This window comes from Felis catus, chromosome C2, assembly GCF_018350175.1.
Source record: "Felis catus isolate Fca126 chromosome C2, F.catus_Fca126_mat1.0, whole genome shotgun sequence".
Lineage (NCBI taxonomy): Eukaryota > Metazoa > Chordata > Mammalia > Carnivora > Felidae > Felis > Felis catus.
Genome location: NC_058376.1, coordinates 33,308,416 through 33,380,504, shown reverse-complemented (window position 1 = coordinate 33,380,504; position 72,089 = coordinate 33,308,416). Strand labels below are relative to the sequence as shown.

General features: G+C 34.4%; 1 pseudogene; it reads left to right on the top strand.

The window, feature by feature from the left end:
* The first annotated feature begins 25,047 nt into the window (after nt 1-25,047).
* On the top strand, nt 25,048-69,525 carry LOC123380050 (annotated as a pseudogene).
* Nucleotides 69,526-72,089: the final 2,564 nt, after the last annotated feature.

Below are 72,089 nucleotides of genomic sequence, written 5' to 3'. Positions count from 1 at the left end.
GACAAAGTCCCAGAGACATCACTACAAGCATAAAACATACAGACATCACAATGACTCTCAACCTGTATCTTTCTATAATAACACTGAATGTAAATGGATTAAATGCACCAACCAAAAGACATAGGGTATCAGAATGGATAAAAAAACAAGACCCATCTATTTGCTGTCTACAAGAGACTCATTTTAGACCTGAGGACACCTTTAGATTGAGAGTGAGGGGATGGAGAACTATTTATCATGCGACTGGAAGCCAAAAGAAAGCTGGAGTAGCCATACTTATATCAGACAAACTAGACTTTAAATTAAAGGCTGTAACAAGAGATGAAGAAGGACATTATATAATAGTTACAGGGTCTATCCATCAGGAAGAGCTAACAATTATAAATGTCTATGCGCCGAATACCGGAGCCCCCAAATATATAAAACAATTACTCATAAACATAAGCAACCTTATCGATAAGAATGTGGTAATTGCAGGGGACTTTAACACCCCACTCACAGAAATGGACAGATCATCTAGACACACGGTCAATAAAGAAACAAGGGCCCTGAATGAGACATTGGATCAGATGGACTTGACAGATATATTTAGAACGCTGCATCCCAAAGCAACAGAATATACTTTCTTCTCGAGTGCACATGGAACATTCTCCAAGATAGATCATATACTGGGTCACAAAACAGCCCTTCATAAGTTTACAAGAATTGAAATTATACCATGCATACTTTCAGACCACAATGCTATGAAGCTTGAAATCAACCACAGGAAAAAGTCTGGAAAACCTCCAAAGGCATGGAGGTTAAAGAACACCCTACTAACGAATGAGTGGGTCAACCAGGCAATTAGAGAAGAAATTAAAAAATATATGGAAACAAACGAAAATGAAAATACAACAATCCAAACACTTTGGGACGCAGCGAAGGCAGTCCTGAGAGGAAAATACATTGCAATCCAGGCCTATCTCAAGAAACAAGAAAAATCCCAAATACAAAATCTAACAGCACACCTAAAGGAACTAGAAGCAGAACAGCAAAGGCAGCCTAAACCCAGCAGAAGAAGAGAAATAATAAAGATCAGAGCAGAAATAAACAATATAGAATCTAAAAAAACTGTAGAGCAGATCAACGAAACCAAGAGTTGGTTTTTTGAAAAAATAAACAAAATTGACAAACCTCTAGCCAGGCTTCTCAAAAAGAAAAGGGAAATGACCCAAATAGATAAAATCATGAATGAAAATGGAATTATTACAACCAATCCCTCAGAGATACAAACAATTATCAGGGAATACTATGAAAAATTATATGCCAACAAATTGGACAACCTGGAAGAAATGGACAAATTCCTGAACACCCACACTCTTCCAAAACTCAATCAGGAGGAAATAGAAAGCTTGAACAGACCCATAACCAGCGAAGAAATTGAATCGGTTATCAAAAATCTCCCAACAAATAAGAGTCCAGGACCAGATGGCTTCCCAGGGGAGTTCTACCAGACGTTTAAAGCAGAGATAATACCTATCCTTCTCAAGCTATTCCAAGAAATAGAAAGGGAAGGAAAACTTCCAGACTCATTCTATGAAGCCAGTATTACTTTGATTCCTAAACCAGACAGAGACCCAGTCAAAAAAGAGAACTACAGGCCAATATCCCTGATGAATATGGATGCAAAAATTCTCAATAAGATACTAGCAAATCGAATTCAACGGCATATAAAAAGAATTATTCACCATGATCAAGTGGGATTCATTCCTGGGATGCAGGGCTGGTTCAACATCCGCAAATCAATCAATGTGATACATCACATTAACAAAAAAAAAGAGAAGAACCATATGATCCTGTCAATCGATGCAGAAAAGGCCTTTGACAAAATCCAGCACCCTTTCTTAATAAAAACCCTTGAGAAAGTCGGGATAGAAGGAACATACTTAAACATCATAAAAGCCATTTATGAAAAGCCCACAGCTAACATCATCCTCAACGGGGAAAAACTGAGAGCTTTTTCCCTGAGATCAGGAACACGACAAGGATGCCCACTCTCACCGCTGCTGTTTAACATAGTGCTGGAAGTTCTAGCATCAGCAATCAGACAACAAAAGGAAATCAAAGGCATCAAAATTGGCAAAGACGAAGTCAAGCTTTCGCTTTTTGCAGATGACATGATATTATACATGGAAAATCCGATAGACTCCACCAAAAGTCTACTAGAACTGATACATGAATTCAGCAAAGTTGCAGGATACAAAATCAATGTACAGAAATCAGTTGCATTCTTATACACTAACAATGAAGCAACAGAAAGACAAATAAAGAAACTGATCCCATTCACAATTGCACCAAGAAGCATAAAATACCTAGGAATAAATCTAACCAAAGATGTAAAGGATCTGTATGCTGAAAACTATAGAAAGCTTATGAAGGAAATTGAAGAAGATTTAAAGAAATGGAAAGACATTCCCTGCTCATGGATTGGAAAAATAAATATTGTCAAAATGTCAATACTACCCAAAGCTATCTACACATTCAATGCAATCCCAATAAAAATTGCACCAGCATTCTTCTCGAAACTAGAACAAGCAATCCTAAAATTCATATGGAACCACAAAAGGCCCCGAATAGCCAAAGGAATTTTGAAGAAGAAGACCAAAGCAGGAGGCATCACAATCCCAGACTTTAGCCTCTACTACAAAGCTGTCATCATCAAGACAGCATGGTATTGGCACAGAAACAGACACATAGACCAATGGAATAGAATAGAAACCCCAGAACTAGACCCACAAACGTATGGCCAACTCATCTTCGACAAAGCAGGAAAGAACATCCAATGGAAAAAAGACAGCCTCTTTAACAAATGGTGCTGGGAGAACTGGACAGCAACATGCAGAAGGTTGAAACTAGACCACTTTCTCACACCATTCACAAAAATAAACTCCAAATGGATAAAGGACCTAAATGTGAGACAGGAAACCATCAAAACCTTAGAGGAGAAAGCAGGAAAAGACCTCTCTGACCTCAGCCGTAGCAATCTCTTACTCGACACATCCCCAAAGGCAAGGGAATTAAAAGCAAAAGTGAATTACTGGGACCTTATGAAGATAAAAAGCTTCTGCACAGCAAAGGAAACAACCAACAAAACCAAAAGGCAACCAACGGAATGGGAAAAGATATTCGCAAATGACATATCGGACAAAGGGCTAGTATCCAAAATCTATAAAGAGCTCACCAAACTCCACACCCGAAAAACAAATAACCCAGTGAAGAAATGGGCAGAAAACATGAATAGACACTTCTCTAAAGAAGACATCCGGATGGCCAACAGGCACATGAAAAGATGTTCAGCGTCGCTCCTTATCAGGGAAATACAAATCAAAACCACACTCAGGTATCACCTCACGCCAGTCAGAGTGGCCAAAATGAACAAATCAGGAGACTCTAGATGCTGGAGAGGATGTGGAGAAACGGGAACCCTCTTGCACTGTTGGTGGGAATGCAAATTGGTGCAGCCGCTCTGGAAAGCAGTGTGGAGGTTCCTCAGAAAATTAAAAATAGACCTACCCTATGACCCAGCAATAGCACTGCTAGGAATTTACCCAAGGGATACAGGAGTACTGATGCATAGGGCCACTTGTACCCCAATGTTCATAGCAGCACTCTCAACAATAGCCAAATTATGGAAAGAGCCTAAATGTCCATCAGTTGATGAATGGATAAAGAAATTGTGGTTTATATACACAATGGAATATTACGTGGCAATGAGAAAAAATGAAATATGGCCTTTTGTAGCAACGTGGATGGAACTGGAGAGTGTGATGCTAAGTGAAATAAGCCATACAGAGAAAGACAGATACCATATGGTTTCACTCTTATGTGGACCCTGAGAAATTAACAGGAACCCATGGGGGAGGGGAAGGAAAAAAAAAAAAAAAAACAGGTTAGAGTGGGAGAGAGCCAAAGCATAAGAGACTCTTAAAAACTGAGAACAAACTGAGGGTTGATGGGGGGTGGGAGGGAGGAGAGGGTGGGTGATGGGTAATGAGGAGGGCACCTTTTGGGATGAGCACTGGGTGTTGTATGGAAACTAATTTGTCAATAAATTTCATATAAAAAAAAAAAAAAAAAAAATCACACATAAGATTTTGGTACAAAGCTTGTAAGATGCTTTGTGGAATTTAAGATGTTATGATTTCTATATCCACTGGTCTAACTGACACACTGATAGTGGAAAGGAAATTATTTTGGTATGATTTGCACAATGTGAATTCATGTTGGTGCCTAGTGATCAACACTATAATTGTGAAATGCTCAAAAACCATCTGCTGCATAATCTGTTTTAGAATTGTGCCAAAGACACATGTCAAGTTTATTGGCTAATTGGTATGTAGCTTTTAAATCCCCTTATTTCCCATTTCGGAAAATTGCAATAATATTTGCCTTCATTCTTTTGGACTTGAACCATTCTCTGTGCTTTCTCTTGTTGACTATTGTTCTGAAAGTACATGTGCAAGACCTTCTGTACTTGATTTGTAGGCAAGAACTCTCTTATAAATATTTTATTTTTTTCATGCATGGTTTTATTCCCCTCCCTGTGCATCAATATTTGAGTGTCATAACTTTTTTTAAATGTTTTTTGGCCATTATTTATAATATGATTGCAATTCTTTCTGGAGATGACAAAAACAAATTAAAGAGAAGCAGGAGTATGCTCTTGGTCAGCAATGGATACTTCATGGTTTCTTTATTCAAATAGGATCTATTTGCTTGCTCTAGGAAATTTACTCCATTTTAAAATTTTTATTGCTTTATCAATTCCAGTCATTTGCTTCTATGGTCTCGTTAGAAATGCCCAATTCATATTTTACTCTTTCCAATTTTTCTCAAGCTACTTAAATATGATACCATAGAATTTAAATTCCAATGGGTTTTTCAGATAACAACCCTCATGGGAGCATAATCATCAACAAAAACAGCAATTTTTTTATTGATGGTTATTAGATGCCTGGTATATATTTAGCATTTTAAGTGCATTATCTCATTTAATATTCATGAGATTGAAACTACATTAGTATGTTATATAAATTTCCCAGAGCTGTGCAGGTAAAAGATGTAGAATTAACATTTATTTTTTCTTCTTTTTTTGTTTGTTTTGCTTTGTTTTGTTTTTGGTAGATTTATTTTTAGTGCATTTTTGGGTTCAGAGAAAAATTGAGCAGGAAGTACAGAGAGTTCCCACTTACTCCTTCCTGTTACCCCAGTTTCCCTGATCGTTAAAATCTTGTGGTAACAAGATTGGTACATTTGTTACAATGATGAACCAATACTGAATCATTATTAAGTAAAGTTTATAGTTTGCATTAGGGCTTACTTTTTGTGCTGTACATTTTATGGGGTTTGAAAAATGTGTGATGATGTATATCCCCCATTAAAGTGCCATAAAGAGTAGTTTTACTGCCCTAGAATATCCCCTGTGCTCGACATAGTCATCCATCCTCTCTCCCCTTGAATGCCTGGCAACTAGTCACATTTTTACTGTCTCCATAGTTTTGCCTTTTCCCGAATGTCGTAAAGCTGGAGTAACATAACATGTAGCATTTTTTGACTGGTTTCTTTCACTTAGCAATATGTATTTAAGATTTCTCCATGTCCCTTCAGGCTCAGTGGCTTCTTTTCAGTGCTGAATAATATACCAATGTATGGATGTACACTGTTTATCCATTCTTCCATTGAAGGACATCTTGATTGCTTCCAAATTTTTGGCAATTATGAATACAGCTTCTGTGAACACTCATGACATACATGTTTGGTGCAGATGTAACTTTTTTACTTATTTGGGTAAATATCAAAGAGCATGATTGCTGAATCGTATGGTAAGAATATGAATTATATGGTAAGAGTATTTTTAGCTTTGTAAGAAACTGCCAGACTGTCTTCCAAAGTGGCTGTATCATTTTTTATTTCCACCAGCAATGAATGAAAGTTCTTGTTGATCCATATCCTTGCCAGTTTTCGGTGTTTCCTGTGTTTGGGGTTTTGGCCATTCAAATATGTTCGTAATGGTGTCTCTCCGCAGTTTTGATTTTGAATCCTCTAACAACATATGATGTTGAATATTCTTCCATGTGCTTATTTGCCATTTGTATATCTTCTTTGGTGAAGTGTCTGTTCAGATCTTTGCCCACATTTTATTTGGTTCATTTGTTTTCTTATTATTAACTTTTAAGAGCCCCTTGGGTATTCTGGGTGCTAGATAGTCTTCTACACACTTTCTATATACTATCTCAGTTCCTTGAAGTTTTAATATCTTTTAATTAATACTTATCAATCTGAATTTAGAATCATATTAATACATGGGAGTGCCCTTACTCTTAGCCAGTCCTCTATTAAATTTTTAGAGATATTTTTTGCCATCTTTTCATGTACATTTTCTTTCACAGGTAAGACTGTAATAAAATCTTCCCTCTATGAAAATCACTGCAAAAGCATGTCCAATATAATTTTGAATTAAGGAATACATTCCCAGAAATATATTTGTATAGTCAGTCATTCAAATTAGTGTAATGTTATTACCAAGTAGCAATCGTTATCAACAAATATTTTTGAACACCTTATCAATGTAAGACACTATTATTTTTTTGATACAATTTTTTTTTCTGTTTTCAAAGTTCTGAGGCTTATAGGACATGAAGAAATACAACTACTTGACAAGTGTCATAGGTGTTTTCCCTTTAGAAGTGGTTTCATCCTGGAAATCCTGGGAAATATTTTGTCCCCCCTCAGATTAAATTACCTACTTTTGTTTTATTATTTTTTACATATTAACTTCAAAAGTACCTTTCAACCTTTCAATACCAAGCCAACTAGGTATTGAATGAACTCTTTGCTGATCATAAAATAAATTGACTCAAATATACCATTTTCTGTGGAAGAAAATAGCCTATGAGAAAAGTAGCCGTTAAGTAACCCTAAAGAAAAACAAATTTAAATGTATGTGTGCATTGGGGCGCCTGGGTGGCTCAGTTGGTTGAGCGTCCGACTTTGACTCAGGTCATGATCTCACAGTCTGTGAGCTTGAGCCCCACATTGGGCTCTGTGCTGACAGCTCAGAGCCTGGAGCTTGCTTCAGATTTTCTGTCTCACTCTCTCTCTGCCCCTCCCCTGCTCATGCTCTGTCTCTCTAGGTCTCAAAAATAAATTTAAAAACATTAAAAAAATAAAATATATATACGTGTGTGTGCATTTTATTTATATATTTATTTATTTATCTGATTTTTTGAAATTTTGAATCTTGGTTTAATTTCTTAACTAATTGCTGAAAACACTATACTAGGGGCGCCTGGGTGGCGCAGTCGGTTAAGCGTCCGACTTCAGCCAGGTCACGATCTCGCGGTCCGTGAGTTCGAGCCCCGCGTTGGGCTCTGGGCTGATGGCTCAGAGCCTGGAGCCTGTTTCCGATTCTGTGTCTCCCTCTCTCTCTGCCCCTCCCCCGTTCATGCTCTGTCTCTCTCTGTCCCAAAAATAAATAAACGTTGAAAAAAAATTAAAAAAAAAATAAAAACACTATACTAGACTCATAATAAAGTCATTGATACTAAATAATTACTTAACTCTACTTGTAAATCATACTTCTCATAACATTATTTATTTTTCTCTAGAACAGCTTTCTTATCAGTAGTAAATAATATTTGCTAAAATCAATAAGGAACAACTTTGTTTTATTAAATTGATTCATATAAGCATTTTAGCTATACTTGTGTCAATTAAACAGTAAATTAAAAGATGCACAAAAGTATTTGCATAAATAAAACTTTTCTTCTCACCTCCTCCAGTTCTCACATGACATTTAGCAGAAAGGAACTGGAGCGCATTTGTCAAAATAGTTAATATTGGTTTTCCAAATACAATCTGAGTATTCACTAGTAGACATATCTCTGATTTCATCTTCCTTTTTGCTTTAAGTGCCATTTTCATGCAAATAACTCTTAAAGGCATTTCCTGACCTGGAACATAGGCTTTAAACTCCAAATTGGGATGTCCACTGCTGTGAAGTCTCATTGGACATCTTCCTGGTAAATTAAACTGAACTTGGCTTCTCTGCTTCTACCTGCCTACAATCTGTTTCTATTCCAGCCAATTTCATATCCATCCCACTTGCTCATCACATTGCATCAGATTTTTTTTTTCATTGTTCAAAATATAGCTTGAATCTGCCCAATCATCAACTTTCAACTTTGCTTTTTAACAAGTTATCATCAGAGAGTTCCCAGTGACATTTTTTATATTGAATGTTCTGCCATTATACTGCTTTAAGCCTTCTAATAGGCATCAATGGCAACTGGAATTTACCATGGTTTATAGATGGATTCTTCTAGGTTCTTATACATGGATTCTTCTAGGTTCTTATACATGGATTCTTCTAGGTTCTAGTCCTGTAAGCTTAAGCTTCTAGCAGTCATCCTCTTGCTCGTGAATTGTATAGTAGTTCTTTTCAAAGTGTCATTCCTGCAACCTCATTCCAGGATCTAGGCTTTTTCACATGTCTCAATCATCAACACAGTTGTATCCAGCTATATGTTTGAAGAATAAAAGCTGGGTACCATATGGATCCAGAAGACAGGATGAGAACAAACTTGATGAAAGCAAGTGTTCTAAAATTATACAAATGTTATAATGTTAATCTAATTTTATTTATCACTGGACTGTATTTGTTCCTTTGTGTACCATTCCTGGGTACCCAAAAGTTGCTTTACATTTTTTTAAACTTAATGAAATTCTACCTTGCACTAAATCATTTGTAATATTCAAATAAATTAAGTATAAATTTTAGATGATCTGAGACATGTAATTTTGTTTTAATCTCTTTTAATTTATATTCTGGAAACAGCATACACTTTCATTAAAAAACATGATTATTAACAGCAATAATAACAGCATTCTTCTGTTATTAGTTTAAGAGACACAATTTACTTATTCCATTATTTCTGATAGCCATACTTTTGATGGGCATTTCTAACTAGGTATTATGTAAAATCAATACCACTTAGTGAGTTAGCCTTCTTTTCCTTCTTTTAAATGTATATTTCTCTAATAACAAATAAGTGGAGAAAATGGTGATTAAATGCTTATCTGAGACATTCAAAATCATCATCATCTCTACCATCATGTCTGAATAGGTAAATTTAACACACTGAGGTCATGAGCATTATGTTATCATCATCCTTAATGTATTCTGAATATCGACTTCAGGACAGGACTCTTCAGAGCTGCCTGCTTTAAGGTTCTCTGCCATCACACTTAAATGTAATCCCCTGGAGTGATTATGTGTGAATAATTCAGAAAATTGCACCATGCCTGGGGTTTTAAAGCCACATGTTGAAATACAATACAAGCTTTGTACTATTGGAGCCAGAGTACTACATATATCTTAGTGATGCCCCTAAGAATTATAGATCCAGTGAGGAATTCACATTTCTTGCTTATATTTTGAGTGTTAGGCAAATAAAACACCATCCTAGTAATTTAAATATCATGCATGGATTATGTACCCAGACATTCAGTAGAAACAGAATTAAATTTAGAAAAACACAGAAGCATGTATAAGTATAAATATATCACTGGCACCAAATTAACTACCAAACAGATATATGCACTTACATATGTAGGTATTTATGTATAAATGTGTGTGTACACACACATATTTATACATAGATGCATGTACATTAAAGTATTTTTAAAGTACTTCTGTTGATTGATTTTTTATGGATACGTCATACAAGAATAAAATATCAATGTCTAAGGAAATGGTTGTTTGAATATATTAATCATAATCTGATTGTGACATATTTTTATACTGCCCCCTCCCCAGAAGTATTCCTTTAAAAAGAAAAAAAGTTTCCTCAAGATTTAAAAACTCCATTTGTCAAAAAAAGCTCACAATTGTGTTCCTTTAATATTGTAACTGTGAGGAATGGCCCATTTCATCACATTTGAGGTGAACGTGGATAAACGTTGATCAAGTGTCCAGTTCACAAAGCTTCCAACTAGAAAAGTGTTTCATTCAGAAATTGTGAGCTTGAAAGTGCTACATAACATTGGCAAAGGCAATCAACCAATTACAATTTGGTGAGTTGTACAATTTACGCTTCCTTGTAAATAAAGTTTTATTGGAACATAGCCACACTTCACACTCCTTTGTTTATGTATTTTCTATGGCTGTTTTTACACTAAAATATCAGCATTAAATAGGTGCACAGAAACCTTACAGCCTTGCTACCTGACCCCATACAGAAAATAGCTTGCCAACCCCCGGTTTAAATGAATATACTATATTTTGCCAAGGCCTGGTTTAGATAAATATATTGTACTTTAATAATGATACACATAATATAGCTTACCTGAATTCTGTCTTTGTACCTCATATATACCATTAGCTTTTTAATTTTCCCATGTAATACATTCTACATGTGTACTTTCAAGGATATTTATATTAAATATTAGTTTGTATTTTAAAATAAATTTCAACTGCCTTGAAAATTCTAGTTATTGACACCTTTAAAATGCCACATACAGTTCTATACATAAAATATGGAGGGTAAGACTTTCCTTTGGCACTAAATTCAACTTATGGGCATAGATTCTAATATTCTCATATTATGGGCATAATATTGCCATAATATTGCCCATATTGCCCATATTGCCATAATATTGCCATATTGCCATTATTGCCCATAATATTAATATGGGCATAGATTCTAATATTCTAATATTCGCTTCAGGAAAGTATTTAGTAAAACTGCCATTTCAAGTGCAGAAACATGAGTGCTTGAAACAATTTAGGGGTATCTGTTGAAGGTTTTTTACTTTAATGATTAATGACACGCTTCAGTAGTTCCTAGATTTATATCGACTTAAAAATATATACAGTAAGAATTAGCAACTGGCATCATGTTAATCAGATTTTTTGAAATGAGCATTTTTTATTCTAGATAGATATTAAAGTAATAAAACAGGATATCCATAAAAGCCAATTCTAGTTAGAATGTCTCCTTACATAAATAGTAGGAATTATTGTTGGAGTTTGTGAAATGTTTTTAAAAAGGTCAACTTGAACATAAGAGTTAATACAGATCTATGGTATTTCCAAAACAATAATCTGAAAGCAACAACAACAAAACCTATATGACCATTAGCTTTAAGTTTGGAGAGTCTGAATAATTATCTGAAGGAGACAAGGGTTGAAAGGCAGTAAAAGGGCACTTGGGTGGCTCAGTTGGTTGAGCGTCTGACTCCCAATTTCAGCTCAAGTTATGATCTCACAGTCTGCTGGTATCACTCCCCAGGTTGGACTCTGTCCTAACAGCACAGAACCTGCGTGAGATTCTTGATTTCCCTCTCTCTCTGCCCCTCACGCACATATGGTTTCTCTCTCTCTCTCTCTCTCTCTCTCTCTCCCAAAATAAATAACTGAACACTTTTTTTTAATGGCTAACTAAACATGTTTTTAATGGAAGTGGAAAGTTAGTGATAAGCCTCAATGAAATAATCATTGAGAAAAAAATATTAGTGATTATACCAATCGAAAATATTTGATGGCATGATTTTAAACCCTTCAAATAGCATTAACAGCCTTCTAAATTATAGTGAATAATCAGGAAAATCCATAAGCATTGAGAAGTTGGAAATATGTTAACTCATGTGGAGTTAGTGTTTCAGAGAAAAGGAGGAATATTGCTGCAGGTGCCGCTCCTTAAATACCTATTGTATTTCTCCAATTCTTTGGTAAAGTATGATTCTGTCAGAGAAAATAACACATATTCTACTTACTTTGATATCATGACTAGTTAAGTAAAGAGAGTGTGATAAACATTAGTCATAAACTGATGCTGAAATAAACAAATTTGACACTGATTAGACAACCATTGAGAAAATGAGTTTTTCTTCCAGAGCTTTAAATAAAAGAAAATTTTCCAGGAAAAAAATGTGTAAGAAAAGATACATTCTGATTTCTTATCTATCCCCAACTGTCAGAGATTAGATACACATTAATTCCTTTTTTTTAATGTTATTTATTTTGACATAGAGAGAGAGTGAGAGTCGGGGAGGAGCAGGGAGAGAATCGCCGAGCCAGATGCAGGGCTCAAACTAATGAACCTTAGATCATGACCAGAGCTGAACGCTTAATGGACTGAGCCACCCAACTGCTCCATTAATTCTTAATTAATATACAAATTAGCTGCTATGGAATTTAAGTTTATTTTCAGCTTTATAAAAGTAATCATTATGTTCATCAATAAATGAAATTGTGTTATTCTACCAATAATAGATACTTGTGAAAAAAGATAACAAAAACCCTTAAAAATTTTGTTAGCATTATTTATTATTATATAAGGAACATGTCTTGTTGTTTCACAGATTTAGAACTAGGAATCAAGACTGCTGGGCACTTCTTGAAGGATCGAAACTAATATTTACAGTATGATCATCTTACATTCTTGCATCTCATAACTTTTTTTTTAGTATTTATTTTGAAAAAGAGCACCGTCAAGCGGGGGAGGGGAAGAGAGAAAGGAGGAGAGAGAATCCCAAGCAGACTCAGCACTATCACAGTGGAGCCCAATGCAGGACTCCATCCCATGAACCGAACTATGAGATCATGACTTGAGCCAAACCAAGAGATGGAATCTTAACCCACTGAACCGCACAGGCACCCCTACATCTCAATATAATTCTAATACTCTGGGACTATCAATTCATGATCATTCACATTTCATCAGAGAAAATTGAGGTCCACATAGAAGGTCAGGAACTTACTACCTGAATACCAGTGTTTGTGTTCAATTAAAGTCATACATGCCTAATTGTCAGGTTTTCTCCCTTTTCTCTGGGTTAGGTGATCTGGCTGTCCCATGCAGAGTAGGACCTTTAGTGGATTTTCCCCAGATCACCTGCTTAAGAAACATTTAGACAACTTATTGCCAATGTTGAATTTGGGTAGAAATAGTATTAGTATTATATAAACTATTCTAATGTTTCATTTATTCTTACAGAAAGTCAGAAATGTGTGAAAAAAAGAATGAAAAAGAGTGTCAAAAGTAAGCTACACTCACAGAACTCTCAAAAGAGGATTGCAACATTGTAAATCTAGGAAAAGTGAAATGTTCTTGGTATTCCCTCAAGAATGACAGGATGAATGGCCTGATTTGGATCTCAGGGCCAGATAGAATCTCAGACTATAAAGTGGTTGTTGATGTCAAGTGACTCCAGAGATCTTCAAACAACAAAACAACTTTTTCTTATATCTTCTTTCCCTTTCAAATACTAGAGAACACACACACACACGTACACCCACACCCGTACCCACACCCACCTGCACACACACACACACACACACACACACACACAACAAATACTGGTAGAGCATATATCACATTTTCCTAGATGTCTGAGTAAAATCAATTAGCACTAAATCATGCTTAAAAAATTGGAAGACTTCCAAGATAAAAACATTCGCAAAAATCAGAATGATAAAGATGCTTATGTTAGTAAAGGCAGCTGTTAATTAGTTAATTTTCAGGTAGATTAATTGTTAGCAGTGGGACTTTTACTCATGAGATAAAATGGAGGACATTTTTTTCATGTTTTTCCTAAATTTGAGAGAAAAATTCTATGGATAATCACTCAGATAAGATCTTCCAAATATTTCATAACCCATGGTAATGAAATTTGTTTGAAATTTGTTTCTCACGCCTCATATTTTCTGCAAAATGGGATCTGCTGCCCAACTGAAGAATAATTTGTGTTAACAATTCTATTCAAGATTCTCTCAATTGAATTACTAAGTCAGATGGACCCCCTAAACTTAACTATGTCAAGAAATTTGTAAAAATGGACATAAACAAGAAATTAGAAGAACAAAGTCAGCAACCAGCAGTCTTGATTTTGTTTATCCAATGGCCTGAATGTGATATTTTTTAATTTTTTTTAACGTTTATTTATTATTGAGAGACAGAGCACAAGCAGGCGTGGGGCAGAGAGAGAGGGAGACACAGAATCCGAAGCAGGCTCCAGGCTCCGAGCTATCAGCACAGAGCCTGATGTGGGGCTCAAACCCACAAACTGTGAGCTCACGACCTGAGCCCAAGTAGGAAGTTTCCCAATAAAGCACCCAGGCACCCAGAGGGCACATTATTTAAAAGAAATAGCTTGTCTCCAATTTCTGTATGTTTTCAAATATTTACTTTTGAGAGAGATAGTGGGGGAGGGGCAAAGAGGGGGATACAGAGCATCTGAAGTGGGCTCTGCAACAGCAGAGAGCCTGATGCGGGGCTCACACCCACAGAACCATGAGACGATGACCTGAGCTGAAGTCAGATGCTTAACTGATTGAGCCACCCAGACACCCCTAATCTGTACACTTTAAGAGATACTTTATACCACCTGCCTGACCAAGCACAGCATAGGCAGAAAAAGAGTAACAAAGTAAAAAAAGTGCTTTATGCATAGTCATAATTCAGCAATGAAAAATAAAAAAAAAGAGAGAACATATAAACTGAATACATAAATTTGAAACTTAAGAACTTGGCTATTATGAAATCAAATAAAAGTAAAGCCATATTTTAATCAGAACGTGATATAATATACACACCCAGCAAATTTTCAACTGGATCACCTTTTCTGGTACCTCTTATCCCTTGTCTGGCTCCTGATAAATCATACTTTTTTAAAGAATACTAAACAACAAGACCTGTCTGCATCACTGCTTTGGGGAAACGAAACCCATCGATTTCCCTTTGAAATTTGTGAAAGTTGGTATTTTTTAGTGATTAAATCCTAATGCCAGTGAAAATATCTAATGCCTGTTCATTGTTGATACACTATAAAACACATTCTGCAATTTCCCTAAAGACAAAGAGCCCTACCATGTACATTTCATAAGCTATTTTTCTACCTAAAAACTTGCATGTAGCTTTCCTGATTCCAGCAGAGGTTGGGGAGAGGTGTTGTTATTGTTGTTTGTGTTTAACCTTTCATTATTTGGGTTACATCTTGTCACATCTTACTGGATCCAAGTCCTCCATCCGTGTATTACCAGATCATCCTCACTCTACTGCTTTACTCCTAAAAATGCCTTGAGTCTAGATCGCCCAGGCAGAATTAATATCCTCATGCAAACCTTCCTTGAAAGATTATGGTAAATGTTGCTTGTGGCGATTTTTGTTTCCTCTAGCATTTACCACCCTCCCACACCTTTCTCTACTTCATGTTTCTCTTTTCATTTACTTTGTTTTGTTTTGTTTTGTTTTGTTTTGTTCCCCCACTGATTTTCAATCCCCTGTTCTATTCTATACCCTCCAGCCTGCTATCTCAATACCTTTATTTCCTTGCTGTCTATTCCACTATGAATTGAGAGTGGTACAGTATGACTTTGAAACCTGGCAGCACAAGTGATGTGGGGCTAAAGTGCCAAAGTAAAAAATCCCAGATACATCTAATATTTGGTATTTACAAATAGAAAATGATTATTTATCTCTATAGTCATGTATAAACACATATACGTATGATATGCATATACACAAGTTGTGTGTGTATATATATTCACATGGAGATTCAGATACGGAATTGTAAGTGGAGATGCACAAAGGATCTTCATATCTTCCAAGTGGCAGAAGCAATCTAAAGAACAATATGACAGTCCAAGAGCTGCTCTGAAGGAGTACCATTTTCCTAGAGTAGTCCTAATATTGATTTAGAGATTGTTCCTAAATTATCTTACAGTGTTCTGAGAAAAGCTATTCACAGTGGTTGATGTAGCAAATACTGAGCTACTATTTACATTCTCATAATAGCCAAATTTTGGCCTTGAATCAAAACAAAAGTGAATTCTAATGGCACAAAGATAGAACTAATTAGAGGTAAGAATCCAAAAATATAGAGTATTAACAGATATTTGTTGAATTAAATGTAATCTTTAGCTTAATTGAATAAAGTGAAAACAAAAAAATTATTCAGTATAAAGAACTGTAGCTTCTATTTAGTGGATATATGAATTATTTTAGTTGTTTATTATCTGTTATTATTTCTTATTAAAATATTATGTTTTGAAGACTTAGCTAGAGAGAACAAAATGATAGCTACCAGAGAAGAGGTGGGTGAGGGATGGATTAAATAGGTGATGGGGATTAAGGAGTGCACTTGTGATAAGCACCGGGTATTGTATGGAAGTGTTGAATCATTCAATGTTGTGCACATGAAACTCATATAATGCTGTAGTTTAATTAACTGAAATGTAGACAAAACCTTTGAAAAACAAAAATATATTGTGTGTTGACATAAATTTTAATTAGCCATCTCTGCTTTAGAATATAAATCTATCAGGTCATAATAATTTTTATTTTGGCAATCAAACACCAGATTTGTTCACATTATTAGGGGAATTTGAAGAATCTCATAAAATGTTTCAAAATCTCAAAAGTTCAATAAAAACATGACTTTCACAAGTTGTAATTTTTTTATCCAAAATATAATCTAAATATGAATAGCTGAGTGTTCACAAAGTTATTTATTGAGATAAATCAACCATCAGAACAAGGAGACAGAGTTTAGAAGCCTCATTAATCCACTTTTATTAAAAGTGGCCAGTTATTTGGTTATACAGTAATAACACTTTGGTGACACAGTTCATTTCAATTAAAAAATTGAGATTATACTGACTTTTTAAAAACATAAAGCAAAATGTTCTTGGTTTTTACATGTCCCAGTCTTAACATGGATATAAGTAGAGGGAGAACACTGGAAAATTAAACAGGGAACCAAAACTTAGCTAGGTTTTTTAATGAATATGCAATGCCACATAGTAATTAAGAGTTTAGTGTGGGAAGACAATCATTTGTATGCAATTCCACCTTGCCTTCTTACAGGCCATATGATTTTGGCCAAGCCATACAAACTCTCTAATATCATTTTCCTCATTTGTAAAATAAAAATGATAATGGCAATCATTACATAAATATTTATATGAATGAGTTAATTCACACAAAGTGCTTTAAACAAATAGTAATGTGGCTAAAGTCCAAAAAGTGTAAAATTTGCTTATATCAAAATATTAATTTAGATATAAAATCCATGGCTTATGATTTCAACTCTAGCATACTTTTCACTCTAATGTAAAAGATATGATATGCATCTTTTGGATAAGTTCTCCATATATAAACACATATATACATAGATTTCAAGTATAGGTAACACTGGATTCTGTATACATAGTATATACATATACATAGTTTATATACATATACAACTGGATACTAGACGCACCTGGGTGGCTCAGTTGGTTAAGTTTCCAATTCTTGGTTTCGGCTCAACCCATGATCTCAGGATTCTTTGGTTCAAGCCCTGCATCATGTTCCTCACTGCCGGTGTGGAGCCTGCTTGGGATTCTGTCTCTGTCCTTGTCTCTCTGCACCGCACCCCCCCCCCACTCACTCTTTCTTTCTCTCACACAAAATAAATAAATAAACTTTTTTAAAAAGACTGAATAGGGGTGCCTAGGTGACTCAGTAGGTTAAGTGTCCCACTCTTGGTTTTGGTTCAGGTCATGAACTTGCAGTTCGTGGGCTGGAGCCCCACATTGGGCTCTGCATCTGGGAGTGCAGAGCCTGCTTGGATTCTCTCTCTCCCCCTTTCTCCCTGCTCCTCACCCGCTTGTGCTGTCTCTCACAAAATAAATAAAAACTTAAAAAGTAACTGGATAAATATGTACATAAAAATGAGGATAAATATATAAGCATGCTCATGAGTATATTGAAGTATGTATATATAAATTTTAAAGGAATAAAACTATTAGATTATGTATAAATATGTGTATATATATATATATATATAGTACATAAAATATGAATGGCTTATCTAAAGAATTTCATGAAGAAACTGCTTTCAGGAAACTTGGTTTTATTCTTAAATTATCTTTTTAATTTGGGACAAAATATTTAAACTCTTCAGACTGAAACCTAATCTGAAATATGAGAGAATTGAAGTAGGTGAAATCTGAGGTCAATTTCAATTCTGTCAAAAGTGATGAAAAGTGATGTCTGAAAAGCAGTATATATGTATGTATATATGTGTACATATATATGCACACACGTACATGTATTAGTATATATGCACTCACATATATTTGCATATATACAAAGTTATGTATATATTAGTTTCTTAAATTTATAAAAATGCAATATTTTTAAAGAGTATACTATTATTTTAAGAAATGTAATGTCTCTTCCACAATAGTTGCTGCAACAATCAGACAAATAGAATCAATGAGGTTATGGAATATCTGAACAATTCTATCAACCAACCTGACCTAATTGATATTAATAGAACACTGCACCCAAACATTGGAACATTAATCAAGATAGAAAAGATAGACTATACGCAACCCCATAAAATAATTCTCAGTGCACTTCAAAAGATTATAAAGTAATATGGAATAAATTATAAGATAAAAGGAGTATTATACATCTCTTTGAAAATTTTACCACATATTGCTAGAGATGCATCACTTTTTGTAGTTGTGAATATAAAGTGGAGTGGAAAATTAAAGCAATAAATCAAAATATCATAAAATATTCATCAAAACATTGAAGTGCTCAAACCATTTACGTGAACAAATGGTTTTATTTTTGCTAAGGTAACTTTTTATTTTATTTAATTTCCACAAACCTAAACACATTGAAAAGTTTTGAGTAATAATAAGCATATATTTCATTCATCATAATCAGGGGAAAGTATTTAAATATTTTTATAATAAAGAACTATACAGTTTTTTTTTTAATTTCACAGTACGAGTAGTAGTCTTGGAGATTATTTCCTACTTTCAACTTAATGTTTACAAATGTACTTTATGGTATCTCTTGGAACCATTTTTATCTTGGCTTTAAATTATATAAAACTTAAACTTTGTATAACTATACTGCAAGAGGTTATGCTTCCAGTCAATAGCAACTAATTTTTGGAACTAACTTCCTTCCTGACAGTATTAAAGAAGTCATAGATTAAACAGCCATAAATTCTTAAAATTTGGGGAGGATGATTTTGGTATGCTGTAAAAAATTTTTTTGAATATGGACAGCAAATATGTTTTTAAATCTGTTAGTTTAGTAATACTTCAAAAATGATGTTTCTAGAAAAACGTTCATTTTCCCCTGGAGTACTTTTTAAAATTAATTTGTTTATATTCAATAATTATCGTCCCTGTCTTCAACAATTTTATAGCTGAGGACATTTAGAAAAATAAACTTATCTAAACTTACAGAAATTAGATTTAATTGTTAATTTTCTTCGTTTATTCATTGCTCTATTCTGCTATTTTATACTTTAAAATTCAGCCATGATTTTAATGTAATTTTTCTGAAGACATATTGTGTGGTTTTCTTTTGCTGTGCTATTTATATCAATCAGGAATTGATTAGAAAAGATCACCTTGAACCTGAACCAAGTGAGTGCATTGCTTCATTATTTTACTATACAGAGACCTGCTCCTTTAGGGAAAAATAACAATTGTGTTCAATTACATCATGAAATTGCATCAGAAGTTGTTTTTCATCACACAGCTTTTTTTTCCTGGAGAATTTATCTTGAGTACTTATGTTTATGTATAACTTATTTATTTATATTTATATATCTCTATATGATTCTAAATATTTTAGTTAAAGAAGGTGTCTTTAGGGGTAGCATCAAGCCAGGATAGTCTTTGATAAGGAAAATGTCCACCACTTAGCAAGTGTATGAAAATACACATGAAGGAACACATGAAAATTCGGGTATTAGACAAATGACTTGAACAGTGTCCTCAGCGTTGAAACAGGCCCATGGCTCTTAAGGTGTCTAATTTGAAGCACACATTATTCATGTGCATTTGCGTATGAAGCTGTAGGCAGAACAGGAAAACAGAAATGTGATGGTTTCTTAAAATGTTTTATTCAGTTTTTAATTGAGATATGTAATTTCATCGTTCAGTTTAAATGATTATTTAATGTTCTGTATATTAATGTAATTAAAATTAATGCATGTGTTTCTTTCATTGGGAAAAATAAGGTGTACTACTTAGAATATGAATGCAAATTTGGGGGATATTTTTATTTGCTAAAATTCCACTATATAGTGCATATTTGTATATTTGCATATATTCTTTCTAGTTATGTGTATTATATATTTACCTTTACATCTTAAAATCTGTGTACAAATCATATAATATAGAAGTGAAGTTAGGGAATATACATCATATTTTTTTATTATTGAAATATAGTTGACATATGATGCTTTATTAATTTTAGGTGTATAACATAGTGATTCAACAATTCGGTATGTTACTCAATGCTCACTCTATAAGCATAGTATATGTTGTATTAATTATGAAGCTAGGGAGAAAGCCCTAACTTAAATATCATATCCTCCTTGGTAACTTAGATGAGTAAAAAGGAGTATTTTCCTTCATTTTCATAAAAAAGCAATAGTGCCTATTACTTAATCCAAACTTACACATCTTAGGTGACACCCCAAGAGACTTCTGCTCAAAAATGGTGACTTCACTGTAATACCTGTGCCTTCTCCTCTCTAAATAATGTTTTAAGCTAATAGAAATAGAAATAAGTATCTTGTGATTTGCAGTAAACCATCTCTACTATCTTGATAGTATTTTAATGTTTATTTATTTTTGAGAGAGAAAAAGACAGAGCGTGAGCTGGGAAGGGGCAGAGAGAGAGGGAGTCACAGAATCTGAAGTAGGTTCCAGGCTCTGAGCTGTCAGCACACAGCCCTACACAGGGCTTGAACTCACTAACCATGAGATCATGACCTGAGCTGAAGTCGAACGCTTAACTGACTGAGCCACCCAGGCACCCCTATCTTGATAGTTTTGAGCTAAAATAACAGGGAAGCACATAATTGTCATTGGTTACTGAAATGGCAGCAATTATGTTTGTACATCAGAAATGTATACATGTGCATAAATATTATTTAAGGAGAGTTAAAATCCAAAAATAGTGTTTGGATGAGATTACAAAAAGATAAAAGAGATCAACTAATACTGTGATTTATTTATACATATTGAATGAGATATGCCATTTTCTATGGGTTATCTTTGGGCTGTAGCTGTGCATTTAAATTTCAGCTTCATAAACAGATACTAAGAACATTATGGCTCCATTTTATCCATTTTTATGTTCACCATCACCCCCATTTTTAGATTTCTAATCAGTACACAATTATTTGGCTAAATCTCTTGCATGGAAACACTCCAGAGAATAGTGATCAAAGAGACTTATTGACCTGGTTGCTACAGTAAGTTTACAGTTTTCTAGTGTGCAATCGTTAAGAATGGGAAAGGAAATGACCAGTGGAAAAAAAATGCTTAAAAAATAGAGACTAGAGTAGAAATGCTGAAAATATTCAGCTCACATTTTACCTTGTCCCAAAGCACTGGAGGTTATCAAATTCACTGTGTTTTATTAGCAAGCTGTAGTTTTACAAGGAGCATGTTCCAGAAGGCATTAGCAGAGCTCATTACTTGAAACTATTTTGTATAGATCACCAACATATAAAGGAAGTTAGGAGTGAAAATAGAAACACATACCACTGATAAATGCTGAGTAATTAAAAGTCAAAACAAAGGTACACAATGAGGTCCTCGAAGAATTGAGAAGTAACATTTTGATATAAAATACTCACTAGAACAATGGATGCCAGCATGAGGTAGAAAAAATAAAATAAAATTTAGCAGAACCAAAGGACTCAAAAGATGGCTGGTCTTGAATAGAACCTTTGTCTTAGCAATCCTGGCCATTGATTTCACCAACATGTCAGCTATTTCTAAGATTTTTTGTAGTTGATTTCCAAGAAAAGAACTCATCTCATCTTTGTTTTAATATTCCAGGGCCTTTAAAAAATTAGAATATATTTGCATACAGTAAATTGTACTCTTTGAGTAAACCAGATCTGTGAGGTGTATTAAATTCATAGTGTCAGATAAATACAATCAATTGACATTTACATCACCCCCCCCCCAAATTTGCCCTGTCTCCCTTTGTAGTCAGTGGATGATAAAGATTCACAACAATGCATAAAAACCACCATAATCACTGTGCTCTAATTTGTCTCGGCGAAACACTTGCTATGTTAAAACTAATGGATGGATAATTAAATTGTCTCCTGATTTCTAAATTTCTAAATTTTTCCTGATTTCTTGTGTTTTCTCATACCCTTTATACTAATTTTATTCAACTTCTTTTTAAGTTTAGGAGACTAAAGTGTGCCATGGATAATATATTTTTCAAAGATTACTGAGAGAAATAATTTTAAAACATTTGAAAATAAAATGTATATTGATATAATGGATTTTTCATTTGAATCTTATTGAAGATACATAATCTACACACACATACATGAAACACAAATGCTTTGCATTAACTTAACTGTAAAAAGTCAATTGAACATTTATTGAAATCCTGTGAATTAATACATTCTGTAAGTAATATTGGGTTTAATATTTTCCTATTTGCTTCATAGTTAGGAGTTACATGTATCTCCCACTTCCATGTATGTCTGTGAGTCAGAACAAATAAACACAACCTAAATAATGATGCTTTTGTATTGATAGAACAAATATGAGTGTTCTCTGGTCATAACTGTGATAATTGTTTTTACTTGCCTGAATCTATTGTAAATATACAAAGTTGTGCCTGGTGTATTGAAATGTACATTATGAGTATACTACTACTAAAACAAATAACATTTTTTCAATCCTAATCATTTTAAATGCTTTGCATGTATTATTTCATGCAATCATCACTGCAATTCTATGTAATAAGGACTGTTATGCCAATTTTATAAATTAGAATCTGAGGCAGAGAGTGTTTAAATAATTTGTCCACGGCATGTAGTTAATAAATAGTACAGCTTAATTTGAATGCAGATTCATTCTGGAGCCCACACTCCTCACTGCTATGCTTGAGACACTCCTGTGAAAATTTGAAAGTGCTTCAAAATTTATTTCAGTAAATAAGTTAAACATGTCTATATTGTTAAGGCTGTATCCATGCTTACCTCTAATGCATTCACCACTTTTTAACCATCACAGGATATGTTAATTTTCTACCATTTTACATACATTGTCTCTAGCATTTACATGACTTGTTTAAAACAAACACAATTAAGCTTGCATAAGATGGAACTTACAGTATAAACCATTATTTGGGTTGACTTATATATTATTCATTGATAATTATTAATTATATTTGAGTAAACAGATTTTGATATCATTGCCAAATAAAGGCACTTTACTATGCTTATTCTGCAATAGTCAATACTCTTTAAATTGACTGTCAATACTTCTATACAACAAAGATGATCTGTCTCATATTAGTATTTGTTTTATCTATTTTAACAAGTTACTTTTTATTTTCATTCAAATACAATCATTTTTCAGACAATCCTCAAGGAGACTAAACAATGGTAATGACAAATATGTCTCAAAAATTTTCTTCCAGGATGCAAATGGCATTTCAAGATTAAGTAAAATGTGAGGAAAATTTTTAAAATCAAACTTATGAAAATTTTGAAAAAATCTTGAGCAAAAAATATGAGAGGTTACACTCACTTTAACACTAAATTGAGAGTGTAGCAAAATGTGTTCTTTTCCAAATTCATGAAGTAAAATTACAACATTCATTTCATTCATTGAACAAATTGTTATTATCAATTCTGTATAATTACATGTTATTGTGAATATATTATTCACTTCATAAAAATGAATAAGAAAAACATTTTATGATGTAATTATGGAAATTATTGTTACTGATAGTGATTACTCTTTAATTATTTAAGGAATGAGACCAATGAAGTTAATAGGACAGTTAGATTATCTCATTTGACAAAATCATCAGATGGTGCAATGAAATTAAGCCATATACGATAATGTCTTTGATATACTGTAGTAGTTGAGGAGTAGCAGAATATGCCTCCCCAAAATATACCACTTTGGCATATTGATTATTTTGGCATATTGATTATTTTGAATTAAGGTTACTTGAGAAACAGCCAGTGCCGAACGATACTCTGATCTCCCTCTGTCCTGAAAGGAGGAAGTCAATCTCTCATGAAAACATGGTCCCTATACCGGGAGGGTAGAAGGCATCATTACTGACAAGGATAGGAAATTTAGGGCCAAGAACAAATCTTCCTCACTAATTTACTACCTGATCCCCTGTTCTGAATAATAGCAATTCAAGATAGCTGCACTTTCAGTTTGGAGGAGGAAAGTTTTATTGATTGTAAGGGAAAGGGAATGTAAGAAGTAGAGAGAAGAACGAAGAAGGGTTAATCTATCAAATCAGGGACTCACAATAGCCAACCTTCCGGCTGGGGAAGTCCCCTGGTAAAGAGCCTGGTAGGAGTCCTGTAGCGTCCTGGGCAGAGCGTCCTGCCCTCAGGTGAGACTTCCAACTGGCTAGCTATTCCTGCCAGAGCAATGTCTATACTACTCGTGAGTGATTGATGGTTCTTAACTAAGTTTGCCCAAGTGCAGTCCCCAGCAAGCTGGGTTTTCTGTTTCTCTTATCGTATCTCACAACCTTGGGAGTCCGGGAGTTTATTTGTTTTTCCTCCTGATCGGTTCCAGGGGGGCAGCCTGGTCTGGCTCAAGGGGGTGAGGCAAGTTAATGGGTCTTGGTGTCAGGAACAGAAGGGCCAGTTATGATCACAGGCCGGACACGGAGCACAAGCCAACAACTAAGGCCCAGTGACAGTGTATGTGTGGCTGTGGGCAGAATTGCATGACAAGTCACACCAACAGCTTCTAGACGGAACAAGCCCAAACTTCTTTGTCCTGGGAATTCTCCACTGTTTCTTAGTCTAAATGCTAGAAAATCTTCCTGCTTTAGTCACTTTAGTATTTTACAAGATTATATAAAGTTTTATTTTCACAATCTCCATGCAGTGTGTATTTTTTTAAGCAAGTAAAGAAAATGGATTAAGTATAAATAAAATAATTGGGATTAGAGAGTTAAAATGGTGGAGAAGTACGGGGAAGGGGATTTTCCTCCTTCCTCAAACACAGCAGAAGTGGGTTTGCTAGACTTCCCCTGTGCTGAGCTTAGTGGCGAAATGAAGTGTGCTCAGACACCAGTGCTTGGGACCACGAACCCCTGTGAATCTGGGGGTAAGTAATGGGAATATTCAATCCTGCAATATCCCACAGTAGGGCATTTGGTGTATCAGCCAGGTATGCTGTGACCTAGCAGACCTATCGTCCTTGAGAAATTATAAATTAGATCTATGTGAAATATCTGGGTGGAAAAAGAGTCCAAACAGTTCTGCCTTGCAGCATACCAAAAATAGTATGAGCTCTTTTACTATAATAGCTTTGTCATTTGTTTTATGGCTTGATTCTATAATTATTTATCAATTCAATTCTTTGACGACACTTTTTGGTTTTTCAGTCAAGTCTTTAGGAGCAATGAACATAATCTATCAATGAAGTTTCTGCTTAACAAAAAAATCAAGAACTACATTTTCTTTTCCCAAAATGGTGAAAGTAGACATGTCATTTGCACAGAATGTTTGTTGACATTGACCATTGGCTATTAGGTATCCGTTGATGTCTAAAATCATATGCAAACCACATGACCTAAATCTGCGAAATAAACTGCAGTACTTATTCAAACATTAGTAACTATTTAGGAAAATGTTTGCCTGAAACCCAAAATGTGGCACACGCATCTACAGAACTTTATTTACATATTATTTGTGAAACACGACTTTTTCTTTTGAACAAAATAGCTATTTTTCTAAACTAATGTGACCCATCTCTAGACTTTCTCCAAATTTGGCACTTACGAAAAGTGAAAATTGTGAATTTTTCAGCTTCATAAGATGGAGTGACAATTTTATATTATGTGTTTCAAATAGAAAATCAGTTACATGAATCCCATTAACATACCTTTTTTAAATTCAATTCATGAAGTCAGTGTTTAGATTTTGGAAGCTTATTCTGTTGAAGGTGAAACATCAGATATTCCTATGAATGCTTTATAAACTAAGTTGAAAGTTCAATGTTGAGGACAAAAAATTATTTGTTTTTGTGCTGTTAACATGACTACAAATTTGGATGGAGACCGGCATTGTTGCACAGCACAATGTACTTACTAAATTTAGAACACTATGGAGCAGAAATGCATTTAGACATGGTTGTGGTACATACATTATTCATAATTGCATCTGAACAGGCTGAGATATTCTGCTAACCCAAGATAAGCAGCTGACAGAATTCATAAAAATTAAGATATATGTCTTCATATACGTGCATGTTAGATACTTATTCAAAGGAATTAAATTACAAGTCATTTGTAGAAATTCTTATTTTGACTAAAATGCCCACCACTAATCAGATTTTTTAAATGTTTAAAACTTTAAAAATTAATGCAATTCAAACTAAGTGTTCAGAAATGATTTTGATATTTTTGTAACTGTCATCTAAATTTTGCTGTATTTTATTCAAAATTATTTAATAGCTTTCAAAATGTTCAATAAATGAAGCACCAATAATCTTCATTTTTAAAGTTCACTTTTAGTTATTGAAAATATACATTGAAGACAGGAAAATGCATTTTTCCCAACAAAATGACAGGGAAAATATGAAAAAAATATTTAAATAAAGCCTGAGATTTAATTTTCATTTCTTTAATAATATCTCAAAAGTCTAGACTTTTGAGAATAATCAGTTGAAGATGCTCCTAGAATGCAAATAGAATTAAGTTGAAAAGAGCTGCAATTTTGCAAAATCTAAATTTGGCCAAATATTTAAGAATAATAACCTTTTTTTATGAAGTATTTTCAAAGTAAGATATTTTGAATGGAGAAAAATGTGTGAAAATTTGGGGGCTGAAATATATATACATTTTAATAGCGAAAAAAGTTATATCCCAAATGACCACCATGTGGTAAAAATTTCCTGAATTTACTTCAGCCCTTATGAGAGATAATATTCTCAATTAAAATATGAAAGTCCACAGAGAATCATTTGAAGGTGTCAAAATTTTAAACTTATTAAAGGTAGAATATAACCACTGTTTACTCTTACTATGTCATTTGTTTTCTCTTATAAAAATACTACCATCATTACCAATACCAGGAAAGGAAGAGGGACCTAGACCTAAAAATGATAAGAGATTACTACAAATGATGCTATGAACAAAATTTGGTAAATTATGAAATAAACATTCTTTGTCAAAAACAACCCATAACCTGGCAAATATCATTCAAGAGGAAATATAATCTGAGGAGCACTACGTGAATTAAATTAAATCAATAGTTAAACCTTATCAGAAAAATAACTTAAGCACATTTGCTTCACTGGGTAATGTTACCCAACAATTAAGGAAGCAATAATACAAATACTTCACAAACTTCACGAACTTAAAGAGGAGGGAATAGTTAACAATACATATAATACATATAAGCAGTCCTGCATCACTCTGATACATTAGCAAAGACACCAGAAAGTTCTGCTATAATACATCAGTATATGAAATCCAGCAATATATGCATATATATATCTAATAAATTATATATGATAAACGTATAATTTATAAATATATAAAAATCATCATACGTAACAACCAAGTAGCATTTATCCTGAAAATGCAAGAAGTTTTCAGAATGAATCAATGTAATCTTCATATTAACACTGTAAAGAAGGAAAGCCACATGATCATATTAACTGGTACAGTAAAAACATTTAACAAAGCTCAACGTGCATTCATATAAAAATTATCATATTGGGAATTTAAAAAAACTGTCCTTAAATTGACAAGGGGGCAGCTACAAAATACCACTGATAACATTATACTTATTAGTGAAAGACTAAATGCTTTCCAGTAGGTCTGGGAACACAGTGAGAACAGCTAATCTCACCACTTTTATTCAATATTGTTTTGGAAATCACAGCCAGTGCAATAATAATAATAATAATAGTAATGGTGATGCAAGAAAAATGCAGATTCGAAAGGGAGTGAAAATTGAAATGTCCCTAATCACAGATGAACTGGTTATTTTCATAGATATTCCAAAGAATCTACAAATAAATCTCTAGAACTAATAAGTGAGGCTACCAAGGTCATCGGATATGAATTCAAAACCAACAACCAATCACATTTTAATGTAACAATCAACAATTGGAAACTAAAATTAAAAAAAAAACTATTTGTAATAACTCCTTTAAATAAAATACATAGGAATAAATCCAGAAAACATATGTAGGACAAGTGTGTAAAATCAAAAATCATGGATACAAGAAATCAAAGAACACCTAAATAATTATACAGATATTCTATGCTCATGCACCAGAAAAGTTAACATAGTTAAAGTGAAAACTCTTTCTAAGTTGATGTGAAATAGAGAATAATTCTAATTAAAATTCAAGCAGTAATTTTGTTCAGACATAGAAAAGCTGACTCTAAAGTTTACACATAAATGGAATGAAATAAAATGGCCAAAATCATTTTGAAAACTAAGAGCATAAAGGACTCACACTATTCTATTTTAACACTTTCTATAATATTCGATTTTAACACTTTCCATAAAGCTACAACTATCTAAACTGTAGTATTGACAAAAGAATAGATGCATAGAACATGTACTAAATGACACATAAAGTATTGTCTGAGAATACGCCTATGTATAGTCATTTGATTTTTGACAAAAGTTCAAAATCAATTCAATGGAGAAGGGAGAGTCTCTTTTTTCTTTTTCTAAGCTTTTTAATCTTTTTTTATTTCAGCTGTATTGAGGTTTAACTTACATATAAAATCATAAGATATTTAAAGTGCACATCGTGGTGCTTTGATATATGTGAACATTGTGCAAACATGCCTCCCATGTAGCTAATTTACACATCCATCACCTCATGTATTTACCTCCCTTCATTCCTTCCTTGTTCCTTCCTTCCTTCCTTCCTTCCTTCCTTCCTTCCTTCCTTCCTTCCTTTCCCTTTCTTTCTTTCTTTCTTTCTTTCTTTCTTTCTTTCTGGTGAGAACATTAAAATTCTACCCACTTAGTACATTTCAATATGGATTACAGTGTTATCAACTATACTCACCATGTTTAATTAACCGATCCTCAAACCTCACTCATCTTGTAGCTGAAAGTGTATGCCCTTTTACCAACCTCTTTCTAATTCCCCTACACCCAGCCCCTAACAACCACATTTTACTCTGTGTTTCTTTGACTTTTTTGTTTTTTAAACCCATGTATAGGTGATACCTGGCAGTATTTTTCTTTTCCTGGCAGTCTTTCAACAAATGAAAATTTAGACTTCATACACAAGAAAAGAAACTTGTGCTTTATACCACATTTTATATAATATTAAAACAAAATGGATAATATATTGAATTTTTAAAAGTAAACTTATTAATTAGAAAAGATCATATCAGAAAACCTTTGTGACCTTGGGTTGGACAAAAGCTTTAGACATGGTTTAAAAAGTACAATCCGGGAAAGGAATTTATCCTTGGCATGCCTTCCTCAGGTCCTGTACTTTCTGATTTAATTTTAGGACATGAAAATCTATGTAATTGAGAAACTACAAGCTTTTTTTTTTTTTAAAGCAGTTTGGGAACGCCAGGAATACTAGAAAGATGGAAAGATTTTATATAAGTGCAAGAAGGAAACGTTAAAATTGTACAGAAGAACTGTATTAGATACTTTAGGAAGAACAGAATATTTAATTATCCTGCTCTATATCTTACAACCATTGTTTTTATGACATGTATAAATGTCTCTATTTCATCTTGAGACATTCGAACTTCATAAACTTAATGTTTTCTTCTGGAAAGCAATCTTTCAAATCTGAAAACCTTATATTTTTATTATCATCTGTCCTTTTATATAAATGGTGTAATATAGTCTGAAATACAAAACACTGTGTGTCTCTGTTACAGATTGAACTAAATAACACAATGTCCTCCAATTTTTCTTCTCTTGAACAAGAGATGCATTAATATATCGATGACTCTAATAAACTTCTTATCCTCAAAAGTATATGTCTGAAGGATTGGGTTTGCATCATACCTTAGAAAGTATGCTATATCAGTTCTTTTTGTTCTTTTGATTTTCTTGTTTGTTGTTTGAAAATTGCAGGCATACAATGTAATATATTGATGAGGGAGGCATATATTTGGGAAACAGCAGTTTGCCTGTCTTCCTTGACTGAATCTCATTTTATTGGCAGGCTGGGTAGTAGAACTGAAGGGCTTTCATGCCCTCTTAGCATTTCAAGTTTGTTTATTTTCTGTTTCCATTAGGAGAGCAGTGGTGAGTTATCATTTATTTTCATTACAGTTTTATGATGCTGATCTTTTCATGAATTTCTATTTTTTATAATATACTGGTTATTGCATACTCATAGAAATATGCATACTAGATAGTAGAAGAAATGTTTTATTAATCTGAATGCCTACCTTTAATGAAATGAAACTACAACCTCTTACATTTCATTTATATATTTGAAAACTACTTTGTCCTAAAGGGTTTGAAGCTGATAGCCACAAATCCTACTATCTTTAAAAAGAGTATAATTTCATTAAAATTGAGAAGAAATTAAGCTGACATATTTTACGGTATTAACCAAAATTGAATTTCCATAACCCTGAATAAGAATATATTGAAATGATCTTTTTTTTCTAAACTGAAACCGTTTTTCTGCTAATGCTAATTGGATTATATCTTTGGCTTACTATCTTGTTATTACAACATATTTAATTATAAAATCATATGAATAACATTACAGTTGTATAAAATATAGAGAATATGCTAACTTAAATTTGCTATATTTGCTCTCAATAATGATCTAGAGAGGCATCAAATTAAAGATGCCAAAGGCATAGTGTAGTTTTTAATACTCTTATCCTTCACCATGCAGTTTTACAGATATCCTGAAATTTTAAGTATAAAGAAAGAGACTGGTATTTGTTTGGTATCTTCCTGATTGTTCCTTCTCCTCAACGCATGCGCGCGCACACACACACACACACACACACACACACACACACACACACAAACAAATGCTATTTCATTGATACATATATTGGTAGATTATCACATATGGTGTGTTAATTAGTTAATTAATTTGGAAAACTGCCACAAATATTATGTATCCATGTTTACAAGTTTTGAAATGTAGTTTATAAATCAAATTCAAAAAATAACAATTGGAATAAGCACAGGAAATTGGAATGCTAGACTAATGTGCATGAAATAAATATAAATAAAATACTATCTACAAGATGGCTGATAATCTTTTACCAGAAATTCTCTCATTAAAAAGTGTAAATGGTAGAATTTAACTAAAAGAATGCAAATCGTCAAAAGTAAAATGAATGAGATGAATTTTTCCAGTGAAATTAATCTGACAACAGTTGATCTCTTTCTGATCAATTTTCTGCTTCACTTATTCACTCCCTATTTCTAATCTGAGTGAAATAATGTGCCATTAGTGATGGTAGTTATATGAAATTACAGATAGATAAGATGTTTAGTGATTGACAAAACATAATAATTCTATTGAAACGGATCAAAATATTTATCACATTTTCCTTCCAAATATATAGAATTTATTTATAAATAGTGCCAATATAATTACATGTATAATAGAAATAATGTATAAAATAATCTGTTACTCTACAACTGTGCTGCTAAGCTCACTAATGCTCACCACACAAATACTATAAGTAAAGGCATCGTTTCACTCAGGATCCTTACATGCCAAAAACACACTCCACCCTATCTGGTTTAGGAAGAAAGATTTTAAGAAAATATTAGACAATTCAAAACTGTCCCTGAGGACAGAGGTCATGAGGCTTGACAGATATGAACCTAATGACATTGCTCAACCATGTTTTCAGGCTGCCTAAAACCCACCGACACCAGAGCTCAGTGCAAAACTTCAGCCACTATTGTCCTTGTCACCTACAAAACATGGATTCCATGTGTCCCCTGTTTTTGTACATTGCTCTGCTCTGAATCAAAACTTCTCTTGGGTGTATCTCAGTGCCTAAATTGTCTGCTTGTGTCCTATCTTCAGTGGATGTTGACAAAGAATAACAACACTAGTTTGTAATCAGGGTAGAGTCATCCTTCATAATGAAGAATATTCAAGAGATATGAGGGGACCCCAATCAAAACAAATGTCCACCAGAGTCCAGCAACCTTGCACACCCTTCTTCCATGTTAAATGGCTAGGGGCACCTGGGTGGCCCAGTCGGTTAAGGGTCTGACTTTGGCTCAGGTCAAGATGTCACAGTTCGTTGGTTCGAGCCCCGCCTTGGGCTCTGTGCTGACAGCTTGGAGCCTGGAGCCTGCTTCGGATTCTGTGTCTCTCTATATATCTGCCCCTCCCCCACTTGCTCTGTGTGTGTGTCTCTCTCTCTCTAAAATAAAATAAAACATTTAAAAAAATTCATAAACAGTAATAAGAACCAGATCAACAACAACAACAAAAGATGCTTCTCCCTTTCATGTTATAAAATCACTTATAAATATGAAAATAAAATATCTGGATCTTTTTCTAGACCATCACACTTAGCATGACTTGAACAGTGTGCTCTAGTCACTTTTTCTTCTGTGTGGTAAAACTTATATGTAATAAAATATGAAGTATCCCATGAAAATTTATGCAATGGAGTGGTCTTGATCACTCACTTCTCAAAAGTGGGGCAACACAAACCCTCAGCCTATTCTGATTCAAAACCAAGTTTTGCTTTTTATTTCTCTAAATTTCTGAGGTATACCCGTGTTTCCTCTCCTTCCACCCTAGTTTTATCTTTACATTATTCTATATGCAAGTTTTAAAATGTATACCATTAAAGGATCTAAAATAGTTGCAGAAAGAGACTGAGGGACAGGAAAATTATTTAAGATGTATATATAAATATATGATACTGTAAGGAAAATATATGAGTAGACAATTCAGTCCTTAGCTTTATAACTGATCACAAGAGTATAATTGATATCTATGCCTTCTTCCTCCACTGTCCTGTCTATATTCCCTCTCTTCACAGCCTGCACCTTAGCTGATTGAAGTTTGTTATTTAATAGGTCCATCCAAACCTTCATTCCTGAAGGATGTAAGTTCATGCCAGTCCTTCACATAGGGGTTTATAAACACTTTCATTATTTAGTTCCAAGCATACTCTCTCTTCCTTCATTATGTAGCATCATATTTGACTTTACAAGAGGTATAAATACCTAATTCAACACTGGAACTGCTCATTTTACCAGTTTAAGCAGTGGTATCTGAACCCCAAAATGGAAGATATTCAGGTTTTATTTCAATTGGGCCATTGTTGCATAACCTGGCAAGCACTTTTGATACATTCCCTTCTTAGATACTAATGAAATCTAAATGAGAGGTAGGCAAACTCTTTCTGTAAAGGAGCAGATAGTAAATATTGGTAGGCCATATGGTATTTTTTTACAACTACTCAACTCTACTGTTATTGCACAAATGCAGCCATAGACAACATATAGACAAATAGATTTGGAGATTTTCCAATAAATTTACAAAGCGGGTGGTGCACCAAGTTTGGCTCACAGGCAATAGATCAAAGACTCCTCCTTCTCTAAGCTGTCAAAATTTAAGTCATGAAAACAAGAAACAAATAAATTTGGAAATGAACTATCAAACTTTGTAGTAAAAAAATGCCACTTCATTTTCCACATTCTTACTTCCCAAACCTGTGTGTTTGGCTCTTTGTGACACGACAGTGCATCTGTTTCCAGTTCAAAACACGGAACACATTCAGTTAGACAGAAATCCAGCTCTGCAAGCTAGCATCTGGGACTTCACCAAGTAAAGGTTTTAAAAGGTCTTATTATTCTCGTGAATGAGTTAGATAATAATACCAAAAATGCTTTTAGGTTAAGTTGCCTTAATTAATTAATAAATTAATTGCCTTAATCCTTTTGCTGTACATGCTCAGAAGCAATGTTGTATAGGAGTAATGATGATGAGGCTATTTGGAACCTCACAGATAGTTTTAGTGACAGAGACATCTACTCAAGAAAGTCAAATAAAACCCAGAATACAATTTATTTTTTTATGTTTATTTATTTTGAGAGAGACATACACAGTGTGTGAGCAGGGTAGGGGGTGCCAAAAAAGAGGGAGAGAGGGAATCCCAAGCAGGCTCAACGCTGTCAGCATGGAGCCTGATGTGGGGCTTGAACCCATGAGCCTTGAGATCATGTCCTGAGCTGAAATCAGACGCTTAACTGACTGAGCCACCCAGGAACCCCAAGAACATAATTTAAAAGACATAAAATTTCTGCCTCTCAGTGATTTAAGGATACTACAATATTCTCAACCTGCTACCCAGTGTTTGGCTGGTCCCCCATGAATATGGTAACCTATAAGGACTGAGTGTTGAACTCCTGGCAGATTGGGACTTTAGCATTGGCAGAAGCAAGATCAATCTCAGTGAACGGAAGTCTCTATTATTGATATTAGGTATAATCCTAAAATCTGATACCATGACACATGGTCACACTTTATTTTTGCACATTTTTGAGCATGCATTGGGATCACTGAGGGTTAGAGGCTAAACTGATCAATATGATTATTATAATGTATGGTTACTACCATTTCCCCAATATAGTCACTATGGTAATAAGTACATGTCCCTTGGGAAAAAAAAATGTAAGAAAACATTTATGACACAATCTTAGGTTTTATCAGAGAGTCTTTTCTCAAAGTTTTCCTTTAATCAAAGGGCCTTGGTTCTGTCATATGATGGCATAGACTCAAGAATTATATGAGGATCCTTAGTGTATACTTTGAGGCTCAGTCAAGTCTATTTTCTGCAGATGTAATTTTTTTTAAATTTTACACATCAAGTAAAACTTTAGTAGCATCTAGTATATTTTGGTCCTGAGGATTCTGATATGTTTTTTATGATTAAAATCTGGGCCCATGAAGAATCTAAGATGGTGGAGTAGTAGGAGGATCCTAGGCTTGCCTCATCCTTAGAACACAGCTAGATAAATATAAAATCATTTTGAACACCCAAGAAATCTATCTGAAGACTGACAGAACAAACTGCACAATTAGAGGAAGAGAAGAGGCCACATCATGGAAGGTAGAAGGTGCAGAGAGGTGATTTGGGGGAGAAACAGATTATGAGTGCTGCAAAGCGGAGGGAGCCCTGGTCACAGAGAGAGGTGAGGGACAGAGGAGTGAGGATGGGGGAGGCATACAGGGAATCACACAAGGAAAACACTTCCCAAAGATATTGACTGGAAAATGAGAGAGGCTGCTTTTGTGAGTTTTTACAACCAGTGGAGCTTAAAGACTATAGTTTTAGAGGTCTGTGATGTGGCTGGTGTGGAACCCTGAGGTGCTGAAGTGCTCCTGTGGAAAAAAGAGATCAGAAGTCCGGGAGCAGATGGAGTGATCTGAAGATCTCCTATAAGGAGAGACAGTTCCCCCTTCTTGAACCACATCTGGAAGAGGTGGCATTGCTTCCATGGACACAAAAGAGCCAACTGGTGACATTTTCCTCCCCCACACCTCAGTTCAAAATAACTCAGCAGCCTAGAAGGGAGTGGCATGATATATTCAATGTGCTGAATGGGAAAAATATGCAGCCAAGAATACTTGAGATTCAGCAAAGCTATCAGTCAGAATAGGAGAGACAAAGAGTTTCCCAGACAAAGAAAAACTAAAGGAGTTTATGACCACTAAAGCAGCCTTTCAAAAAATATTAAAGGGGACTCTTTGAGTGGGAAAGAAAGACCAAATTGACAAAGACTAGAAAGGATCAGAGAAAATCTCCAGAAAAAAATGACAAAACAAGTAATAAAATGGCACTGAATTCATATCTATCAATAATTACTCTGAATGTAACTGAACTAAATTATCCAATCAAAAGACATAAGGTGTTAAGTTGGATATAACCAAAACAAAATTAAACAAACCAAAACACAAACACCCATCTACATGCTGCCTACAAGAGACTAATTTTAAACCTAAACACACCTAGGGGACCCTGGGTGACTCAGTTGGTTAAGCATCCAAGTTCAGCTCAAGTCATGATCTCATGGATCATGAGTTTGAGCCCCGTGTCAGGCTCTGTGTTGACAGCTTGGAGCCTGAAGCCTGCTTCACATTCTGTGTCTCCCTCTCTCTCTACCCCTTCCCTGCTCGCTCTCACACACACTCTCTCTCTCTCAACAATAAATAAGCATTAAAAAAACCCCAAAAATCAAAGACACCTATAGATTGAAAATGAGATGGAGAAATACTTACCATGCACAGGGATGTCAAAAGAAGCCACAATAGCAATACTTACATCAGAAAAAAAATACTAGATTTTAAGCCAAAGACTGTACAAGAGATGAAGAGGGGTATTACATCTTAATAAATGGGTCTATTCAACAAGATAGAACAATTATAAATATTTATGCCCCCAACTTGAGAGCACCCGGAATTTAAAACAATTAATAAAAAAAAAATAAAGAAACTAATTGATAAGAATACAATAATGGTAAGGGATTTTAACACCCCACTTACAGCAATAAACAGATCATCTAAGCAGAAAATCAACAAGCAATCAATGGCTTTGAATGACACACTGGACCTGATGGACTTAATAGATATATTTAGAGCATTTCATCCAAAGCAGCAGAATACATACTCTTCCAGAGTGCACACGGAATATTCTCCAGAATAGATCACATACCAGGTCACAAATCAGCCTTCAACAACTACAAAAAGATCAAGATGATACCATGCGTATTTTCGGATCAAAAAGCTATGAAACTTGAAGTCAATTACAAGAAAAAATGTGGAAAGATCACAAATACATGGAGGTTGAAGAACATCTTACTAAAGGATGAATAGATCAACCAGGAAATTATAGAGGAAGTTTAAAAATATATGGAAATGAAAACACAATGGTTCAAAATCTTTGGGATGTAGCAAAAGCATTCAAAAGAGGGAAACATATAACAATACAAGTCTGCTTCAAGAAGCAAGAAAAATCTCAAATATACAATCTAAAGTTATACCTAAAGGAGCTATAAAAAGAACAGTAAATTAAGCCTAAAACAAGCAGAAGCAGAAAAATAATAAAGATTAGAGCAGAAATAAATGACATAGAAACAAACAAACCATAGAACAGATCAATGAAACCAGGAGCTGGTTCTTTGAAATAATTTTAAAAATGGATAAATCCCTATCGAAAAGAATAGAGAAAGGACCAAATAAATGAAATCATGAATGAGAGAGGATAGAACATACTCAACACCACAGAAATATAAACAGTTGTAGGAAAATATTATGAAAAATTATATGCCAACAAATTGGGCAATCTAGAAGAAATGGATAAATTCCGAGAAACATATAAACTACAAAAACTGAAACAGGAAGAAATAGAAATCTGAACAGACCAATAACCTGTAAATATATTAAATCATTAATCAAAAATCTCTCAACAAAGAAAAGTCCAGGGCTAGATGGCTTCCCAGGGGTTTTCTACCAAACATTTAAAAAACAGTTAATACCTATTCTTTTTTTAATACCTATTCTTTGGAACTGTTCCAAAATATAGAAATGGAAGGAAAACTTCCAAACTCATCCTGAAAGGCTGTCAAAGATCCTGTATAGCAAAACAATCTTGAAAGCAAAACAGGAAGCATCGCAATTCCAGAGTTCAAGTTATATTGCAAAGCTATAGTGATTAAGACAGTATGATACTGGCAAAAAACAGACACATAGATTAAATGGAACATAATAGAAAATCCAGAAATGAACCACTACCAAATGGTCAACTAATCTTCGACAAAGCAGGAGAGAATATGCAATAGAAAAAAGACGAATGATGTTGGGAAAACTAGACAGCAACATGCAAAAAAAAAAAAAAAAAAGAAACTGGACCATTTTCTTATACCAAATACAAAAATAAATTCAAATGGATGAAAGACCTAAATGTGAGACAGGAAACTATCAAAATCCTAGAGCAGAACACAGGCAGTAACGTCTTGAAATCAATCATACCAACTTCTTACTAGATATGTCTCCTGAGGCAAGGGAAACAAAAGCAAAAAAAAAAAAAGTATCATAACTTCATCGAGATAAAAAGTTTCTGCACAGCAACAGAAACAATCCACAAAACTAAAAGACAACTTACAGAATGGGAGAAGATATTTGCAAATGACATATCTGATAAAGGTTAGTATCCAAAATCTATGCAAAACTTATCAAACTCAATGCCCTAAAGAGACATACTTCAGTTAAAAAATGGGCACATAACAAGAATAGACAATTTTTCCAAAGAAGACATACGGATGGCTAACAGGCACATGAAAAAAATGATCAACATCACTCATCATTATGGAAATATAAATTAAAAACATGATGAGACACCACCACCTCACACCTGTCAGAATGAACTACAATTAACAATAGAAACCAACAGTTGTTGGTGAGGATGTGGAGAAAGGGGAACCATCTTACGCTTTGGGAGGGAATGCGAACAGATACAGCCAGTCTGGAAAACAGTATGGAGTTTTGCCAAAAAGTTAAAAATAGAACTACCCTATGATCCAACAATTGCACTACTAGGTATTTACCCAAATGTTAAAAAATACTAATTTGAAGGGATACATGCACCCTGATTTTTGTAGCAGCATTATCAACAATAGCCAGATTATCGAAAGAGCATAAATTTCCATTGACTGATGAATGGATAATGAGGAGGTGGTAAATATATTTATTACCACCTCTCATACACACACACACACACACACACACACACACACACACACACAAAATGGAATATTATTCGGCCATAAATAAGAACGAAATCTTGCCATTTGCAATGATGAGGATGGAGCTAGAGACTGTTACGGTAATCAAAATAAATCAGAGAAAGAAAAATACCATATGATTTCACTCATATGTGGAATTTAAGAACACAATAAATGATCAGGGAAAAAAAGAAAGGCAAACCATAAAACACAGCCTTAACTCAGATTTTTTTTAATGCAGATATTGCATACAGAATTTCTCATAATTTCATCTGGCATCATTCTATCTCATCTCAAATATATTCCTTTCTTTTTGCTCTAATATCATCAGTATCCATACATATTTCAGAAATTTAATTTGCTTTAAAAAAGCACTTCTTTGGCATGTAGAGTCTCTCCTCTGAGACACTGAATACAATACTGAAACTTTGTATTTCACATGGTGGAAATGCTGGAATCTAACTCTTGTTATAGTTTGGAACAGCGACCGGCTTCAGGTGAGGAACATGAGGAGAAATTATTATTCCTTGGCAAAATGGTCTCAAGGGTTTCTAGTATAGCAGGAAAAAAACCTGGGAAAGGAAGGAAGGCTGCTTGTGATGAAAATGAAGCTCAGTGAGACTTAGAGGTCAAAATGGGTATCAGTTCAATCTTTAAATTCTGATAAGTGTTCCTTTTCCAATTCTCAGTGTCCCACTCTTTCAATAACAATGCCCTATTACATCAGAGATACAGTGTCTAAGGAATAAACTTCTTTTCAGTTTGCTATTTACTTGTGGTTTGCAGCTATACTAGCCTTATGACTGGAAGAAATGGTTGTTTCCTCATAGCACAATCATAGAAAATAGCTACGTCTCATCACATTTTCTTTTGTGAAATTAAGACTGACAAAAGGCTCATTCTGTAGGTTTTTCAATATATTTACAAGAGCCAATTAGCCAGTTCTTGTATTCATCTTGAACTTTACAATATTTTTTGGCAAGAGACAAGTACATCTCCCAAGAACTTACTCTCAATTTGTAATTCATTATAGATGATTAAAGACAATGATCTATTAAGCATTTCTACATTGTGTACCATGGTTCCTAGTGTCTCATACTCAAATACTAGAGGGTTACTTGATGCTTTTTAAATTCATTAAAGCCAGTTAACCTATTCTCAGGTCTCATTCTCTTGAGTGTCAAAGCTGACATCATGGTAAATGTCAATTTCTATAATACGTTAATACACAGGGCTCTTAGAAGCAAACATCAAAAACTACTCTTGTAAGTTTCTTTATAAAGTTTATTTATTAAATGATATTTTCTGTTTCACAGACTCTCTGGTGGACTAGAATCTGGCTTAGAGGACTAGATTCTGAGAACAAAGGCCAATGTCCCTACAGTCATAGGGATATCAGTCATAGCTACATCAGCTGTGGATTCTGGGCACCAGGTACCAAAATCAATTGCTACTTCCCAGAGTCAGATGAAGCCGCCACTGTCCCCTCAGCAAAACATAAAATCCACACAAATCTTTCTTTCACATATTTTTTTTCTTGAAGTTTAAGTTCTGCATGAGTACATCTGACTACCAGCACCTGTGTTATATTTGTTTATTTGTAGTTAATGGCAATGCATTTTCTGATTTCTACACCGAGGAATTATTTACAAAATGTGGGAGATTCCCCACATGTGAGAATGGTATGCAAGATATGCTGAGCTGACTCAGTCAAGTACAACGGCCCATCCAATGACACATTTTGTTCAACTCACTGTAGGGGTTGGTCTCACAGTGTTCAACCTCCCCTCACCCATGCTTATCCTAGCTTTTGTTAATGATTTTTTTTTCTTTTGAGTTTATTTAATGTTTTGAGATTTATTAAGGTGTCAGTTCATTTATTATGATCTTGAGGTTCATTGGATTTTCTGAAGGTGAAATTTGTGGGGTTTTTTTCTTAACAAGTCTGAAAGGTTTTTAGCATATTTTCTGTAAATGTTTTTAAAAACTTCTCATTTTTTAAGTCCTTTGGTAACTCTGATTAGATATATGTTAAATCAACTTGCTTTATCCTACAGGTTGCCTTACCTCTCTTTCATATTTTTTTAAAATTTATTTTACTTTGATTACATTTTGAACAGTTCACTTTAATTTAAATTCCAGTTAATTGATCTTTCTATTCAAATGAATCTAATAAGTTGTTTACTCAAGCCACTAAATCTTTAATTTGGTTTATGTATTTTTTCATATCTGTATAAAGTCTCTCTGACTCTTTTTCAAAGTTACAAATTCTTAAAATCACTTTACATATTTCCTGATTATTCATGATATTTTCAACATTCTCTTGTACTTCTTAAAACCATTTAAATATATCCAACTAATTTATGTCTCTGGTATTAACAATACCTGAAGTTTTCATATGTTTGTTTCTAATGTCTGTTGTTTCTTCAAATTCACTTTTCTTATTGCCTGTTTGAGTGCTGTATGAATTTGGCTATGAAGTCTCTTGGAAATTTAGCCAGAATAATTATTCAAGTTCAATATGAAGTTATTTTCCTCCTGAAATGGATCCCATAGTCTTCTACTGGTTGCATGAAATCAACCATTAAATAAAATTATCCACATGTTTTGGGATTATATAAATATTGTAAATTTACGCCATGAATCCACATAATAGCTGACTTGTTGTTCTTTATTTTCAATTAATATTCCTTAGTTTTTCTTTTCTTCATTTACCCAAGGTCTATGTCAAAACAGGAGACTTTATTTACTATTTATTTCTGCTTTTCAGGCTTATTTCTTATTCAGCCTTGCATTAAGTTAGATTATTTGAGGATCTTAGCTTATGTAGATTATGATATTATACTTTCTATATGGTGTGGGCTCTAGGCTTTAGTTCTTTAATCTCTGTTCCCATGCAACCATTAAAATTAAGGTGAAATTCATTAAGTTTTGAAATACTCTTTAAAGTGAAAGCTGACTTTATATTACCTTATCATACAAGGCTTTTTCATTTCAGTTTTGTTACTGTCCTCCAGATTCTTTGATTTGTTCCAACTCAAGGATACATTTTTAAGCAAAAATAATTACCCAGTGTTTAAGGATACATTAACCAGAAGGATCATTCATGGAATCTACTATATTACTCTATTGTTTTATATTTTATAGGAGGAAAATATCTAGCAAAGGTGTTTTCAGCTATCCTTGTGGGTCTCCCCCTGTAAGTCAGGGACTTCTTTTCACTTGCTACTTTTAGAATTTTTTTCTTTATCATCATATTTTGCAAATTTAACTACAATATGTCTTGATGTTGACCTGCTTTTGTTGATTTTGATGGGAGTTCTCTGTACCTCCTGGATTTGTATGTCTGTTTCCTTCCCCAGAGTAGGTAAATTTTTAGCTATTATTTATTCAAATAAACTTTTTGCCCTCTTTTCTCTATCTTCTTCTTCTGGGACTCCTATGATATGAATGTTATTACATTTAATTGACTTGCTGAGTTCCCTGAGTCTATTTTCATGATCCATAATTCTTTCTCTCTTTGTTTAGCTTCCTCATTTTCTATTATTCTATCTTCTATATTACTTATTTGTTCCTCTGCCTCACCCATCCTTGTGGTCTTTACATCCAATCTGTTTCAAATTTCACTTCTTGTATTTTTCATTTATGTTTTTTTTAACTCTTTTATCTCCGTGGTAAGGGACTCCTTGGTGTCTTCTAGCCTTTCTCAAGCCCACGTAGTATCCTTATGATTGTTGCTTTAAATTCGGGATCAGGCATATTATTTATATCTGTCTCGATTGGATCTCTGGCTGTGACCTTTTCTTGTTCATTCATTTGGGATATATTCCTCTGTCTTGGCATTTTGTCTAAGTTTCTGTCTTCTTCTGTGTGTTAGAAAAGCCTCTTATGTTTCCTGTTCCTGAAAGTAATGGCTTTATGAAGAAGAGGTCATATAGTACCCAGAGCCTGGCATAGGAAAAGCATTTTCTCACTAGTAAAAGGTAATGAGAAGTATGCTTGTATCTAATTAATGGATTTTTCACTGAAGGTTTTGTAACAAGTTTTTATTTTGAAGCTGACACATTACACTTTACCTATTAAAGAGTTAATGCTATTTGCAAGTGTCATGAACCTTAGGCCTTAGGGAATATGAACCAAGATGACTTAGCCCTTACAAGACTTGAGAGGTGTATAAACTTCCCATTTCCCATTAATTCATTACAGGTAATAGGCCAATATAAATTATTAATTATGTCTCCATTCTTTCAAAGTCCCTTCTAATAGTAATAGCATGCATTCTATCACTGGATACTGGATATCCAGTGACACACTATTCTTTATAGACTTATGGGTTTGTTGTTGTTGTTTTTTTTTTGTTGTTGTTGAAAAATTCTGCTTTTAAGCAAAGAAAGCATTGACAGAAATAGTATACTCACCAAATATATTACTACAAAGTATAAGCAATATTAGTCATGATCTTTAAAATATTAAGTTAAATAGTGCTGTCTGAGTAGAGAATTTATTTGGAAGGATTAAAATAACAACCCTTAAGTTTCATTACATCCAGTTCATTGACTAACTTCTCACTCACCAAAACAAGAAAAAACAATGATAATTAAATTAAAATGACAAAAACCTGTTTCTTACAATATTAGATATTGTTAGAATTTATTTTCAGTAGTCATCAGTGTAGAAACATGTTACATTAAAGAGAAGCAAAGAGAATAATTTTTATTTGTCCAGTAATTTAGGGGTGAGGTTTTATGTAAGGGATTTTATGTGTGAAAAATGACTCAATAAACTGATCTGAACTATAAATCATTAGCTGTAAGAGAAAAAGCAAATTTACCTTTACTTAAATTAGTAATAAATATGTATGTTGAAATGGTTCAGTGTATTTTAGAAGTATATTAACCAGGGAAAATATTAATATCCATTTCAGTAGTTTTTAAAGGTTAGAATTCCCAATTCTATAACACAGCAAAAAATTCTTATTAATTGAGATATGAAGTATTCTAAATTTTCAAACATTGCCATTCTGGTAATGATTTAAGGTTGCTAAGCAGCACATTTTTAATATATAAAGCTTTATTAGGGAATCTGTATGAACATTCAGGTAAAGTAACACAATTTTTATATAGGCATTTATAAATTTATCATGTTATCAGTTATGCATTGATTAGGATTATTAATAACAGAGATTATAATGATTAAACACTCAGCAGTTTTGTTTTTTTTTTTTTTTTTTTCATATATGACATCTTTCTTCAGTGAGCTGCCCGGGGCCTATTTGATGGTTTACAGAATTTTAAGGACACAGACTGACTCTACTTTTCTGCTCTACTGTACATAAATTCCATTTTTTAGAAGACTCCATTCTTAAGAAATCATCTGCACTCTTGTTCATGGCGATGACTTGGAAAGACAATCCCAACCCCAAGCACCAGAAAATGTATTAGTGTCTTACTTGGTTCAAATTGTTATAACAAAATTATTATAGACTGAGTGGCTTAAACAACAAACACTTATTTCTTACTGCTGTTGAGTCCAGAAAGTCAATGATCAAGCTGCTGGCAGATCAGGTGTCTGGTGAGAGCTCTCTTCCTAGCTTGTAGATAGCTACTTTCTTCCTGTTTCTTCACATGGCAGAGATTAGAGCAAAAATCAAGTTCTCCTGTCTCTTCCTATAAGGGCACTAATTCCATCACGAGAGCTACCTCTTTATGACCTTCCAAAGGCCCCATCTTCACATATCATCACATTGAGGACTAGGGTTTCAATATATAAATTTGGTAAGGATACAAAGAAACAATAATAACAATCAGGATGTGCTATCAATTGCTAATTTCCCTCTCTGGTTATTGGCTTAGGCATGAGCATGTGAGGCAGTTCTGGCCAATATGAAGCAGAAATGGATTCTGCAACTTTAGTGGGGGGGGGGGAGTAGAAAAGTTTCATTCTTTCTCTAAACCTTCTTAAGTGGATTTGCACCCGGGGGCTGCTATAGTTATCTTGCAACTGTAAAAGAACCTAGTCCGAGGGGGAAAAAATCATATCCTGAAGATGGCAGAAGAGAGTGATAGAAAAAAATACCAATCTTGGGGCGGTGGTGGCTCAGTCAGTTAAGCATCCAGCTCTTGATTTTCAGCTGGGGTCATGATCTCACAGTTTGTGAGGTTGAGCCTCACCTCACATTGGTCTTCTCACTGACAGCACAAAGCCTGCCTGGAATTCTCTCCCTGTCTCTCTCTCTGCCCCTCCCCTGCTCATGTGCTCAAATAAATAAATAAATAAACTTTAAAAAAATAAAAAAAAGAAAAAGAAAAAAATACCAATCTTGATAAAACCTTGCGCCACAAATAAAACCCTAAAGTCTCCTCTAAATTTCTGTTCCACAAACAGAAATATTCTTATTGTTACAATGAGCCTGTAAATTCAGAGTAGTTTTCTTTGTATTTGTAACAAAGTATCATGATCTTATAAGAGCAACAGTAGAAAGTACTACACCGTGATATTTTTTTTCTTACCTGATATATGATTGATCTTCAGGTTTACATTTTGCTCTAAGTCAAGTTTTAAATATTTATAAGACAAAATTAAAGGAAAAGAAATATAAAATTATCCCAAACAAAAGTGATAAGAATGACATGTCTGATAGTATCATTAGAGATTAAAATAAATACTATACTATCTTTTAATTTATTTCAAAAATAACATACAAAATTCTTTACAATATGCCAAAATGTACTTCTGTATACACTGTATTTAGTTTTGCACATTGAAATACTGAACACAGGTATGTCCTGCTGTCATGATTATATCGTAACTTCAGAGGGATCTGATAAAGACACGATGAATTTAGGGAAATGGAGATTTATAAGGACAACAGAAACCCATCATTTCTTTTAAACCATGAGAGAAGTTTCACTGGACAAATGTCCAGTGCCTAACATATCCTATTTATCCTAACAACCTAATTATAAATGTCATAAAAACTCTGTAAAAGTTTTGGGGGAAATATCCCAGTGTAAGAGTGGCAATTTTTATTTTTTCACAAACACGAGAAATGTTTTGTGCAATTTGTGTTCTCAATCACTTGTGGTACAAGAAACCCATTTTTGGTCTTCTATTGATGATTATTCTATGCTTTGGTAATTTTTGTATACTTTTTAATTTTCTATAATGATGTGTTTTTTATATTAATCCACACCTCTCATCATGACACTTAAAGAAAAGTTAATGATAGAACTAAAAAACGAATGTAAATATCAAAAGGGGTAAGGATCTCTTGCCTGTATTTAAGATTTTCTTATATTTGAGAATGTATATATTTTGAATGACAAGAATGTCTTCTAATAAGCAGAATTTGTTCCACAATAAAATTCTATATAAACTTGCTTTCTAAGGAAAGATTTTTAAACCATCGTTAAAGAATAAAGGCAGAAACATTTACCAACAGACTATTGAAAAATCAGCAATGAACACTTATTACTAAGTAACATAATTTATTTTCTGTACAAAACTGAAATTTGGCCTCTTCAGAAGGAATGAACGGCAGGAGCTATTTTCTGAAGATATATGCAAAATTACCATGATTTCAATGAGTCATTATCACAAATGCCTGGACAATTATGAATTATGAGTTAAAGATAAACTAGTTGATAGAGGACATTGAATATATGTGTTTATGCCTATTATTAGATGATTCATTACAAAAAGGCAAAAATTTAGTTCTTATGCCCAGAAAAAAAGTCACAGTGCCTCTGCGAGTGGGCTTAAATTAAAATATGTAAAATAGAAATCGGTTCAATCATAAAATAAAGGGAAAGGGTTTCCCTTACTTAAATACTTACATGTACTAAGTAAACTTCTAGTAGTAGCGTTCAATGGCCAAGCGGTGTGTTGGTTAAACGCAGGCACATTAGATTCAAATGGTCTAGGCTTCATACCTTAGTACCAGGTTATAATTGTACCACTTCAGCTTACTAATGTGTATCTTTGAATAAATTACTTAACCTCCATTTTTCCCAGTTTCTTCATCTGTAAAATGCACATGATGAGGATAAAATCTATAGTGTCATTATCATTTTCGTATAAGTTAATACACGCAAGGTTCTTAGTAATGCCTGGATTATGTGAAGTATACATTATTTGTTGATTTTTTTAAATATGGGAAATTTGTTATTTCTGTAAAACATGATAATTAATTTTGCGTGAAATAAAGCCAAGATTTTTTAATGAGAAAAAGCAGATTCATTAGTAGTATTCACTGCTCTAAGATCATTATATTTCATTGTATCGGTTAATGCCTGAAGATGAAATAAATGATAGAAAAAATTGATATAATATAAATGAATTAGACTAGTTGGATATCTGGTCTTGTTTTAAAAGCTACAAAATTAGCAAAAGAACTTTTCACGATTATAAATTCTAGCATGATTACCATTGATCACTATTTGCACAAACTGCACAGATTATGGACTACTTTGGGGGAACCAAACAGAAGTCATGAACTAACAATATGTCAGAACACTGAGAATATAAACTTCACAAATTTGAGAAATCCTAACAACAAGATAGGCTGCTTTTGCACATTTGAAGGCTCTTTCTAAATCCTATAAGATATGCCACATATTTTGTTTGACAAGGACATGGCTAACAATATTTCAAGAGTGTGACCTCCAATTCGAAATATTAAAGGCAAAAAAAAAAGCAAACTATTTCAAATTCCAGTGCACATTGAATATTTTTTAAGTTTATTTATTTATTTATTTATTTATTTATTTATTATTTAATCTCTACACCCAACAAGGGACTCGAATTCACAACCCCGAAATCAGGAGATGCACGCTCTTCCGACTGAGCCAGCCTGGTGTCCTTTGAATATATTTTTAAATAAGCGTAACTTTCTATTTGTATATAAGACTGAATTGTTTTTTTTTATTTTTTTTAATGTTTATTTATGTTTGAGACAGAGAGAGACAGAGCATGAACGGGGAAGGGTCAGAGAGAGGGAGACACAGAATCTGAAACAGGCTCCAGGCTCTGAGCTGTCAGCACAGAACCCGATGCGGGGCTCGAACTCACTGACCGTGAGATCACAACCTGAGCCAAAGTCAGCCGCTTAACCGACTGAGCCACCCAGGCACCCCAAGACTGAATTGTTTTTTAAAAAAAAATTTTTACATTTATTTATTTTTGAGAGATAGAAACAGCGTGAGCAGGGAAGGGGCAGTGAGAGAGAGAGGGAGACACAGAATCTGAAGCAGGCTCCAGGCTCCAAGCTGTCAGCACAGAGCCTGATGTGGGGCTCGAACCCACAAACTGTGAGATCATGACCTGAGCCGAAGTCGGACACTAACCGACTGAGTCACCCAGGCGCCCCAAGACTGAATTGTTAATTGATACTATACTCATAATCTTGGCAGCCTTCTGTGATTCACTGATGAATCTGTGTTACAAATAAATAAAAACCCCATCAATATGAGAAGCAGCAAGCAACACAGGAGCAATTCAGTATGATATTGTGCTTAACATGTAAAAACAATACCCACATTCCTAAAGAAACCTGCTAACTACGAAAAAAAAAAACAGTAGGAAAATTGAAGTCCCTGTCATTAAAAATGGATTGATATATCATCTATATGTATTTAATATGTGTTGTGTCCCCTTGCTTATAATACAAGTTCTTATTAAGCAATGATCCCATTTTGTTTATATTTGCATTCTACTCAGACCCTTCTATAATGTTCAGAAGACTTTATATTCACAACGAGCTTTTGCCAAACCTAGAAAATACTTTTACATCAACACCTGTTGCTTCCATTTTGTTCAGGTCACTGAACCCAATACACCCCTAGAACTGTTTGTGCATTGACAGGCTGCAAGCTGACATAAGAAACTTTTCCTGTGGATATTTCTCTGGCATTTCCAGGTTGAGACTTTATAATCTCAAAGTGAAGGTCAATGTAGTAGACATAAAACAAGAGTACAGTTCAATGCAGGCATTCAATGACAAGTTAACTTGATATGGTTTAAATATGCTGCTCTCAGGATTTGATTAAATGTGGGCTACCAGCAGAAAAAAATGGACTGTATCTCCTTTGGGCCATTCTCAATAAATATTCAGAGAGTCTCAGAGCAATTTATCAAAAGGTTATACTTTTCTGACAGGCACTTGGTATATCAACATTCTATGTTGTCAATTAAGGACGGACTCATATTGTACAACTTCCAGGAGCTGGGGTTGATACCTTCCTAAAAACATTGATAGGCCATCCAGGATTGCTTAATATTAGGGCATCTTACTTCAGCCTATACTTTTTCCTTGAGAAACAATTCTAAGTCTTCTCTAACGCAGGAATGAACACATAAATATGGCCAATGGTCATTTCTACAGAGTCCCATTTATTTATTAGCCAATTAATTAAATTTTTCAATTATGCAATGTATATTATATAAATATATATTTATATTAACTGGTTATTATTATGTGATTGACAGTATGTACAATAATCCTCATAATTTTACATTAATGAAAATTAATTTGTTTAATGTTTATTTATTTTTGAGAGAGACAGACAAACAGAACATGGGCAGGGGAGAGGAAGAGAGTGAGGGAAACACAGAATCTGAAGCAGGCTCCAGGCTTTGAGCTGTCAGCACACAGCCTGACGTGGGACTCAAACTTACTAACCATGAGATTGTGACTTGAGCTGAAGTCAGATGTTTAACTGACTGAGCCACCCAGGCGCCCCTAGAGATAATTGTTTTAATTTTGGAATGTTTCATCTAAGTTTTTTTAATTCAATTACATCACAATTCTTAGTAGGCCCTGTTGACATTAGGAAATTTCTTATCTTTCTACTAGAGAACAAATTATTCTAGGTGATTCAGATAATTACTTAAATGCTAAATTACTTAATCCAGTATTTTTTTTTTACTTTATTTTCTTCTTTCTTTCATTTGTAACTCTTAAGAACAACAGTAAGAATTAACTTAGTTATCCTAAATAAACAACTGCTAATTAATAGTAAAAAGAATTACATAGCACACTGTGAGAGTCATGGATAGTTCTCTAAATTTGATTCACTTTGCTATTTAATTCTCCTTTTTCATCTTAAATAATAATGTAAGATTTTTTATTATCACATGGATGTTTCATGTAACTACATAATTATATGCACTTATAATAATTATGGATCATAATTAGAACAGGTAATTACTATGTGAGCATATTTAATTACATAGTTGAACATTAATGCATGCAAATGTACTTTGCACTTGAGAGTAATATATGCTGCACAATAAATAATGTTTTTGGAGCTCTTATCAAGTAAAACTCTCGAAATCAATAAAAAAAAAGTAAAAATAAATTCAGATTTCGACAAACTTGGCTTGGAACCAAATTTAGGAAGGACTAAAGTGTCTTAAAAGAGCTAAAATATATTCATTCAAGTTTAACTAAGAATTCCCAGTCTATAAAGATATATTTAATATGCAGATTGTAAAACTTATCAGTTTTAAGTTATCTCTTAGTAGTTCTGGTATTTTAAATTCTTGATATTGAAATAAAAGCTTTTATATACTGCGTTTTAAGCCAATATAGAACATAGCCAAATATTTATATCCAAACTTAATATTTTTGTATGAAAATAATCTGAATGAATAAAGAATGATTGGAAAACTTTATGAATCCAAGATTCAATATCATATATTTTTCCACATATATACATATATACATGTGTATATACATATTTACATGTATATATCATATATATGTGTGTGTGTATATATATATATATATATATATATATGCCACAAACCTATTAACTCCAGATATAGCCTAATTATTCCTCATTGTTTTTTTTTAAACTTCTAAAACTTGTTCTGAATCCAGAATAAGTGCTCTGTAAAAATTTGAACTAGTCAAATGTATTGCATACCCATTATTTCCCCCACATATAATTTTTTTTTTGATGTTCCTAAAGTCTGGCCTCTGTTTAACTATTCTACCAAAAATTTACCTTGATTATTACAAATTGCTTGTTATTTGACAAAAGCAGTGAATTTTTTTCAATCCTCATATTAAGTAACCTTTCTAATATTTTCTGTTTTTACAGTCTTTTTTTAACTTCCTGAGTTTTCCTTCTATAGGATGCTTTCACTTAGATCAGAAAATTTTAGGAAGATGGTGGCATAGGAGGATGCTGGGCTCACCTCATCATGCTGATTGCTTAGATTCCACCCACATCTGCCTAAATAACCCAGAAAACCACCAGAAGACTAGCAGAATGGACTCTCTGGAGCCAAGCATAGACAAGAAGCCCATGGGAGAGGGTAGGAAGGGCAGAGAGGCAGTGCGTTCTACGTGGACTGGCAGGAGGGAGCCAGAGCGGTGGAGGGGCAGCCCACTGTGCAAGGCAGAGCCCCCAGAGTCTGGCTTGCAAAAGCGGAGGGGCCGGACTGTGTGAGTTCTGACAGCCAGCGGGACTTAACATCTGGAATGTTAAAAGTATACCGTTCTGTTCTCAAAGAGCGTGGAGGGTGAAAGGGCACTGGGAGGGAGTGTTGTTAAGCCCTGGAAGACAGAGCTCAGCTCGGCAGCAGAACAAAGGCACTGGCAAACACCATTTCCCTCTCCCATCCCCCAGCTGAAATTCCAAAGGGAACAAGTTCCTGTCACAGAAATTGTTGAACTGCTCAAATGCCCAATGCTGTGCCACTATGGATCCATTCCTCCCACAGGTTTGCCTCACTACCGGTGCTGCAGGGGACCAACCACAACAAAGCAAGCTGAGCCTGCCCCTCCCACCCTTGTGCACCTTGGGGATCCACCCTGGCTAATACAACCTTGACTAGATCCCATTGAAGCAGCACCACAAGCCTGGCAGTGTGCAAGTAGCCCAGACAGGGGCCACACCACTCCACAGTGAGTCCTGACTCTGGGAGAGGGGAAGATAAGATACACACCAGTCTGACTATGGTCCCAGTGGTGGGCTGGGGGCAGACATGGAGTCTGACTGCAGCCCCACCCACCAACACAAGTTACTCCAGACAGCACAGGGGAAGTGCCCTTCAGTTTGGAACCACCGCAGGGACTACCCAAAATGATGAAACAGAAGAATTCTCCTCAAAAGAAACTCTGGGAAGTAGCGACAGCTAATGAATTGATCAAAAATGACTTAAGCAATATAAAAGAACAAGAATTTAGAATAATAGTCATAAAATTAATCACTGGGCTTGAAAAAAGCATAGAGGACAGCAGAGAATCTATTGCTACAGAAATCAAGGGACTAAGAAATAGTCATGAGGAGCTAAAAAATGCTATAAATGAGGTGCAAAATAAAATGCAGCTGACCACAGCTCGGATTGAAGAGGCAGAGAGGAGAATATGTGAATTAGAAGATAAAATTATGGAAAAAGAGGAATCTGAGAAAAAGAGAGATAAAAAAGTTCCAGGAGTATGAGGGGAGAATTAGAGAACAAAGTGATGCAATCAAACGGAACAATATCCGTATTGTAGGAATTCCAGAAGAAGAGATAGAGAAAGGGGCTGAAGGTGTACTTTAACAAATCATAGCTGAGAACTTCCCTGATCTGGGGAAGGAAACAGGCATTGAAATCCAAGAGGCACAGAGAATTCCCTTCAGCCATAACTTGAATCGATTTTCTGCACAACATACCATAGTGAAACTGGCAAAATACAAGGATAAAGAGAAAATTCTAAAAGCAGCTAGGGATAAACAGGCTCTTACTTACAAAGGTAGACCATAAGAGTAGTCGCAGACCTATCCACTGAAACTTGGCAGGCCAGAAAGAAATGGCAGGAAATCCTCAATGTGATGAACAGAAAAAATATGCAACCAAGAATCCTTTATCCAGCAAGTCTGTCATACAGAATAGAAGGAGAGATAATGGTTTTCCCAAACAAACAAAAACTGAAGGAATTCATCACCACTACACCAGACCTACAAGAGATCCTAAGGGGGATTCTCTGAGTGAAATGTTGCAAGGACCACAAAGTACCAGAGACATCACTATAAGCATGAAACCTACAGACATTACAATGTCTCTAAACCCATATCCTTCAATAATAACATTGAATGTAAATGGACTAAATGCTCCAACCAAAAGACATAGGGTATCAGAATGGATAAAAAACAAGGCCGATCTATTTGCTGCCTACAAGAAACTCATTTTAGACCTGAAGACACCTTCAGATTGAAAGTGAGGGGATGGAGAAGTAGCTATCATGCTACTGGAAGTGAAAAGAAAGCTGGAGTAGCCATACTTATATCAGACAAATTAGACTTTAAATTAAAGGCTGTAATAAGAGATGAAGAAGGGTATTATATAATAATTTCAGGGTCTATCCATCAGGAAGAACTAACAATTATAAATGTCTATGCGCCGAATACGGGAGCCCCCTAATATATAAAACCATTAATCACAAACATAAGCAACCTTATTGATAAGAATGTGGTAATTGCAGGGGACTTTAATACCTCACTTACAACAATGGATAGATCATCTAGACACAGGATCAATAAAGAAACAAAGGCCCTGAATGATACATTGGATCAGATGGACTTGACAGATATATTTAGAACTCTGCATCCCAAAGCAACAGAATATACTTTCTTCGCTAGTGCACATGGAACATTTACCAAGATAGAGCACATACTGGGTCACAAAACAGCCCTTCATAAGTATAAAAGAATTGAAATCATACCATGCACACTTTCAGACCACAATGCTATGAAACTTGAAATGAACCATAGGAAAACTGGAAAACTTCCAAAAGCAAGGAGGTTAAAGAATACCCTATTAAAGAATGAATGGGTCAACCAGGCAATTAGAGAAGAAATTTAAAAATATATGGAAACAAATGAAAATGAAAATACAACATTCCAAATGCTTTGGGATGCAGCGAAGGCAGTCCTGAGAGGAAAATACATTGCAAATCAGGCCTCTCTCAAGAAACACGAAAAATTCCAAATACAAAATCTAACAGCACACCTAGAGGAAATAGAAGCTGAACAGCAAAGACACCCCAAACACAGCAGAAGAAGAGAAATAATAAAGATCAGAGCAGAAATAAATAATATAGAATCTAAAAAAAAAAACAGTAGAGCAGATCAATGAAACCAAGAGTTGGTTTTTTGAAAAAATAAACAAAATTGATAAACCTCTAGCCAGGCTTCTCAAAAAGAAAAGGGAGATGACCCAAATAGATAATATCATGAAGGAAAATGGAATTATTACAACTAATCCCTCAGAAACACAAGCAATTATCAGGAAATACTATGAAAACTTATATGACAACAAACTGGACAACCTGGAAGAAATGGACAAATTCCTAAGGACCCACACACTTCCAAAACTCAAACAGGAAAAAACAGAAAACTTGAATAGACCCATAACCAGCAAAGAAATTGAATCAGTTATCAAAAATCTCCCAACAAATGAGTCCCGGACCAGACAGCTTCCCTGGGGAATTCTACTAGACATTTAAAGCAGAGATAATACCTATCCTTCTCAAGCTGTTCCAAAAAATAAAAAGGGAAGGAAAACTTCCAGACTCATTCCATGAAGCCAGCATCACTTTGATTCCTAAACCAGACAGAGACCCAGTAAAAAAGAGAACTACAGGCCAATATCCCTGCTGAATATGGATACAAAAATTCTTAATAAGATACTAACAAATCGAATTCAACAGCATATAAAAAGAATTATTCACCATGATCAAGTGGGATTCATTCCTGGGCTGCAGGGCTGGTTCAACATTCACAAATCAATCAATGTGACAAATCACATTAATAAAAGAAAAGAAAAGAACCATATGATCCTGTCAATCGATGCAGAAAAAGCATTTGACAAAATTCAGCACCTTTCTTAATAAAAACCCTCGAGAAAGTCGGGATAGAAGGAACATACTTAAACATCATAAAAGCCATTTATGAAAAACCCACAGCTAATATCATCCTCAATGGGCAAAAACTGAGAGCTTTCCCCCTGAGATCAGGAACATGACAGGGATGTACACTCTCACCGCTCTTGTTTAAGATAGTGTTGGAAGTGCTAGCGTCAGCAATCAGACAACAAAACGAAATCAAAGGCATCAAAATTGGCAATGATGAAGTCAAGCTTTCACTTTTTGCAGATGACATGATATTATACATGGAAAATCCGATAGACTCCACCAAAAGTCTGCTAGAACTGATACAGGAATTCAGCAAAGTCGCAGGATACAAAATCAATGTACAGAAATCAGTTGCATTCTTATACACTAATAATGAAGCAACAGAAAAACAAATAAAGAAACTGATCCCATTCAGAATTGCACCAAGAAGCATAAAATACCTAGGAATAAACCTAACCAAAGATGTCAAAGATCTGTATGCTGAAAACTATAGAAAGCTTAGGAAGGAAATTGAAGAAGATACAAAGAAATGGAAAAACATTCTGTGCTCATGAATTGGAAGAATAAATATTGTTAAAATTTCAATACCACCCAAAGCAATCTACACATTCAACGCAATCCCAATCAAAATTGCACCAGCATTCTTCTTGAAGCTAGAACAAGCAATCCTAAAATTCATATGGAACCACAAAAGGCCCCGGATAGCCAAAGTAATTTTGAAGAAGAAGACCAAAGCAGGAGGCATCACAATCCCAGACTTTAGCCTCTACCACAAAGCTGTAATCATCAAGACAGCATGGTATCAGCACAAAAACAGACACAGAGACCAATGGCATAGAATAGAGATTCCAGAATTGGGCCCACAAATGTATGGCCAACTAGTCTTTGACAAAGCAGAAAAGAGCATCCAATGGAAAAAAGACAGTCTCTTTAACAAATGGTGCTGGGAGAACTGGACAGCAACCTGCAGAAGAATGAAACTAGACCACTTTCTTACACCATTCACAAAAATAAACTCAAAATGGATGAAAGACCGGAATGTGAGACAGGAAAACATCAAAACCCTAGAGGAGAAAGCAGGAAAAAACCTCTCTGACCTCAGCTGCAGCAATTTCTTACTTGACACATCTCCAAAGGCAAGGGAATTAAAAACAAAAATGAACTATTGGGACCTCATGAAGATAAAAAGCTTCTGCACTGCAAAGAAAATAATCAACAAAACTAAAAGGCAACCAACGGAATGGGAAAAGATAATTTGCAAATGAAATATCGGATAAACAGCTGGTATCCAAAATCTATAAAGAAATCACCAAACTCCACACCTGAAAAATAAATAATCCAGTGAAGAAATGGGCAGAAGACATGAGTAGACACTTTTCTAAAGAAGACATCCAGATGGCCAACAGGCACATGAAAAGATGCTCAATGTCACTCCTCATCAGTGAAAACAAATCAAAACCACACTCAGATATCACCTCATGCCAGTCAGAGTGGCCTAAATGAACAAATCAGGAGAGTATAGATGCTGGCGAGGATGTGGAGAAATGGCAACCCTCTTGCACTTTTGGTGGGAATGCAAACTGGTACAGCCACTCTGGAAAACAGTGTGAAGATTCCTCAAAAAATTAAAAATAGATCTATCCTATGACCCAGCAATAGCACTGCTAGGAATTTAGCCAAGGGATACAGGATTGATGATGCATAGGGGCATTGTACCCTGATGTTTATAGCAGCACTTTCAACAATAGCCAAATTATGGGAAGAGCCTGAATGTACATCAACTAATGAATGGATAAAGAAATTGTGGTTTATATATGCAATGGAATACTATGTGGCAATGAGAAAGAATGAAATACGGCCTTTGTAGCAACATGGATGGAACTGGAGAGTGTTATGCTGAGTGAAATAAGTCATACAGAGAAAGACAGATACCACATGTTTTCACTCTTTGTGGATCCTGAGAAACTTACCAGAAGACCATGGGGGAGGGGAAGGGAAAAAAAAAGTTAGAGAGGGAGGGAGCCAAACCATAAGAGACTCTTAAAAACTGAGAATAAACTGAGTGTTTATGGGGGGGGGGGGGTGGGAGGGCGAGGAGGGTGGGTGATGGGTATTGAGGAGGGCACCTGTTGGGATGAGCACTGGGTGTTGTATGGAAACCAATCCAACAATAAATTTCATATTTAAAAAAAAAGAAAAAATTTTAGACAATTTAAGATGCAGCATGCATGGACACTGAAGACTAAAGGATGCAGAAGAATAATTACACCATTTAATAGATATACATGTGATTGAGCTTTTATACCTTAGTTTCTTTCTCTAAATCTATAAATGCATAATTTATGTAAAATTTGTAGTAATAATATTGCCTACTAATAACATTATTGTGTGGATTAACTAAAATACTCCTGAAATGTTGAAGTTTCAATAAACAGAATATATGGGAAGATAATATCTAATATATATGGAATATATTTTATACCAGGCTTCTTTCTAGAAGTAAATTAACTCATTTAATCTTTGTACGCCCTATGTGGACAGATGTAATTGTCATGACCATTTTATAGATAACAAAGTTAAAAGAGTGACTTTTTGATGCCAAGAGATTAATGGCAAATATATTATCCATGTGAAATAAAATTTAAAATCACACAGTTTAATTGAAAAAGAAACAAAAAGCTTAACTCAAAGGAATAATCTTTAAAAAATGATAATAGTGTATAGTCACAGATTTGGGAAGATTTTTGTCTGCTGAAGGATTCTTTACAATACTTCCCATTTAGTGTAACCCATGTAACTGTTTTTTGTAATTATATGTAAGGCTGATTGTAGCCATTATTTCAAACCACTAAATAACCACTTAGATTAAAATAAAATACTTTGGATTTTAAATAAATACAGTTCACTAGAACGAGGTAGAAATACAAAGCATTTATAAAAGAATGGTGTTTTTGATGATTGTACTTTGCATATATTCTCTGAAGTTTCCTGGTGCAAATTGTCACCTGTAGTCTCACTTCTATAGGAAATATCTTTACTATGTAACTATCTTTTGCTTTTACCTGTGGGCACTCTATGCACCCTAATGGACAATCACCTATTCCATTTCAGGAATATTATGCTGTAAAACTACTTATTTACAATGTGATCTTTCACAAGTTAAAGTTTCACACATAAACCATATAGCTTTCCATGCTTAAAGCTCAATATTTATTTTTTATTATTTTTTTAATGTTTTTATTTTTTATTTTTGAGAGGGGAAAAGACAGAGCATGAGTGGGGGAAGGGCAGAGAGAGAGGGAGACATAGAATCTGAAGCAGGCTCCAGGCTCTGAGCTGTCAGCACAAAGCCTGACATGGGGCTCGAACCCATGAACCATGAGCTCATGACCTGAACTGAAGTGGGATGCTTAATCGACCGAGCCACCCAGGCACCCCACAAAGCACAATATTTATTAAAAGTTCTTACATGTGGTATGGTTAAGGGCTTTGTAAATGCTCAGGTTTTGTTTTGTTTAGGTTTTGTTTGGTTGTTTATTTATTGTCCTTGTTTTTCCTCAAATGGTCATTTCCTAGCTTGCACCTTGCTTTGTGAAAGTAAATTAAGGATAAAATTCCCTTAAAAACAAATCTGTTGGCGTCCAAATATTAAGTAAGTAGATAGCAAAGGGAAAAAAAATAAAATGATCTGCTTTCTGATAAATTTTGTTACAGGTTAAGGGGAAGTTATTCTACACTGTTATGTAAGGCTCTTTTAGATTACTGTAGTAGTAACAGTACTCATCACTAGGAAATGAAAGGATAATCAAGTGACTCTGTGTCTTATACTCTTAATTCATCCCAATCTAGAACTAAGACTTTATAGAAGCTATATTTCTAAAGGAAGAATATTTAGGATTCCTTCAGAATTCAGACTTGGTAATAGCAACATGACTTTTCCTTCTTATAGCCATAAGAATATTAAACATAAAAATATCATTTTCAATGTTTCTTTTCAATCTCTATTAGGACCACTCAGACGATGCTTTTATTATAATCTTCTTAAAATTTCTATTGTCAAGATTCCCAGTGAGTTTATGATGACAAATCCAATGGTTATCACTCCATTCTCCTGTCAGCAGCATGTGACATAGATAAACCCACCCTCACTCCTGGAAGATTTTCTTTACTTATCTAGAAAGACAACACACACTTTTGGTTATGGCTATGCCACTTTGGTTGTCCTTTGGTCATTCACAATTTTTTTTCTTTTCTTTTTTTTCTTTTTTCATACTATCTCCTAGAACTTAATGTTGCAGTATTGGTGCTTAAAAATATCAGAACAAACATTTTTTTTTTAAAGGGTACAAAGAAAAGTTATCAAAGGTAATCATCTGTTGATTCTTAAAGCAGGTCACAACAAATTTCAAAATATTGAAATCATATGGAGAACGTCTGCATTTACAGTGCAATTAAATTAAAAATTAAGCACAGGGGCGCCTGGGTGGCTCAGTCAGTTAAGCTACCGACTTCAGCTCAGGTCATGATCTCACGGTCCGTGAGTTCGAGCCCCGGGTTGGGCTCTGTGCTGACAGCTCAGAGACTGGAGCCTGTTTCAGATTCTGTGTCTCCCTCTCTCTGACCATCCCCCATTCATGCTCTGTCTCTCTCTGTCTCAAAAATAAATAAACGTTAAAAAAAATTTAAAAAAAGTAAGCACAAAAATGATTAGCAAATAATCCACATTTTTGTTTTTATTTTTTTAATGTTCATTTTTGAGAGAGAGAGTCGGGGAGGGGCAGAGAGAGACGGGGACAGAGGATCCAAAGCAGGCTCTGTGCTGACAGCAGAGAGCCTGATGTGGGGCTCAAACTCACAAACCATGAGATCATGACCCGAGCGGAAGTCAGATGCTTAACCCACTGAGCTACACAGGTGTTCCCACACGTTTCTAAATTAAGCAATTTCCTTCTAAAGAAACCATGGATCATGTTTTATGTTAAAACATTTGTTAAATTTTTATGCACTGGAAACATTTGAACACAATAAAAATACAAATGTCAGCATACTTAATGTTCTTATAAAATGGTGCAAGTAAGGTGAGGCATCAAAAAATATTTATTCATATGGCACACTAGAATGCCTCTAAATACACATCCTTACAATCAATAAAAAGGCTCATAGCCCAAAAGAAAAATATTGAAAACAGTGAATTAAAAATTAATAATAGAAAATAAAAATAGTCAACGATCATACACATGAAAATATATTAAAAATGTGATCTCCTTTATTTACTTATGTGAGGGCCAAGGACAGACTGTCCCAAGATGGGCCACTTTGGCATAAAGATTATTTTTAGTTAAAAATAATCAAAATCCAACAGATGTAGGAAAGAGCAGGCTCTCTGCCTCCCCCTCAGATGTCTAAATTTACATTGGAAAGGAGAACCTGTTCCAGGAAGAGAGCTATTAACTGAGGCAAACTTTGTTTTTTCCAAACATCTCCTTTCAGCTTCTTGCTAAAGATCTATCTCCCCTTTGCATCCCCAGAGCCCTACCTCTCTCCTTAGCTCATATAAGCCTCATGTTGCCTCCTTGTCTTTGAATTTTCATGTCTATGTGGATTCCCTCTACATAAGCCTATTAAATTTAATTTTCTCCTATTAATTTTTCTCAGGTCAATTTGATTCTAAATCCAGCAGAAGGACCATAGGGCACAGGAAGGTCTTTCACCTGATTGGCTGTACCTTGCTTTGGTGATAATAATATGATTGTAATTTGATAATCTGTATTTTGTTAGTGATTTGTCAGTATATCTCAAAATATAAATACTGCATTTCCTTGGAACTAATAATTTCAATTCTAGGGGTTTATTCTGAATAGATAATAAATGTAAATGCAAAAATTCAATCAAACATTTTTTTTTACTTGTTCTTAGCCAAAGGGCTGAGATGCGATCAAACTTTTTTTAATGATCAGATGATTCTATATAAACTAAAATTTCATAAGTAGAGGATTGACTAAATTGGGATAAATTTGGATAAATACCCCTACATATTAGTTTAGATGTTAAGAATAATTGATGAGAGGTGTCTGGATGGTTCAGTTGGTTAAGTGTCTTGCTCTTGATTTTGACTCAGGTCACGATATCAAGATTCATGGAATTGAGCCCCACATTGGGCTCTGTGCTGACAGCATGGAACCTACTTGGGATTCTCTCTCCTTCTCTCTCTGCTCCTCCCCAGGTTGTGCATGCTCATACACTCTCTCTCTCTCTCTCAAAATAAATAAATAAATATATTTTAAGAGTTTAAAATACATATGTATATATATATAAATATATGATGATGACATTAAACGAGAAAAATCATAGCTGTGTGACCTTGAAAATAATTCATAAACGAAGATAGTTGTCTTTATCTATAAAATAGAGATAATGATTATTAGGATATAAGGTCATTTTAAATATTAAAAGGCATAATAGTTACAACAACCAACATTTAACATTTGTTATATGCTGCTTATATTGCTATATGTCTGGCACATGGTAAGTGCTTACTGAATGGTAACACTTTGTATAAGGGAGAAACAATATTTATAGATGAGAAAGAAGTCATGAAAACTTTTTAGTCACTAAAGATGTATAAAGCAGCACATCTTGTTCCATTTTTGTAAAATCATTTGCTTATGTATGTGTGTAACAGAGTGATATCTGAATGATTTTATCAGAAGGGCTAACAATGTTACAACTGGATAGTGGGTCTTAAAATTATTTTTACATTACTGTTTGGATGTTTCAGTATTTTATTTTATTTTATATTATTTTATATTATATTATTTTAATTCATTTTATTTTATTTTTATTTTAAAGAGAGGGAGAGAGTACATGTGAGCTAGGGACAAAAGCAGAGGGAGGGAGAGAGAAAGAGAGAGAGAGAGAGAGAGAGATCTTAAGCAGGCCCACACTCAGGGCAGAGTCCGACGAAATGGGGCTCTACCCCATGACCCTGGGATCATGACTGGAGCTGAAATCAAGAGTCGGATGCTCAACTGACTGAGCCACCTAGGCACCCAGAGAATTTGATAATTTTAAAATAAGCAGGTTGTGTTAAAACAGGAAAACAAATGAAACAATTTTAATTTTGGAAAACTAGTAATGTATTGCATTAACAAGTTTCCTTGTGAGTAAATTAGGAAATCTTGGTGCTATATTCAGGAGACCATTTATTTGAAAATATGAGTAAAAAAAGTAAGGGTAGGGATTATATAATTAAATAAAAGTTTTAATAGAATATAGTTCATATTCAAGGTAACTGTGTTTTTTAAAGTCTGCAGGGATACCTTGGCAGCCCAGTCAGTTAAACGTCTGACTGTGGCTCAGGTCATGACCTCATGGTTAATGAGTTCAAACCCCTCATGGGGCTCTGTGCTGACAGCTCAGAGCCTAAAGTTTGCTTTGGATTCTGTGTCTCTCCCTCTCTCTGCCCCTCCCCTGCTTGCTCTCTCTCTCTCTCTCTCTCTCTCAAAAATAAGTGAACATTAAAAATAAATGTAAAATTGTGATCTGGCAACTCTTAGATTAGAATCAGTTGTAACAATACAAATTAAAATGCTGATTATATTTCCAGTTAATATTTTTGAGGAGCCATAGTAAATTAAGTGTTCAAATGCGTAAGACTGTCTGATATGCTTACCTCTTAAGCCTTTAACCTTTATTCTCTCTTTCTTAAACATTTTGCTGTGATTCAAATCCTCTTCATTAATTTTCTAGCTATGAATATATATTTCCCTACCTTCTTTCTTCCATGAGGGCATTTTCCATTATATTTACCATTCTAAAAAGAACATGGAATTTTCCTTCCTCTCACCATGATCACTCACTTTTTTCCATGATACCATCTGCCTAATAGGCTTTGCTCTTTGAGATTACCATTGTAGATTCTTCTGTACATCCCCAGAGACTGTGATCCATGTTTTCTCATCATTAATGAAAATCCTTCTCATTTGAAGCAGATTTTAGCAACAAGTTTTTTCTGCATGCTCTTATAAAATTTACATACAGAACAGTATGCTCATTTTCCATCCCTCTGGCATTAACATATATTGAGCACACAGGATTTTGTTCCCCCACCCAATTCACACTTGTAGCTCTCTATAGGATTAAAAGATTAGTGTGTATTAGCATAAACTCTAAGAAAACAAGGTGTTGTGGTATGAGTTTATATTAATCAAATAAAAAAATTGTTAAGTTCATGATTGCATCAGTGATTTTTTAAAAGAAATGTACTATGTCTTCAAGAAAATAATCTTTTAAGAATATATAACAACTATATTAGAGCAATAACACTGTAATTTTAAATAAGAATGGAAGGAAATTTCATTTTGGCACTTAGATCCAATGATAATTGGCACTGGCATATTCTAAAAACATGTGAAGGATTCCTTTTTGAGCTGAAGCAGGGCATTTTGCATCCTTAACAATCCTACATTGCATTTAAGATTGAGACCCCTGAGTCTTGCAATAACTAGCAAATCTTCCTTAATCCCCAGTTCCCTTTATCTGAAATTCTAATACATGCAGATTTACTTTATGTAACTTTTCAGCCTTTTGTGCCCTAAAACATTCTAACATTTTGAGGTCTAATAGAGAAATGATTGAAGTAGAAAGAAAACTTTATATGTAACCCCTTAAACGTGTTCTTATCAAAAGCAATATTAAAAGCACTACACTATTTTGATGAAAAGATGTTACCAAGAGATAGGGATTTTAATTCTGGTTCTGGCAGTAATGGTGACCTTCGTTTCTCAGAATTTTAACTGGCTCTTATGTAAAATAAGGGGGCCATACAGGATAATTTTAAAGGTCCCCTAAAAGCTCTTTTCAAAAATCAATCTTTCTATGTTATAGGGTTATATACGCTGTATTAACAAAAAGAGTTCCAGACAAGAGGGATAGATTTAAAAATCTATGATATTATAAAATTTACTTTTGAAATTATTGGAGCTCTCTTTGATGATTCTAATAACTAAATTTTTCAAACTGATCATCATTAGATCAGAATATGTAATTATATCATTTCATTTGGAAAAGCACAGTGATGTAGGTTTCATTCTGTGGTAAATACGGTTATTTCTTTCATCTTTACTTAATGGCATAGGAATTTTGAGCCACACTATATGCAATATTTTTATGTTCATAATTTTATTTCTAGTGACCTAGGCTTGGCATAATTAAAGAAGAGGACAGTCTTTAATAAGGATCAAAAAACATCTCAAATCAACAGGGTGTCAGCTCGAGTCTTCTGGGAAGTAGATGCCAAGAAAGAGCTAGAAGAGCCAAAGTTATATTGAGAGAAATGCCCATGAATGCTTAACCGAATGAGGAGCGGGGATGGGCAGGGAGAGCCTTCTGACCCCTTTGCACTTGAGAAAAGAATGAGTTAAGGGAGGAGCGTAGGTAGGAGGAAGCTCACATTCCAGTACTGCTCTGAGAAAATCTCTGCCAGGCAGTAGTCACGATTATCTGTATGAGGTGCCCACATTGAGCAGAAATGGCCCAGGTCTCTTGCCCTGACTCTGTTCACTAGTTCACTGGGAGCACCTAGAAGAAAATATGTACACTTCGGTGAAAACAGAAGATGTAGCAGGTGGAAGCTATGAGCTAACTCGACCGACGTCTTGCAGCAGGTTTTCTCTTGACAGGAGCTCTGGGTGCCACAGCTCCACGGCTGCCACAATTAGTGAAATTTACATCTCTACAATTTGACGTGCTCTACTACTTGTACTCAATGTTGTATATGAAATATTTGACTCTCAGGAAAAAGCATGGAAACACTTAAAATGGAACAAAAATACATTTCTTTGTTACATTCAAAGTGGATATTCTTTTGAGAAAGAAGTTTGCCCTGGACAAGTATCTATTAATGCTTGGTAAGACTAAGTGATTGACTACTCTTTTAATGAATTAATTAAGATAACTGATTTGGACGTAGCAACATTTATTGAGCATAAACTATGACACTCTATTTTATGTTTTCCCTAAATTATTTCATTTAATCTTCAACTAGTCTTGTGACATTGAAGTTCAACAAATGAAAAACTAAAATCTTTTGGTACGAACAATGTGAACTAATTGAACCACCAGCCCATTAAAACCTACCTGTGGAGAGCCTCCAGGGAAATTTTATGTTTGATTAGATGCCTTGAATTTACTAAGGATTGTCTGTCATCAGAATAAAATGGTATCAAGTCAGTTTTGCTAGAGAAATCGGGAACTTTTTCAGAGTCCTCAATGTAAGTGCAAGTTTTGGATAATGCCATATAGAAATGTGTATGGGAAATTTACCTTGAAGGAATTTATTCTAAAGTAACTTTTCACAATGTCTGCTAGGTTCATTATCATTACTGTCTAGCAGAACACAAAGCAGTATATACCACTGAGAGATTCAGGAATGCAGGTGAGAACAGACACAGGCAAAACTGTCAAGACTCGCATGTGAAGGCACACAAAGAACACGTGAAACCGCAAGAAACTAAGAGAGGAAACCAGTAAAAGATGGGGTGCTTGAAAAATACAGACGAACCCCAAGAAGAAAATTAAAAGATAAAATTGAGAGCTGAAAACCAATAAAATCATTAATAAAAATAATAAAATGATTTCAATATTAAAAGCTGGCTTATCCAGGGGCTCCTGGGTGGCTCAGTCAATTAAGAGTCCCACTCTCTATAGGCTGAGGTCATGATCTCAAGGTAGTGTGATGAGCCCCACATCACTCAGCGATGGAGCCTGCTTGGGATTCTCTCTCTCTCTCTCTCTCTCTCTCTCTCTCTCTCTCTCTCTGCCTTTCCCCCTCTCAAGCACACACTCTCTCTCTCTTTCTCTTTCTCTAAAAATAAATAAACATCAAAAAATAATAAAATAAAATAAAATAAAATAAAATAAAATAAAATAAAATATAATAAAATCCAATTATGGATTTGAAATCTTCAGAAGACACAGGATAATTTTTAAAAAGCCATGAGTCTAAAGATGTATTTCCTCTTTCAGAAAAAAATGGGAATTATTTTTATATTCCACAGATTGTTATAGTGTATTAAATTAACATAAACAATGTCTAAGTATAGAATGCCATACTCTGCACAATGGATTTTACAAATTTTCAAGTAGTTTGTTGTAACAGGGTGCTGGGGAATGATAAAGAGATATATTACAGTTCTTTCTGACTTTTATTACCATACTGAGCACAATAATAGTTAATTAAAAGATTATGGTATTTTGCTTTTAGGATTTATAATTTTGGCTGCAAAAAAGATGTATCTTTATCTAGAGTTTTAAATTACTATATTCCAGACAGGTAAGTCATAACTAAAGCATATTTTCTGCATGAAGATGGGTAATATATTTATTACTTCCACTGTGTTTTTTATTTCAAAACTTCAGCATCATTAATCAAGCTATATTTAATTTTGATTAAAATGGATTATCTATTGAGTTGAAACATAAAATATATTAAGATAGATCTACTAAAAATTTAACTGTCCAGATGCACTGTTAATTTGCACTGAAATAAAACACCTGTAATATCTATAGGTATAACAATGTATGATGCCAAACTTCAAAAATAATACAAACATTATTGTAAATAAAACTATTTAGATTAACTTTAATAAAGAAGAACACTACAGCTGAGAATCAACCTCATACAATACCAAAGCAAATTAATCTAATTAATCCATCAAAATTTATCAAATAGTGTTAATTTTTAAAACAGTTATAATTATAGTTATAATAAATCTAAATAAAATAAATATTATTAACTTTAATACATGTGTGCTCACTCTGTAATTACTGATATTTAACATTCTATATTATCATTCTTGCTAAATAATATAATCAAGATAACTTTTTTTAAGAATTTTATTCACACAGTTTTAAATTTCAGCAGATGCAAAACTTAATCTGAGTGCCAAAAAATCAATCTGACATTTGCTAAGGATTTAATCACATATAATACAAAATATTAAAATAAATAATATTTTGTGTTCATTCTATTCTGATTCAGTTAAAGAGGATTGGTAGGCTCTTCTAAAAGTTTTATATAAAAATTATGTGGGAATAATTTAAATAATCTAAACATTAATTATACCGTAATATATATTTTCCCGATGATTTCAGTACTCTAGCCTCTTAGTTACTTTATTGGGCATATTTCCAATCTTCTCCCCTGGATTCTAAGTACATTGAATTGAAAACGATGCCTTGTCAATATGCATTTCTTAATGTTGAATAGTTATATAAAGACAATAGAGCATACTTCCCCAAAACAGACTAGGCCCACCCGTGCTCAAATGATTCAGCTGCCATTTCTGGAAAACCACTTAAACTGTATGGGTTCCAATTTATTGACGGAAAATATGGTGTCTATATCATGTGACTGATACAAGGACAAAATTCCAGAAGATACAAAAGTACCTATATGGCATTACATGTACTAAATATACAGTGAATTCTGGCTTTTAATTATGAATGCACACACACTAAGCAAGTGTTGTCTGATAAAGCAGGTGTCATAAGATGGACTATTATTTGGGATTGAAAGTTATACTTCCCATCACTAATATTTTAAATCATATTATGCTTTAAAAACTCAATTCAAATCTGAAAAGAAAATAAAGGATATATTTTCAACAAATCATTGCATTTTACCACAGATTAGAATGAAAGTGTCTCCAGTTCTAGATGATGCATCAGGATTTATACAACAGAAAAGTGTCAAATATATTTTTTCTCTCATGCTGTAACTAATTTTTATTTTCAGAAAACAATTCTCTATTATAAATTAGATAATTTTGAAAGAATGATTACCACAATTGCTGAAAGTTTGTTTTCAAAAACGTTTCTTACTCTCCTTCTATCATTTATCCTTGTCATCAGAGTTATAAACTTAACGTGTAAAGAATTGCACTCTCTTCTGTTTTTGCTCCCACACTTCTTTTATAGCATGTCAATTGCATATGGTTGAAAGAGGTTTTTGTTTTCTTTTTTTCTCTCCCAAGATCACACTGAAAAAATACAGAGTGAGCAAGGATTTGAATGCGAAGATTTTACCTAATGTATTCCAGGTATTTACTGAATCGTAGAATTCTACTTTTTGATACTTATTTTCAGTAGCTGTACACAGAATGAGATTTATTTATCATGTAAACTAATTCATTCACCTCAGAGTGATTTTCAGAAATCTATTACCTTACAATCTTTCCCCACAATAGTATTTATTTAATACTTGAAAGGGAGAAATAAAAAAGGAAAACAAAAGAAAGAAAGCTATATTCTTTATTTGAGCACGGTTTTGTTTGAATTCATTTGTATGATAATTTAATCCCAAGAGATATAGTTCTAATTTATTTTATAGAAATAGTAAAAAAAAAAATCATTTGGAAATAGTAAAAGCAATACAGAAGGACATCATCTGAAAAATCCCTTTCCTACAATCCCTTCCAAATAATACAACTTCGTATAATAACACTGTGAAAATTTTAAATATATAAGCTCCCAATACTTTCACTAAGCTTCTATGAGAAGTAAATTGACTTTCTGCCCATGGAAGCCACTGAGGAAGCACCGTTAACGTCTCCCTGTCCACCGCCATCATGTCTGAGTCAGAGTCTCCCAAAGAGCCTATTCAGCGGCTGAAGCTTTTCTTCAGAGGTCTGAGCTTTGAAACAAGCGAGGAGAGTCTGAGGAGCCATTTTGAGCAATATGGAACTCTTAGGGGACTGTGTGGTAATGAAGACCAAAGACCAAGAGCTCCAGGGGCTTTGGCTTTGTCATGCATGCCACTGCGGAGGAGGTGGGTGCAGCCATGAATGCAGGGCCACACAAGGTAGATGGAAGAGTTATAGATCCAAAGAGGACTGTCTCCAGAGAAGATTCTCAAAGACCCAGTTCCCACTTAACTGTGAAAAATATTTTTTATTGGTGGCATTAAGGAAGAGATTATTTTGAACAGTATGAGAAAATTGAAGTGATTCAAGTGGGTCATGACTGACTGAGGCAGTGGCAAAAGGAGAGGTGGTGCTTTTATAACATTTGATGACCTTGACTCTGTAGACAAGATTGTTATTCAAAAACACCGTACTGTGGGGACACCTGGGTGGCTCAGTCGGTTGAGCATCTGACTTAGGCTCAGGTTAACTCAGGTCATGATTTTGTTTTGTGAGGCTTTGGGCTCTGTGCTGACAGCTCAGAGCCTGGAGCCTGCTTCAGATTCTGTGTCTCCCTCTGTCTCTGCCCCTTCCCCACTCACTCTCTGTCTCTCTCTCTCAAAAATAAATAAATTTAAAAAAATAACTTAAAAAAATAAAATTTAAAAATACCATACCGTGAATGGCAACGACTGTGAAGTAAGGAGAGCTGTATCTAAGCAGGAGATGGCTGATGTTTCATCCAGCCAAAGAGGTCAAAGTATTCTGGAAACTTCGGTGGTGGTCATGGAAGTGGGTTAGGTGGGAATGACAACTTTGGTCACAGAGGAAACTTAGGTTTCCCTATGATGACAGCAGGGATGGCTGTAACAGATTTAGTACTGATGAAAGCAACTTTGGTGGTGGTAGAAGCTATAATGAATTTGGCAATTACAACAGTCAATCTTCAAATTTTGGACCCAAGAAGGAGGAAATTTTGGAGGCAGAAGCTCTGGCCCCTATGGTGGCAGAGGCCAATACTTTGCCAAACCATGAAATCAAGGCGGCTAGGAGAGTTCCAGCAGAAGCAGTGGCTATGGCAGTGGCAGGAGGTTTTAATTACTGTCAGGAAACAAAGCTTAGCAGGAGAGGAGAGCCTGAGAAGTGACAGGAAGCTACAGGTTACAACAAATTTGTGAACTCAGCCAAGCACACTGGTCGCAGGGCCTAGCTGTTACAAAGACATGTTTTAGACAATACTCATGTGTATGGGCAAAAAACTCTAGGACTGTATTTTTGACTAGTTATATAACAGGTTATTTTAGTTTCTGTTCTGTGGAAAGTGTAAAGCATTCCAACAAAGGGTTTTAATGTACATTTTTTTTTTTGCATCCATGCTGTTGATTGCTAAATGTAATAGTCTGATCATGATGCTAAATCAATGGGTCTGAAAGAAAGAAAGAAAGAAAGAAAGAAAGAAAGAAAGAGGGAAGAAAAGAAGGAAGGAAGGAAGGAAGGAAGGAAGGAAGGAAGGAAGGAAGGAAAAGAAGGAAGGAAGGAAGGAAGGAAGGAAGGAAGGAAGGAAGGAAGGAAGGAAGGAAAAGAAAGAAAGGAAGGAAGGAAGGAAGGAAGGAAGGAAGGAAGGAAGGAAGGAAGGAAGGGAAGACTCTGAGTTGTAGGAAATGATCCTTTGAGATTATTACAAAGCAAGGAGATCCCTAACATTAGATAACAGCTTGTACAATGAAGAAGGCAACAGAGTATTTATATGTTAGCTGTACTAAAACACACTGAAAATATAAACAGTACCTACATTTGTATAAAAGGTCTGTATGCCATATTTCTACTTAACCTCACTTTGTCATTATCAGAATGATCATAACTAAATTCTGATTTTAAGGAAACTTCCCTATGAATTTCTACTTTAATAAGTTTATTCTAATGTAATTCTCAGTCTTGATACAATGATGTTTATAGTTCATGAAATAAACTTCCATTCAGAAATCAAATTTGAATTTCCTCACCAACCTTGTAATCTATAACTCAGTGACAAAGATGTCACAGATCTTGATGTAAATAACAGTAGTATGGGTAGTTTTTATGTACCTGAAGTTGGAAAAATATATTTACTTTCTTGTGTTAATTTCAGTGCAAGTCAAAATTAATATTATTGTGTATGGGAAAAATAATTTCGTGCATAAAGCATAGTATTTAGGGTCATTTCTCACTATTAACAATTCCTGGTGTATCCATCTAGAAACCTACTCTTCCTATCATTTTCTTTTATACAAGCAATCTATTCTCCAATTTGCTTTATGGATATCAACATACCTTGACTGTTGAATTATTACTTAAGGCTGAACTGTCAGACACATGATTTATAGATCCTACCCAACGTGACTGCCACGTCAGCATCAGTGTCTGGGAAGTTCCCAAACAATCAGACTTGACTTCCTGTTACTCTCCTTTCTACATTGGGAGGCATTTGGGTTCTGGAATGACCATTGAACACGACCTGCAATACAAGTCAGTCTAGTGTAAGTGGCTTAAGTTCAGGATTTATTTTGTGTATCTTGTTAAAAGAATTCACTGATACAAATTGAGAATATCCTAACAGCTTTAAGGTTATCTTTCTGCTAGAAAATGCTATCAGAATACACAGAGGAAGAGGGCAAAGGAGGTCAAAACTGCCTACAGCATTGTGAGGAAGGCAGAACTTTACAGACTTGCTTTTTTACTCACTCTTTCCTAGCTATGCTTCTATATCAGTAACCAGAAATCTCCTTCATCCCTTGTAAAGGCAGGGTTGTCTAGTTGTCTACTACTAACCTAGTAGTTAAACGTAGATGTTCCATGTTTTCTAAATATATTACCAGAACTTTATTATTGAACTCTATATTTACCTCAATTCTATACTAAATGCTGAAATTGCAACCCAATATTTTTATAGCTTTTTCTATTACAGCCATGGGTGACCTTGGAATGAAGGTCTGGAAAATAATAAATAAAAATGATAAATATATATATATATATATATATATATATATATATATATATATATGCAAAAGGCATCCAGGAAGTCTCCTTAAAAGAAATTTTAGGGGTGCCTGGGTGGCTCAGTTGGTTAAGCAGCTGACTTGGGCGCAGGTCACGATCTCGCTTTTTGTGAGTTTGAGCCCCGTGTTGGGCTCTGCACTGACAGCTTTGAGCCTGGAGCCTGCTTTGGATTCTGTGTCTCCCTCTCTCTCTGCTCCTCCCCCACGTGCACTCTGTCTCTTAAAAATAAATAAACATTAAAAAAATTTTAAAAAAAGAAAAATTTAACTTCCTAAGTCTAACTGTTGGGACAAGCGATGCATAACTAAAATTTTGATAAGTATCCCAATGTTGACAATGTATGAGGAGGCTTTATGACAATGCCTGTTTTTTTCACACCCTGAAAGAAATAGTTTCTGTCACACCTTGACAGAAAAAGTTTCCACCTTTTTCATCTTTGCCAAGTTGATAACTAAAAGTAATATTTTTCATTAGTTTTTCTTTATTTGTGAATGAATTTCTATCACATACAATTAGGTTTGTGTGCATAACAAAAGAAAATACAAAGTAACACAGGTTCAAATCACAGAATGCTGCATTTCTCTCCTGTTAAAAATAAAACAGAAGACTTTGGGAGGTAGGGAACC